At 31.6% G+C, this 72,089-nt stretch overlaps 4 protein-coding genes and 1 long non-coding RNA gene across 6 annotated transcripts; all 5 read left to right on the top strand.

Moving 5' to 3' along the window:
- Window positions 1-11,973: 11,973 nt before the first annotated feature.
- Window positions 11,974-20,702, top strand: LOC108456884 (cullin-1). 2 transcript variants are annotated; one of them, XR_008270727.1, is made up of 21 exons: window positions 11,974-12,207; window positions 12,603-12,759; window positions 13,561-13,660; window positions 14,764-14,949; window positions 15,515-15,562; window positions 15,650-15,853; window positions 15,939-16,016; window positions 16,123-16,212; window positions 16,299-16,379; window positions 16,500-16,562; window positions 16,690-16,725; window positions 16,812-16,898; window positions 16,970-17,119; window positions 17,406-17,461; window positions 17,547-17,667; window positions 17,777-17,938; window positions 18,066-18,209; window positions 18,283-18,501; window positions 18,597-18,764; window positions 18,877-19,120; window positions 20,261-20,702. XR_008270727.1 is itself a non-coding variant. In XM_017755618.2 (20 exons), the coding sequence occupies exons 2-20, from the start codon at window positions 12,626-12,628 to the stop codon at window positions 18,976-18,978; spliced, it is 2,229 nt and encodes a 742-aa protein (XP_017611107.1). In that variant the 5' UTR covers window positions 11,974-12,207; window positions 12,603-12,625; the 3' UTR covers window positions 18,979-19,410. The 2 variants fall into 2 exon arrangements, 1 of the variants encoding a protein (XP_017611107.1); XM_017755618.2 differs by lacking the exon at window positions 20,261-20,702 and having other exon boundaries at window positions 18,877-19,410.
- A 989-nt stretch (window positions 20,703-21,691) lies between these two features.
- LOC108456295 (pentatricopeptide repeat-containing protein At4g15720) lies at window positions 21,692-23,486 on the top strand. The gene has a single exon (XM_017754891.2). The coding sequence runs from the start codon at window positions 21,787-21,789 to the stop codon at window positions 23,386-23,388; it is 1,602 nt and encodes a 533-aa protein (XP_017610380.1). The 5' UTR covers window positions 21,692-21,786; the 3' UTR covers window positions 23,389-23,486.
- An 8,765-nt stretch (window positions 23,487-32,251) lies between these two features.
- On the top strand, window positions 32,252-37,993 carry LOC108457337 (serine/threonine-protein kinase PBL27-like). The gene is made up of 5 exons (XM_017756345.2): window positions 32,252-32,722; window positions 34,530-34,729; window positions 34,864-35,053; window positions 36,381-36,772; window positions 36,936-37,993. The coding sequence occupies exons 1-5, from the start codon at window positions 32,581-32,583 to the stop codon at window positions 37,554-37,556; spliced, it is 1,545 nt and encodes a 514-aa protein (XP_017611834.1). The 5' UTR covers window positions 32,252-32,580; the 3' UTR covers window positions 37,557-37,993.
- A 3,559-nt stretch (window positions 37,994-41,552) lies between these two features.
- On the top strand, window positions 41,553-42,543 carry LOC128280494 (uncharacterized). Its single transcript, XR_008270583.1, has 2 exons — window positions 41,553-41,679; window positions 42,351-42,543. It is a non-coding gene; the product is annotated as an uncharacterized LOC128280494 (long non-coding RNA).
- Window positions 42,544-47,204: 4,661 nt separating this feature from the next.
- On the top strand, window positions 47,205-47,825 carry LOC108455079 (uncharacterized). The gene has a single exon (XM_017753690.1). The coding sequence runs from the start codon at window positions 47,205-47,207 to the stop codon at window positions 47,823-47,825; it is 621 nt and encodes a 206-aa protein (XP_017609179.1).
- Window positions 47,826-72,089: the final 24,264 nt, after the last annotated feature.

Raw genomic sequence — 72,089 nt, 5'->3', positions numbered from 1 at the left:
GGATTCTTTCTCGGGTATTGTCTTTCTCATTGGTTTATTCGATTATTTTCTTACTTTATTCTCTACCGAGTTCTTAATAATTAGTTTAGATAATTTTAGATTAAAAATAAACTTCTTCAATTTACCGGCTAGATAATAGAAAGATAGTAAGTACTAGTACTTTTAGTCCTCGTGGATACGATATTCCCTACTCACCATAGCTATACTATTATTCAATAGGTGTGCTTGCCTTTGTCGTGATTTTTGTTAGTTAAGTGAAGCATCATCACCCTTAACCCGCCTCGGTCGTCAGAATAGGGTTACGGAGTATTACCTTACAAGTCAGAACAACAAAGTCATTTAACATTAATTACTTAAAACTTAATACAAGCCTATCAAACAAATACATTTGGGCCATAAATGAGGCCTTCAAGGCCGTAAAAAATAGTTTAGAAGCAATATGGGACTAATTTGAAATAATTTAGAAAATTTGTTTTGAAAAAAAGGGGTCACACAGCCGTGTAGCCAAGCCGTGTGACATAGTCCAGACCATGTGATGCTCAAACAAAGGGACACACGGCCATGTCCCAGCCCGTGTCTTAAACCATGTAACTCACTGAGTTAGGTCACACGGCCGTGTCGTAGGTTGTGTAACTCTTTGACTTGTGACACACCACTGTGTTGCAGGCCGTGTGCTAGACCGTGTAGCTCACTAACTTGAAATAATAAGTGACACACGGCCGTGTGATAGCCCATGTCCTAGGCCGTGTACTCCATAATTTGACCCTACAATCAAGCCATTTTAAGTCTAAAATTTAATTAATCATTCATTCCATTTATACACACATTCAATAGACCAAAACACCATTCAAATACACATAATCATACCAATTCAATCAACCAAATTCTCCTAACCAATATGCCATTCAAAGGCACATCATTTATACCAAAACAACTTTAACCAAAACAAGGCAATATTGCCACACTTCAAGCATAAAACCTAATTCATTTAACTACCTAATGACATTAATTATAACCATTCACATATCATAAAAAACATACCAAAATGACCATATATTACAAGTACTTAAAAGTGACCAAAAGACTTAAACTTGCCTAAGCATTATAAGTCTAACATACAAAATACATACAAAATACATACTCCAAAGTCATATTCATACCAAGTTGTTCATTAGCACAACAACTACCATTGCACAAAAGCCCTATACATGTCATTTATAACCTTGACCAAAATAACTCAAAAACTACCGAAGTGGTTTCTGAATAATGTGATAGATCTCCAACAAGCTTCCAATCGGTTGAGCTTCTGACAATCTTCAAAACAAAGGAAAATAACTACATAAGCCACTAGTGCTTAATAAGCTCATATAATTTCAAACATAACTTACCCTTCTTAAGCTCAATTTATAAAATGCGCATAACACCTTTACCATACTTAAAAGCTTAATATAATCCTACAAGCATCACCAAACTCACAAATTAGTAGGCTCATGTATAATGTATATAGAAAATCAACCCTTTAACACATGGATATTCATGAATATAACATTCATCACATAATCATTTAGTTCCTTTCAATTCATTTGCATTTGTCCAATTTACTTTTCATAAGTTTATAAACAATTATCCATTTGAACACATGCCTTGCCAATTACTTTTACTTACCCGTTGAACCATCTAGAATTACATTGGATACTAGGGAATACTCACACATAGTGTACCTTTCCATTTAACAGTAACTTTTCCTTTTCATTAGTGCTCACATGAGCTGTGAAATAGGCCTGCACACATAAGTTGTGGGTCAGAATGTTAGCTACACAATATTGCTCACACGAGCTGTGGAGAATCTACAACAAATGCAGGACCTCAGCCATCGGTAGGACATTCAAGACCAGCACCCGAAATATGAAATCCTTAATGACATGTCATTCATATCCTAAGAATTCTTAAAGTTCAAATAGGATTATTCATCAGTCAATTACACAATTCGTCAATCTATTTTTATATTCAAGTCAATTTGTAACTAATATAATATAACAGATAATCAATCAAACTATCATTAATAAGATTATAATTCATACGAACTTACCTCAACAACTATGATTGCAATAACAAAGTTGAAGTCCAGTCCAAAACTTTAGCTTTTCCCCGATTTAAGTTCGGTTGTTGTTTATCATGATCTATATACATAATTTCATTCAATTAAGTACTTCAAATAACTTCAAGTATTCAATTCAATCAATAATTCACATTTTCATAAAATTATAAATTTACCCTCCTATTTTAATTTTTTGCAAATTAGTCCTTAAACTCGCAACTTGAAATTTAACCATTTTAACCTAAACCCATGTTAACCGGTTCTAATAGGGATCTTGAACAGCCCATAATTACCAACATTTCACATTAAAACCAATGGATTTTACACTTTCAACAATGCAATCCCTAATTCCAAATTCATCAAAAACCACTTAACAAAACAAGTTTGTTTAACAACCAAGATTAATAATCTATCAATTAACATCAAAATACATTCAAACTCAACTATGGAAAGTCCCTCAACCTTTAACAGTTTTGCAAATTAACCATCAGGCTAAGTAGATTAAGCTAAAACGAGCTCAAAAAACATAAAATCAATAAAAATGGAACTTGAATACATACCATGCAAGGTAAAACTCCACGACCGAAAGCTTCTCCCTCTTTTCTAATGACTAATCAATTTTTGAGTGTTCAAATGAAGAAGATGACCACATTTTCTTAGTTTATTTTAGTTTTAATTTTTAACTTACTATTTTATCCATTTTAAAATCACATAATTACAATAAAACCTATCCATGCACATCCAAAAACTTTAAATGTGGTATATTTATCAACTATATCCTTCAATTTATACTTCTAAAGCCATTTAATCCATTTAATTAATAGAAACCATCTTTTGCATCATTTTTCAATTTAGTCCTTTTTACCTAATTAACCAATTAAACTTCAAAATTTCTTAACGAAAATTTAATACTACCTTAAATTAACCCTATAGACATTAAATAAATATTTAAAATAATAACTCACTTGTTGGAGTTGTAGTCTTGAAACTACTATTTCCGGCACCACTAAAAATGGGTTATTACATCCTCTCCTCTTTTTAAACTCTCAGTTGCTATTTATGAGCTACCATACTTTTAAATAGGTTATTCTTTAAAAAAAAATCAACGTTGATACTTTTAACCAGAATAGTTAGTGGTGCCAAGGGGCAAAGCAAAGGCCTTGGGCCTCCTTGGTTAAATGAAGTAGTTTCAATTTTAGTCTCTCTTTAACCACTTGATTAATAATAAATTTGTTAGTACAAATCTTCTGTGAGGAAAATCTCGAACACACGAATATAACTCAAAAAAAATGAAAAAATAGGGCAAGGCTTCAAGGCATGTATCAAGGCACTATCTTTAAGGTTATATTCGCCCCCACCTAATTTGGTGTGCAAAAGAGTTTCAAACAAATTAACCTCGAGAATACAATGAAGCCAATGACTATTTATGTTTTGCACTGACGAGAATAGTCCACTAAACACTGAGTAATGTATAACAAGAAACTCAATTTCTACAAAGAAATTTTTGTAGTAATACATTATAGAATAATCTAATAATATTAGAAAATGAATGAAGGAAAGAAATAATTTTAGAATTTGTTGGTGTGATTTCCAAATGAAACCTCATTTCTATTTATAGGAATTTTCATGTCTCTTCATAGAGACATCTTTCAATAGGTGCCTTTTACGAATAATAGTATATTAAAAAGACATATAATTATTCATCTAATATTATAACTATTCAAGTAATATAGTTTGAATAGTTATAATTCTTTTCAAAAATCAAGTGATATAAATCTTGACCAATGACCAAAAGATATATCTTTTGATTAATTACACCCATTCATTTATAGTTTTTGGAACACTATAATATTTGAAAATGTTCCAACAAAATTTATATTTTAGTCCCTCCAAAAAATTAATTATTTTAGCTTCAACCCTTCCTAAAATTTTAAAATTCTATCTCGGCCTCTTCAAAAAAATTGTCTACACCTTTGTATAGTATTAATTATTAAAACCAACTAATGATAGTAAAAGGACCAAGTTATGTCAAAAAAGTAAAAGAATAACCCTCAATTTTAAGTACAATAGAGAGATCAAAACTATAATTTGACCTAAAAGTATATCTATTTTAACCTATGGTTGTATGGCATCACACAATTTTTTTTCGTGTTTATATTTATAAACGAAAAGCACATTAAATATAAAATAGTTAAATGGGAAAATATTTACTACACTCTCAATGGAATTTTTTAGACTCCACAAGTAGGGCTAGGGGGTTGACAAGTGTCTTATAGGGTGTAGTAAATTATTAAAAAAATATATATTAAAAAAAGAGAGACGCGTGATAATTTTTTAAAGCTGCTTGTGGAATAAAAAATTATATTGTTAGTGTACCAAATACTAAAGCTACTTAAATATAGAGTTTGTATCTATTAAACGGTTGATATATAAATCTAAATATTATCAGTGAATCTCATGATAACACCTCATTATTAAACATTAAGAATTAATAAGAATTAGGGTTTTTTTTCCTTTTATATTCTAATAGAGACGTGATAAAGATGAGGCGGATGAATGCGAAAGTGGATCGTAAAGTTTGTCAAAGTCGCAGATTTATCCTAGATCTCTAGACGAACGTAAACTGAAATGAAAAACAACGGAAATAGGCTAGTTGTCACAAACGAGAGTCAAATGAAATTAAAACAAAAGAAAGATGAGTCAGCTGATAAAGAGAACGAATTAGGGTTTCTTGGATGGAAAAAAAAACCATCCTTGGACCTTAAGAAAAAGCCCTAACCAGATCTAGAAAAACAAAACACAAATAAATTTGTTAGAAGTGATTTTAAAGACAAAAGCAAACTATTTTGGGCAAGAATGTTTGAAAAAATAAGAAAAGATTAAAACTCCTAATTTTGATGTGTTTCTTCATGGAACAAGATAGGAGAACATCTTTCTTGAAGCAACTTTAACCTAGAATGAAAATCAATAAAATCAGCAAGCCAAAACAACAAGAACTAACTTGAATAAGCAAGAAACAATAAATTAAGGACAGAAAATAGAAGATGACATCCTAAGAAGCCTTGGAAACATTAAGAATCTACAACTCCTTTTAATGGCTCTAATTTCCCCTCCAAGAAAAAGATCTTGGCAAGAAAAAGCTTGAAGATGATTCCCATAACATGAAAGATTGTTAAAACAATGTCTAAAAGAAACTCAAGAGCAATTCTTAAATAAAAACTCAAAGAGAATTATTATGAACTCAAAAAAAAAACATAAATCAATTGTGTTTATAAGGGTGGACGCTCATACTACTTATAGTCCCCAAAAATAAGTTTTCTTAACCCTAATGGAATAACTAACATGACAATTTATCAAATAAAAAAAACAAAATAATTATAAGTGTGGACTTTTAATGGGAATTCAGCCAAATAAATTAAATAGGCTCATTGGCATGAATTCTTACATGATGATTCACCTATTAAAATAAAATTTCACCTATAGTTTAAATATTTTACAATTTCGGCAACTTTGATAATTTGGCCTGATAGTCAATTAAATTACTTTCCAAACTTCAAGATGGGCTTGTAGACATTTTAATGGGTCATTTTTTCAAGAACTTGGTCTTGTGATCTATTTGCTCCCGAAATTGGCTAGTTTAAGGTCGTACATGAATCTAATGTGCCTTGGCTGCAAGATTTGGTTTCTTGGACCAAGATTTCCAAGATTTGAAATATTGATTTTCTTGATTATTAAAATTGTCTAAAATAACAAAATTGGACCAAGATTCAGTTTCTTGATTTCTTGAAAACAAGAAAACAAGAAAGTGAATCTTGATTTTCTTTTTCGGTCGTATGCACATCTAGGGCCTTGGTAACGAAGTCTTGGATGGTCTCATTCAATCTTGCTCGGATTTGCTTGGACTTCGACCTTGTTATTGAGCCTTGAGGAAATTTGATCCCATCATGTTCATGAGTCTGATTTTGAGCCTTGAGTCGCATCATTACGCCTGCAGTGGGTGGGTCCATCACCGATGGAAAGTAGCGATGACTCGACTCAAGGATCGGCTGCGATAAAGCTATTGAATTCAATCACAAAATTTTGATACCTCTAAATGAGATCCTCCACCACTTCTTTCTCTGATTTCACAACCAGTTCGTACCATAACGTGTTGTCGTAAGTTATAATTCCTCTGACCTTTACTAGTTTCAACGTCAGCTCATGGAATTTTAGGTAATCACTTTTGTATGCATTTACAAATACGAAACTAAAGCTCCCTTCTTCACTCCACAAAGTTTGAAAAGAGTTATGCTATCTCAATTTTAGAGTGTTCGATACAATATATATTTAATAGGGATATAGATGTAGACATTTTTTACCCAAACTTGAGAATCTAATCTAAATTAAAACTCAACTCAAGCTGTTTTGATTATAAAAAATCAACAATTTTGATACATCCTGCTTGAAAATTGAAACTAATACTAACTAGAAATAACTTGAATTTGAAATGACTTATACCATAAATGATCTGAACAAGTAACTCGAAATGACACAAACCTAAAGTTAGCAAAACCCAACATGATCTGAACCTATAACAACTTGACCTAAAAACCCCGTCTTTAAACCTGAATAATACGAACTCAAACCAACCTAAATCCAAAATTATCAATTCTAGATTAACTTGACACAAAAGTAATTTGACCCACCCAATTGACAAGTCTAGATATAATTAAATTTGTAAATAGGTTAGGTTGAATTACGAAATGATAGGATTGAACCTAGGTAAATCCCAAATCAAATGACCCTAAAAGCCCATTTTTCTAAGAAATAATTTTATATTAATTAAGTTTAAATTAAATAATATTTTATTTATTAAAATGTATAAAAAAATACTTACATTTTTTTTTTATAAAATCATCTAAAACTAAAAAGGCATATGAGGGGAAGAACTCAATCTTATGCTGCATTCCGGCTTTCTTAATAGACGATGCCCCTACCTCGAATGCTTCTTTATCAGGGTCAATTGTTATAACCTGCCAAAAAAAATTGTTGATTTTATTATTATTATTAGGTTCAATTGTGCTTAAAAATTAATCAATACAACATATTTTTCACTAATAAAATAATTAAAATTATGTTTAAAAAAAAACAGCATTGAGTGCATTGAGAGACATAAACTTTTTCATGGTCTAATTATTGATTTAAAATTTGAAAGACTTTAGACAAAAAATATAAGCCTATTTAAAATATAGATTAGACTCGAACTTGAACATTTAAGGTTTGGCCAAACCTGTTTTTAAGTTTGTAATGTTTTACATTTTGTTATTTTTATATGTTAATTTATAGTAATATATAATAATATTATAATGTAAATATTTAAAAAATGTTAAGATGATTATATATAAAATTTTAATAAATAAGAAATATAGAAAATTATTAAAATAAATTATAAATATATAAATATATATATTTAAAATGGGTAGGCCTAAAGTGAGCTTAGATTAACCATTTAACATGTAAGATTTTCACGCTTCACCTTGAGTTGATTATTTGTTTGTATAAAATTATAGAGTAAAATTTTTAAGGTTAAGATATACTCTAAATCACTATAAACTTTGTATATTTGAAATATAATCTCCTATTTTTATTTTTAAAAAATTATCTCCTTTTAAATCTTGAATTTAAAATTTTAAATCTAATTGTTACCACTATTGAACTTCTTTTATTAAATTTAAAGGTGTGGCATTTCAAAATTAAAAAAAAAATACTTAGTAGTCATGTAAAAATAAAAGTAAAGTTGAAAATGTTAGAATGTTTTTATTAAAATAGTGTTTATAAAAAATTGACGTTAATTGAAATCGTTAACAATATTAAGTATATAAATTAACTAATGATATTATAAAATAAATTAACTAAATTATGTTTAAAATTAATGTATACAAATTAAATCTAAAATTTAAACCTACATAGAGACTAAATTAGAATTTGACATTTTCTATGTAACCTAAAAATAGGTGGATAGGAACTGTATTAACATTATGTATTTAAAAAACTGGACACGTGTTAAAAACCTTTTATATATATTATATTAGTTTTCTTACTCATCCATATGTATATTCTTAAATTACTATGATATAAAATATAAATGGATTAAAAATTACAGTGATATATTGCACGCCCAACGTATAAAAAGATATAAAATTTGTGATTAAATTTTGATATTAAAATTGTTTCAAAATTTAATATATTACCAACATTTACATACTATTAATTAATTTTTTATGAAACAATATATCAAAGAATATATATATAAATATATATTGACATGAAAAGAAAATTAAAATACAATAACATAAAAAAATATAAACATTATATAAATAACTGAATTGCTCAAAATTTATATAAAATAAATTTACTAATATATTAAAATCTATATAAATATAAAACACTTAAAATATGATTGTAATATATACAAAATGAATACATAAAATACGTATTTTGCCATTAAAGTTCACTTTAAGGGCCAATCATTTACCCCATTCACTCACACTATTCTCACGCTAGTTGCTTCTTTGTAAAGTTTAGAACTTTTTCATCCATGCTCCTCATCCTCATGTCTAACATGTTAAGCCTTGTACTATTTTTTAATAAAAATATTTCTTTTTTTAATAAAATTGTTCACCTTGAAATTAACAATTTATGAACTTGATTTTATTAATTTTACTTGTAATGTTACATTTGATATCTATATTTCATAAAATGCCTAATGTTGTACTTATATTTTAAAAATATCTAATGTATTTGAACTATCCATACGTGTTTTATTATGATATTTATACTTATAAAATGTTCAATGCAGAACATATACTTTGAAAATATTCAATGTGGTACTTAAACAATTAATATGTGTTATTATGGTTACATAATTTAGTAAACTGCTAAACTAGTTAACGAAAATCCGATATGTAAAATTGTTTTTGATTATCAAGTCCGTATGAATAATATAATATTATGTGAAAAAGTAAATAAAAGAAAATTAAAACAAATATATAAGAATTCTGTTGATAAAAAATAATAATAATTATTAAAAAATCAATTAAAATTATTATTTCAGATGGATTTTTTTAAGAAAATTACTTTTTACTTAAATGGAGAAGATGCCATTTTATTTAGGTTTAGCATTTACATTTTTTTATTAATCACGTGTTAAGTTTTTTATTTTTCAATCCTTTTATTTTATTTTATTTAGCTTTTCACGTAATATTATATTATTCATGTAGACTTGATGATTTAGAAAAAAATTTCTCTATGTTAAAATTACATTTGTTGGTTTAGCAATTCACTAATAATGTTAGCAATGACTACTATAATAAAATATATATTGATAGTTTAGGTACCACATTAAATATTTTAAAATACATGTACCACATTTTACATTTTATAAAAATATAAGTACCATAACAAAACACATATTAATAGTTCAAGTACCACATTTAACATATTCAAAGTATAGATATTATATGTGACATTAGACACCCTGTTATAATAACAATTCACGTTAAATGCCTAAAATTTGCTTCATAGATATTTTGGTTGTTGCTATAATTAAAATTAAATTTACAATATATAAAAATCACACTTTAGCAACTAGCATTTTAGTTTTTCCAATAAAAAGTTTGATTCATATATTTCTAGGACTGAGTTGTAAGTTTTAGAACTTAATAGTTTATATATTACAATAACTTAATTTTAATTATATTACTTTTTAATAAGCCAAATTTATATTTTTCCTGATAAATTATTTAAATTATTTTAAAAGGCTTAAATAAAAGAATGTAATTAAATTATATCATTTTCTCAAATTTGGTATTTTTTTTTTAGTTTTGAGCGATGCTTAAATTATATTCTATTACCCAAAGTGGTATCTAAATTTTGGGTAGTGCCGAGAGAGCTCATAGGGCCCCGACCTGACCCCTAAAGTAGGAAATTTCTTTTTATTCCCTTCATAATTTATAAAATTTTAATTTAATGATAGTAAAATTATACTTTGATCACCCAAAAAATAGAATTTTGATTTAATTATTTAAAAATTATAAAAATTTAAAATATTAAAATGATAAAATTGTATTTTATTAATAAAAAATACATAACTTAATTCTGCCCCATTAAAAAGATTTTCTACCTTCGCATTTGCCTAAATAATAACATTTTCTCAAGTTGTTATCGAATTGTTTTTTTTTTGTTACAAGTGGTACTTAAATTATACTTTGTTATCTAAAATGGCACATAGACTATACTTCACTCAAATTACCTCAGCTATTAAAAAAAAAAAAAAACTCTTAGCCAATAATTTTGTAACATGTGACACTTTTAAGTGTTTTTTTTTTGTGTAAAATTTTTACCAAAATTATTTCTGAAAAATATATTGATTTTCTGAAAAAAATTTAATGTTTGGATGAATCAAATATAATATTAATGATAAATTTTTCGTAATTGATTTAAAGAAAAAGTCTGATTATTAATTAATTAAATTAATAAATAACATTGATTTGAAATTATATTTTCTATAATAACATAAAAAGCTAAAATTTAAGTAATATGTATAAAATTTGTAATATAATTAGAAAAATAACCAAAAGCATAAATTGAAGAAAATACCATAATCACGTGGCTCATAGAAATATAATCAAGCAACAATGTCTAAGTGCATAATTAGAGATATATTGAAATTGTCCATAAGCATACAATTTTCAATATAGGAACTACATTTAAACAGCCAAATTAAAATATGGTAAAACGTTGAAGCAAAATTTTATATATTACATAATAAAGGTAAATATTATAAATTAAAAAATAAATTGACCTTTAAAATGGATTTACAGCAAATCTCAATCCAATTTATAAATTAAAATTTTGATTTATTTTATAAGTTTTTTTTCAAACTCGATTAGCAAATTTAATCGAAAATTACTTGTTTGGTTTATTATTATAAATTTAATTTAAGATCAACTTATTAGCACTTAATAGGAGACCATTTTGAATTTTTTTATTTTTATTCAATAAATAAAAATGATCAACTGATTTAAAAAAAAGCTTGGGTTGAGAAAATAATTGAAATTGAGGTTTAAAAATGAAAAAAAAACTCATTTTAATTTATATTTTGTCATCAAAAACAGAGTTTAGATGAGTTTTAACGAGTTATTAAATTTTCTGTCACTATAGTTTTTTGTTTTTTTGTTCAATACATCACTAGAGTTCTTCAAGAGAAAACAAGAGAAATATGTTTATTATATATATATATATATATATATATATATATATAAAAACGCTTAAGAAAATGATATTAAACCTTTTGGATTTTTAATTAAAAATGATATGTGTTACGAAATGATTAATTAAAAGATTTTTTAATGGCTGAGATAGTTTAATTAACAAAATATAATTTAAGTATCAATATAAATAACGACAAATTTGATTTAATCTTTGTCTAATTTGGGCTATCTAGTGAATTATGTTCAAGAATCTTAATACTAATAAAGAAATTTTAATATATATTTGTTTTAATTAGTACTGATTTTGATTTCTAGCTTGAGCACAAATTGCTGGATTTAAAATAAAAAGCGAGAATGAAATTTATCTTTTAAAAGATAAACAAGTATAATCGAGTAAATTAAATCATATAAGTTTTATCTTAAATTGAGCTCAAACTTTAAAATGAAACTCAACTAAATTTTTAACTTTAAATATAAAACCCGAGCTTGAAGACTCAAATTTCAAATTGACAAAACTCAAGCTTCTAAAAACTTCAGTTACATCCCTAATTTTGACATCATTGTCAAAGTTTTCTGATTCACGGATATCAATAATTAGAAATCAATCCCTCATATTTTAAAAAGAAACAAAATGTGAGAGCCTGTAACACTAATATGAAATGGTTTAAGAGTCTACTTGTAAAATAAATAAACTAAGAACATGCTGTATATTATAATATTGCCAAATAATAAAAAGTAATTTGGAAAAATTAATATAGAAATTAAAAAAACCCAAAACCCGAAAGGTTCTTTCAATGCTTTGAAGCTTTCGCAGCTCGTCTTCTTTTGGAATTATTTTGCTTTTTTCAACGATTTCAGGTCTTTTAATTAACTTGAATTTTCTATTATTTTTTGAACATTTTTTCTTCTTTCATTTATCGATCAGTTTCTCTTTTGATTATCTCTTAACTTGTGATGGAATGGTTTTTTATTTTTTATTTTTTTGGTTCCAAATTGATGAATTCGTCTTTTAATTTTGGGTTAGATTGGATAGATTGGCTTTGATTTTTAAAGGGCTTTTCAGAAATGTTAAGTTTTCGGTTTAGTTACCGAGAAAATTTTCTAGTGCTTAAAGTTATTATTTTTAAAGATTATATATTGGGAACTTGTTGTAATTTGTGGGGTTTTGATGATTGAGCTAAGGACTATAGAATGTTGGTGATTTTGAGCTGAAACTTGAGCTAATTATCTAATTTGAACATTTTGTTTTGCAGATTCTGGCTTTTAGGGTTTTACGATGAATGAGAGAAAGACGATTGATCTTGAACAAGGATGGGAGTTTATGCAAAAAGGAATTACAAAGTTGAAGAACATTTTAGAAGGCTTGCCAGAGCCGCAATTTAGCTCCGAGGATTATATGATGCTTTATACGTATCCATTCGAAGTCATTTTGTTGAGTATTATATGTGTGTGTGTTAATTTATTACAAACATTACAATTTTAGTTTGTTATGTGCTATGGTACTCGGACTTGGGACTAAGCTTCCGATATGGTATGTTCGTCATGGGTATGTTAAAAAATTTCCAAGCTATTTCATGTTTGAGAGGTCATATTTCTACACTCGTATTTGAATATGTGTCACACAAGGTGTTAGACGAGGGTATTTTAAGTAATATGAAGAGTCAAAACAACCATGGTTATGAGTGGTTTTGTTTAATGTATTCCACAAATTATATCTCCACACATCAGACACAGATTTCGGACTATAGTAGTTTTAGCAAAAATGAAGAGTCAGAACAACAATGGTTATAAGTGTTTTTGTTTAAATTGTTTTTTCATGTATTTAGGTCATATTTTCACATCCATATGTGTCGGATGTGGGTTAGACAAGGGTAGTTTGAGCGAAATCAAGAGTCGGAACAACAATGGTTTTGAGTGTTATTGTTTCACATTTTTTCATTCTTTTGGAAGGTCATATCTTCACATCCATGTCCAAAAACGCGTCGCGCATGAGTCAGACAAGGGTACTTTGAGCAAAATAAAGAGTCGGAACAACAATGGTTATGGGTGTTTTTGTTCCATTTTTTCATATAATTGGAGGTCATTTTCCATATCAGTGTCTGATTATGTATCAAATGTGGGTGTCAGAAAAGGATACTTGGAGCAGAATAAAGAGCCAGAGCAACAGTGTTTATGAATATTTTTGTTGCAGCCCTTAACCTTTATTTACAGAACAATTTACAATATGTGTACCCAAAAGCCTCCTCATGACTATTCTCAGCAGTTGTATGATAAGTATCGAGAATCCTTTGAAGAGTACATCACTTCAACAGTGAGTCATTAGAATGTGGCTTTGGTTTTTGTTGTAATTATTTTGCTTATGTTTTTTAGATTTTGTTTGAACTTAAAAATATGTACTTTATGGTGACGTTTTTCTTGTTTCTTTGGGAATTGTTAACTACTTCAAGGGGTTAATTCTTAACAATAAGCATAAGCTAGTTGAAATTTGTGCATTAGATGAATCAAATGCCTTGGATTTCTGTTTTTTGTTATGATTTCTTTAGAAGGGGTGATCACTTCTTTGCGTTTATTGGTAGTGTAGAAAGCTATGTTTCTTGGAATTGGGTGTGAGTGCCGGATACGGTATGTACCTAGCACAGGTATGGTTAGACTGAAAAGCTGTTCCAGTTATTAGAGAATCCTTGGAGATCATATTCCCATATCCATGTGTTGGACACTAGTGTTAGACATGGGTACTTCAAGAAACATGAGTCTGAATAATATAGGTAGAAAGTGCCTTGCCATTATATATATGGAAATTTGTGTATCCATATCATATTCATGTTTATTGCATCGTGACCTTGTTTGAGGTATTCTATATTTTTATACATTTTGATATGTTAATAATTCGTATGATATAGATTTTGAAACTTTTTTGTGTTTGTGTTATGTTGTGTTTTATATTTTTTTCCATATCGTGTCTAATATTGCTAGGTCTACTTACCAACTCCTCACCCTGTGTTACTCGGATTTGAGTGTGAGTTTTGGATATGGGTGTGTGCCCAACATGGGTATGGTCAGATTTTTAAAGTTTTTCATGCATTTGGGGGATCTTGACGGTCATATCCTCATACTTGTGTAATGGACATGGATACTTAAAAAAAAAATGAAGAATTAGATCAACATAGTCCTCACCCCAACCACAACTAGAATCTGTTCGCTGCCTTCATTTAAGTGAAAAAATAAGTTGCTTTGAAGGCAGGTTTTAAGCCATTGAAGGAAGTGAAATCATTTTAGTTAAGCAAGTAATATTGCTGAAAAAAGAACAGATTGGCATTTATATATTCCGCTCCTTGTTGAACATTGTGTTAATTGTGCTATATCTTTTCATTTTGATTCTTTAGTAATACAATTCATAAAATATATCCTCTGTAGGTACTTCCTTCTTTACGAGAAAAGCATGATGAGTTTATGTTGAGAGAGCTGGTCAAAAGGTGGAGTAATCATAAAGTAATGGTTAGGTGGCTTTCTCGGTTCTTCCATTACCTTGATCGGTACTTTATTGCTCGGAGGTCACTACCTCCCCTTAATGAAGTTGGACTCACGTGTTTCCGAGAACTGGTATGGGCGGATAGGATGTACTTGCCATAATCTTGTCTTCTTTTTTTTTTTTTCCCTTCTATGTAGAGTAACATTGGCATCTTATATGCTAGGAATAAAAAGCCGGACCAGATCAGCCGGTTCACCTGGTTGAAACAGGAACTGGTGGTCAGTCTGATCCAATAGGTATAAAAAGGTAGATAGACGTTGAACTTGTCAATAAGTGGTTCAACAACAAAAAAATTGGTAAAAAGCCGGATCGGAGGAGTAAAAGACTGTTTCTATATATGTATCAAAATTTTATTTGTAATTACTGAGATTTAAGCTATTAATATATTAATTTTATATTAAAAATATTAACTTTAAGCTAAATGCGCTTTTCTGTTAAATTTTATCTATTTTTATAATTTACTTTACATTGAATAAGTGTTTAAAGTTTTTAAACATTAAAAACTCAAGAAAATATCAAACCAATCGCGGTTGAACTGATTGAACCTACTGAATTGGGAACTGGAGGTCTGATTAGTTCGATCTCCGGTCTGGTGTTCTTTTAACATTGCTTATATGATAACATTCTCTGGTTTAGGTTTACCAAGAGCTAAATGCAAAAGTGAGAGATGCTGTAATTTCTCTGGTAAGTTCAATTTTCTTTTTCGCATTAGTTGTGCACCTTCCATTTTTGACCCAAATAACAGTAACAAACATCCTAATCTCAAACCAGATCGATCAAGAACGTGAAGGTGAGCAGATTGATCGCGCTTTGTTGAAGAACGTTTTATATATATTTGTTGAAATTGGAATGGGGCAAATGGATTACTATGAGAATGACTTTGAGGCTACTATGCTCAAAGATACTGCTGCCTACTACTCGAGGAAGGCTGCAAATTGGATCGTGGATGATTCTTGTCCAGATTACATGTTGAAAGTATATATATGATTATATGGTCATTATTATTTAACTTTTGCCACTCAAATAGTATCTAATTGTTCGTTTTGCTTTCGTATTTCAGTCCGAGGAATGTTTAAAATGTGAGAAGGATAGGGTCTCCCATTACTTGCATTCTAGTAGTGAGCCAAAACTGCTTGAGGTTGGTATTTTCTTTTATAATACGAACAAATTCACCCTTCACCCTTTGGTCTTGGATGAAAACTTTTTTCTAAAAATGTTTATATATGTTCTTTTTTCTTTTATAGAAAGTTCAACATGAGTTGTTATCTGTATGGGAAACCCGACTTCTCGATAAAGAGCACTCCGGCTGTCATGCATTGCTCAGAGACGACAAGGTGCTTACCGGATTTATTAGTTATTGATTTTAATGCTTAATATATTATTAATTAACCATTGATCACCATTCTGTTTCAACTTTTAGGTGGATGATTTGTCAAGAATGTTTAGACTCTTTTCTAAAATTCCTCGAGGCTTAGATCCCATATCAAGCATTTTCAAACAGGTTAACTATTTCTTAGCTTCTCCACAGATTAAGTTATTATCCCTTTTCATTTATTCATCCTTTACGTAATATTTCCATTCTTTCACCATTTGAAATACATGATCTCATTTCCGATGCCAGCATGTTACTGCTGAAGGCACAGCTTTGGTCAAACAGGCTGAGGATGCTGCAAGCACCAAAAAGGTATGCATTTTTCTTGTCAGTCTTTCAGCTTATGGTATAAAAATCTGATTAAGAATCTAATGAAGATATCACTTTCTTTTTCTTAAAAAATCTCTGATCATATCGAAATGTTTTCTCCCTTAAATAGGCTGATAAAAAGGATGTCGTTGGCATGCAAGAGCAGGTAAAATCTTCACTTGTTCTACATAGCTTTTGATCGGATCAAAGTATGGAAGTTGATTTTTTACTTCTATCTTTTGTGGTTTTCAGGTTTTCGTGAGGAAAGTGATTGAGCTGCATGATAAGTACCTAGCCTATGTGAATGATTGTTTTCAAAATCATACTCTCTTTCACAAGGTTCGTAATAAATAGTGTTTCAAAGACAAAGTTTTCAAGATACATCCCATGATTTGTTGTATTTTCTCTAGGCTCTCAAGGAGGCTTTTGAAGTCTTTTGCAATAAGGGTGTTATTGGAAGCTCAAGTGCAGAGCTACTTGCCACTTTTTGTGATAATATTCTCAAGAAAGGTGGCAGTGAGAAATTGAGTGATGAAGCAATAGAAGAAACACTTGAAAAGGTTTGTTGTGATGGTACTTCGGCTTTATATGTTTTTTGAAGCACTTGTGTCCAGCTCATACTCAGACATAGGTATGGGGATATGATCCTCCAATGACCCTCCAATTACATGGAAATCTCTGAACATTTTGAACATTTGTATGTGTCCACATACCCATGTCTAAACTTGCACAGTTGCACCCTGAGTCCAAGTAACATAAGTTTGTCAGGCTGTACTTCAGTGTTCCATCTACTACTTGAATACTTGTTACATTTAACATTGTAATCTTTTCGTTGTAAATTTTCAGGTTGTGAAGCTACTTGCTTATATTAGTGACAAAGACTTGTTTGCTGAATTCTATCGGTAAATATTGTGCTTCTAAGAAGATGGAATTTATTTGGCTTGTAAAATCTAAACTTATTTCATTTTTGTGAATTATTGTTCATAGGAAAAAGCTTGCTCGAAGGCTTCTTTTTGACAAGAGTGCTAATGATGACCATGAGAGAAGTATATTAACAAAGCTGAAACAGCAATGTGGTGGTCAGTTCACCTCAAAAATGGAGGGAATGGTCGGTTGCCATTTATCATCTTTTGTGAACTGAAAACTTTTTATTGTTATCTCCAAATGATCTTAATTTCTCAAACAAATCTTACTCAAAACACTTCTTTGTTCTTCAGGTTACAGATTTGACATTGGCAAGGGAAAACCAGGCAAGTTTTGAGGAGTACTTGAGCAATAATCCGAACGCAAATCCAGGGATTGACTTGACAGTAACTGTTTTGACTACTGGATTTTGGCCAAGTTACAAGTCTTTTGATCTCAATCTTCCTGCTGAGATGGTATGTTCATAAATGTTGCAAAAAGAGTTGTTTTTCAGCTCACAACTTGCCCGTTTAAGTTTACCAGAAGTTACTAATATAAATTTCTTTCTTTTATATCCTTTTTTGTCCGTGAAACTCTTGTTAGGTCAAGTGTGTTGAAGTTTTCCGGGACTTCTACCAGACAAAAACCAAACACCGCAAACTTACTTGGATATATTCTTTGGGCACTTGTAATCTTATTGGGAAGTTTGAACCAAAGACGATGGAGTTGATTGTCACAACATATCAGGTAATATTGTTTTCTTTGTCCTCTCTAAAGTTGAAGAATCCTTTTTGCTAACACCAAGTCTTCATGGTTATAGGCCTCTGCCTTATTGCTGTTCAACTCCTCAGATCGCCTGAGCTATTCCGAGATCATGACACAATTGAACTTAACGGATGATGACGTAATTAGACTTTTGCATTCGTTATCTTGTGCGAAATATAAAATCCTTAACAAGGAGCCAAGCACAAAAACCATCTCTTCCACTGATCATTTTGAATTCAACTCCAAGTTTACTGATAAAATGAGGAGGATCAAGGTTATGTTTTAATGAAGAAACCTACCAATATCTGGTCTAACTCACCTTTCCACTCAACGATTTTGACTAATGTGATTTTTTCTTTTAACATTCAGATTCCTCTTCCCCCTCTGGATGAGAAGAAGAAAGTAATCGAAGATGTTGACAAGGATCGACGATATGCCATTGATGCCTCAATTGTACGTATCATGAAGAGTCGGAAAGTTCTGGGTCACCAGCAGTTGGTTATGGAGTGTGTTGAGCAATTGGGCCGCATGTTCAAGGTTCATATACAAATCTTTTCCTCTTATATGACATCTTCGTGACATCTTCATGAGTGTCTTCTGTTAAATTCTTCCTTTACATAGCTTTGTTAATTACATTTTGCAATCGCAGCCGGACTTCAAGGCCATTAAAAAGCGAATAGAAGACCTGATTACTCGAGACTATCTTGAGAGGGACAAAGATAACCCCAATACATTCCGGTATTTGGCATGATGTGACCTAGTCATTATCCTGTGACAAAGCAGTGACTGTTGCCGCTGCAAATAACTCGAAGCAGCTGGATATGATTGGTTCGTGACGAAAGTTGCATACACATAATGAGATGCTGCTGAGATGCTTGTACAGTAGGAGCCAGGTATGGCCAAGTTCTATAAACTGTGAAATTCGAATCTGAATCTGAATCAAAACCGAAATCGGAATCAATCTCATATCATCGTAGTTTCTTATTACTGCAAAATCCCATTTTATGACTTAGTTTATGCTTATTTGTTTTGCCTCCTCTGTTCCACCAACCAAGCCAAGAAAAAGGAAAAAAGAGAGTGTATTTTAGTAAACTCAAAGCTCCATCATGAATGTAAGTTTAAAATATGTTTGGATTTTTTCCCCGATTATGTTGAATGCAGCCAGCTGTTTTATGTTATGGTACTTGAGTTCTTATGTGATTTCCGTTTTGGGTTTTTTATGTGATTATATAAGGAAAATGAAGAGTTGAGATTTACATTTTATATTTTTTATATTTAGGAATTAACATACAATAATTATAGATTAAAACTCAAGATTTGTAATACCCAGATTCTCGATTATGTCATCTTTCATTAGGAAAGAAATATTAGAAAAAAGATTTGAGTTTTGATAAATATATCTCATTATACATTTAATTTTGGGATTTTATTAAGGTGAATTACACAGATTTTTCAACTATTAGTAAATCTACATTTTATATTTTGATTATTTAAGTTATAAATGGATCATTGAACTATTTAAAAGTTACTATTGAAGTTATTTAGTGGACCGTTAAGTTGTTAATGGATGTTAATATTTGTTACAGGGTAGATGTTAACTCAATATTTGTTATAGAGTAAATACCACCTAAGGTTAAAGGTTACTTGATGATTAATAAGTTTACATTTTGGCCAAAAGTTACAAATTGAATTGTTCTAAAGTTTTAAGGGTTTGAGAAACTCTTTCACAATTGTATTTCAGTAATTTTATTGCCGTCCGGTCTCTTTGGGCAATGAAACACACCAAATTAGAGTTTTTCTCTCCTCTTTCAATTTTATGATTTAATTTTCCTTGAAATGGTTTCAAATTTTGTTGATTTAAACTTGAAACCTTAAAGGAGAAGCTCAATCTTTGCCCACTGTCGTCAAATAGCCATCTGACTTTGGTATGTTTTTTTTTCTTAGCGAGGCTTTCTCCTTGACCTTTTGGAATGAGTTTCTTGATATTTTGATCCTCTTCTCTTTGATTTTATTCTATCATTTTGATTTTGTAGGTTCTTTTGGGGCTTGGTGAAACATTAGACTTTCGTTTTTTTTAATTCGCTTTTTATATGTTTTGATTGCGGGTGTGGTGACATTTGGTTGTTGGTTCGGGATAAGGGTGTGAGAATAGTTTGATTGTGGTTTTTCTTGGATTATGGTTTGGTCGAAGAAGAAATGGTGAGTGAGTTCAGAATGAAGGATTATCGAGTTGGTTGAGTTTAAACTGATGCATGGGGTTTACAGTGACTTTATTAAGGTTTGGGGTTGAGTTATTATCAATATTGTTTGGATTATTAGATTAGGGAGTAATGGTACAAAGATGGAGTGATTAAAGTGTAAATTTGTAAATTTACTAATAGTTCAGTGACCAATTTATAAATTTCTGAGATTGAGTGATCAACTTGTAAACTTATTACTAATTGAATGACTAAATTGTAAATTTACCTATGCCAACATCCACAGTCAGTCAGAAAATTATTCAGCTACCAATTTGTAACTTTGAATAGTTGAACAATCAATTTATAAGTTTTTGAAATTGAGTGCTTAGGTGACTGGGGTTTACTTAAATTTTTTTTTAAGTGAATGAGAAATTAGTAAAAGACAATTATTTATTTGGTAGAAAAAAGCATTGGTACAACAAATTATTCCACAATCAAGTTATCTCTAGATAGGCTCTGCAAGCTCTAATGCTTCTGCAATAACCCTACAAAATATTTATAAAAAATTAACTAAATCCAATTGATTTATGCATTTATATTTAGGTAAATTTCACCCAAGTCATTAAACTATTATTAAATTTTATTTTGGTTATTAATTTTAAAAAGTTACAAATTTGTTACTAAATTATTTGAAAATTTTTATTTAAGTCATTGGGTTATTTTTTTTCTAATTCGGCTACCAAACTCCAAGTAACAATTCAACGATCAATAAGGTGAGTTAGTGCCTATTTACGAGTAGAAGAATACATCTTAGATTCAAATCAATTTGATAGTATTGTTGAAGAAGATCAAAAAAAGAAAGTTATTCATATTTTGATTCGCAAACTCGTGATATTCAAAGTTGTTTTATGAAAAAAAAATTAAATTGTAAAAAAAAAAAGAGAACTTAAATGACTTAATGATTTTAACAGCCTAATGACTTAAATAAAAACTTTTGAATGATTTAATGACTATTTTATAATTTTTGAAGTTAAACGATTTAATGAGCTTTTAAGTGTGATGAGATATTTAATACGCTTGAAATATGAGTAGGAAATATTTTTTTATAATTGACTTTTTTATAAGATTAAAAAAACATGTTAACCTCATCTATCCATGAATAGTAATATCCATGAATATTAATATTCATAATTAAAATTAAAAAAATCAGTAATACTTTTAAAAAATAATTTGAGATACATTCCAATCTTAATTTTAAAACTTTTATCCGTAACTCGATTCATGCAAAAATCTTATTTAATATCCGGCCCAAACCAGACCGGTCCAAGTAACTTCACTGGTATTCTGTTTACCAAAATAGAAGTAATGAACAATATGACATGAAGAAGCGATTAAGCAATAATCTCGTTTCAGACGTTAACTCCCTACATCTTTCCGGCTCAAGTAAACCATTAAGCTTCCATAAAAAAACCCGATTCATCCAAACCGTTCAGACTTGCAACGATCTCGTTTTACCAACCTTAACCCACTCCAAAATCCTTAAATCCGGTCTCCTTAATGACACCATCATCACTAATCATCTCATTAATGGCTACATTAAGTCCCAACAAATATCCCAAGCACATCAGGTGTTTGATGAAATGCCTGAACCAAATGTTGTCTCCTACACTTCTCTTATGTCAGGTTATATCAGTGCGAGTAAGCCTCAACTTTGTCTTTGGATGTTTAGAGAAATGCATAACAGTCCGGTTTTGCCGAATGAGTTTACGTTCGCCACCGCGGTAAACGCTTGTTCGATACTTGCTGACCTTCAAAAAGGGAAACAAGTTCATGGTCTTGTCGAGGTTTTCGGGTTTCGGTTTAACCTCGTGGTTTGCTCTTCGCTTGTTGATATGTATGGGAAATGCAACGAAGTCGATTTTGCTCAGCTGGTTTTCGATTCGATGGCGGACAAGAATGTTGTTTCGTGGACTTCGATGATCACTGCGTATGCTCAAAATGGAAGAGGGAATGAAGCACTTGAAGTTTTTAGAGAATTCAATTTGTTAGATTGGGAGATTCCAAATAAGTTTATGTTGGCTAGTGTTATCAATGCTTGCGCGAGTTCGGGGAAGTTGGTTTCGGGGAAGACTACACACGGTGCAGTGATCCGACACGGTCACGATTCGAATGATGTAGTTGCTAGCACATTGGTAGATATGTATGCCAAGTGTGGTTGTATCGTTTATGCTGCTCGGGTTTTTCGGAGAGTTCGGAATCCTTGTGTGATCCCATATACTTCCATGATTGTAGCTTCTGGAAAACATGGACTTGGGAAAGTTTCTATTGAACTTTTTGAGGAAATGATTGATAAAAGAATAAAGCCTAATGATGTTACTTTTGTTGCCGTTTTGCATGCTTGTAGCCATTCCGGTCTAGTGGACCAAGGCCTCGAGTACTTCAACTCGATGTCATGGAAACACGGAGTAGTCCCAGAAGCAAAGCATTACACCTGTGTTGTTGATATGCTCAGTCGAATTGGTCGTTTTGACGAGGCATATCGGTTAGCAAAATCGATTCAGGTGAACCCTAATGAAGGCGCTTCGTTGTGGGGGACGCTTCTATCGGCTAGTAGACTTCATGGGAGGCTAGATATTGCTGTTGAAGCTAGCAAAAGGCTAATAGAATCCGATCAACAAGTAGACGGCGCGTACGTTACATTGTCGAACGCTTATGTTTTGGCCGGTGAGTGGGAGAATGCTAACGATCTTCGGAAGAAAATGAAACAAACCGGAGTCTGCAAGGAACCCGGATGCAGTTGGATCGATATTAAGGACTCGACTTACGTTTTTTACGCCGGAAACATCTTGTTCGAGAGAGGGACCGAGGTATTGAGAATGTTGAAGGAGTTGGAAAGAGAAATGAAAGAGAAAGGAAGGAGTAAAGGGTTGGTATTTGTTGACGTGGAAGAAGAAGCCATGGAAGAAACTGTTGACCATTGAGTTGATTACCAGTGTTAAAAAAACAAATTAAATCGATAGAACCCTGATTTATCTGGTCTAATATATATAAAAGAATATATATATATATATTTATATTATTTAAAAAACACAAATATATAAAAGAAATATGATTACAATTTTTTAAACTTTAATTTTTATTATATAAAATCAATTATTAAATATGTTTATTTTAAAATTATAAATTTGTTTTATAATAGTTAATAATTTTTTCAATTTTATTGATTTTAATTTTATTTTAAATAACTTTGAAAGGTCGCCAAAAAAAAAATGGAAATGTTTTTACACTATTCAATTTTAAACGTTTTAATTAAATGATTATGCCGACTAGCATAAACATGATTCATTACAAAAATAAGTGAAAAAATATTATTTATTCCAAAACTATCATATATATATTTAATGACTAAATTTATAAAAAAAATTAGGGTTTTGAGTCGAGTTTTAGGATATTTAAAAAAATAGATTGATTTTGGAGAGAAAAATAAAAAAAAATGCATCCTATGGGACATGCAGTGAAAATGTGTACTATAAGGCATGCTTTTTAACTTTTTGACACGTAAACTCTTTTGGTTAGATTGTCAAATGTTAATGAGTTCCGGGTTCAATTCCCTCTCTTACTTACATTTGTGTTTTTAATTCATTTGTTTCAAACTTTACTTTTATTTTTAATTGTTTTTAACATATTAACTTTTTTTGTTAGATGGTTAATTAATAGTGATTTTATTCTTGAATCCTAGGTTCAATTCTTCTACTAAGCGCATCCGTGTTTTTTTTTTCAATATTTTTAATTCTTCTTTTAATTAATATCTCTTTTATTTATGAAATTAAATAATTATTGTCAATTATATAATAAAAATAAATCATTAATATTTAACCATATAACCAAAAGAGTTGGTGTGTTAAAAAGTCAAAAAACACGTCTTTTTTCATTGCCCATCACACGTTTTCTTTTTCTTTATCCAAAATCAACATATTTTTCTAAATATTCTAAAAATGAATCCAAAAACCTAATTTTTTTTTTAAATCAGCATTTTTTTTCAAAATCGGCTTAAACTTGATATAATTTCATTAATAATAAATTGTTATTGATTTTAAATTATAACTAATGAGATGTCAAGTGAATAGATTATAGAGCGTTTATTTGTCACAATCTTAAACGTGACACTCAGGATTGGTTCCTATTTTGGTCTAATACCTTATTGATTGACATTAAATTTTATTTACAGATATAAAAATTACATATATAAGAAAATACAAGCATTCTACAAAATGAAAATATAAAATTCAATCAACAAATAATACCAACTAAATTTTATTTACAGATACAAAATAATACGAACATTTTAGAAAATTGATATACAAAAATATAAAATTTGATCGACAAATAATACGTTCTAAAATATTTTTACAGATCCAAAAATAACACAAATATTTTACAAAACTGATATACGAAAATATAAAATTTGACCAAAAAATAATACTGACTACAATTGATTTACGAATACAAAATAATACGAACATTTTGTGTAACACCCCTTAACCCTAAACTGTCGCCGGAATAGGGTTACAAGGTATTACCAAATAATCGGATAATTTACGATTGATATTCAAATAATTAGCGAACATATTATAATATAATCATAAGTTCATATAAAACTTTTGCTATTTGACTTTTTTTTTAAAGAAAAATTCAATATAACCGCTTTATAAATATTTAACCTTCCTTGCAAATTCAAATCGCAACCAATTCAAAACCAATATTACAATTCATACAATTTCATATTTAAATACACCTAAACATAGTTCAACACCAACTCAGTAATTTACTAAGTAAACATTCGCATATATTGTTTAATTAAATAAACTTCATTCATTATATTTCAACTTGTTCCCAACTATACCAAATATGTTATGATAATTCTATTTCCATTTCATTAAACCAAGTATCAAAAGATCATGTTAGTATTAATTATATCAAATATATCATATAAATTTTCATACTATTTCATTAGTTTAAATATCAAAATACCAAATATCATTCTTTACAACAAAAATTATATAGCATTTTAAAGTGACCAAATTAACACCTATGTACATGCCACTTTTGCCAAAAGAAGAATACATCACCGAGTTTTGCGCTAGAGTCGGGATCGCCTGGATGCTGAACCAAGACTCTGAATACCTATTAACCTGCGCATGGAAACAACCGTACGCTGAGTATTTTATACTCAGTGTTATTACTATAATTCAAATTATAAACATAATAATCATGTAAATTAAATCATCTAACTTTAATATTTACTAAACCAATTCAAACATAAATTTGCCATTTTCAATATATTCATGCAATTGAATTTAGCTGTTCATCATAAACATTCATGTTGAGCCATTGTCTATTCCATGAACCATTAATTCATGCTTTCCATTCTCATACTCACATTCAAATCACATTTTCAATTCATATTCTATTTTTACATTTCTTACAGTGGCTCAACCGATTCATTTTATTCAACTTAACTATTCTTTTAATTACCCCTATTAACAGATTCAGACTTTGGCAGATACACGGATCCAACCAAACACACCAATTTGGCACCCAGTGCCTCATCGGATAGTTCGAAGCAAAGTTGACACCCAGTGTCTCATCGGCCTAGCCGAAGTAAAGTGGTACCCAGTACCTCATCGAATCTATCCGAAGTAAAATAGTGACACCCAGTGTCTCATCGACTCGAGGTCGAAGCATCCTTGGACACTTCCAATCCTATGGCATGTCAACTATATCCGACTCAGCCTGACTAGTTAATAGGGTTTCCGGATCACATATAAATCTAATTAAATTCAGCCGCAATTTCTCACATTTTCAATTCAATCATTTTCCACTTTTCAATCATTTTCCACTTTTCAATTAATTTTCAATTCACATATTCATAATTCAATACACTTTCTCAATTTAATATGCAATTCAATTATTCACATATAATTACAATTCAATTTAATTTTATACAATTTAATACTAATACTTACCATGCATATTAACTTAAAATTCAACAATTAATAATAATTAAATTCAATTATATTAATACTAACACGTATTTCTCATTCAATTCAATTTTCTAAATTCAATTCAATAAAATTACTTACCTCAATATTTACTTACTATAAAATAAATAAATTTAAAATTAATAATTAATGATAAATAACTTGAATTATAGTAATACAAATTGAATTTAGCGATTACTCCTCGATAACTTTCTCCTTTCCTTTTTGTGCCAATGCATCGGGTTCTTTGTTAGCTACGAAAATAATAATAATTTACACTATTAATTACATCATTAATTAAAATAAATAATTGAATTTCTAATCAATTCCTACCTTATTCCCAATTTAATCCTAAATAATTTTACTTACTTTTCTAATTCAATTCATACTTTATTTCTATTCAAATTTCCTCCATACTTACATTTAACTATTAATTTTTCAGCATTTTTCCTAATTTCGAAATTTCTTCAATTTAATCCATACAACATAAAACTTATAGCCTAGTTTACAATTTAATCCTTTAATCAATTCTAACTTAAAATTCATTCAATTAAATCCTTAATTCATTATTTTGTTCAACATGAACTATGTTCAAAAACCTAAGAACTTTCAAAACTTTGTTCTAAAGCTTCTAAAACATCAAAATTAAGAGAAAGAGACTTAATTTAACTTACCAATTAAACTTTAAGCTTCAAATCTTCAGTTTTCCCTTTTTATTTTTCTTTCCTATTCTTTCTTCCCCTGTTCAAACGGCCTCTGTTCTTTCTCTTCTTTATTTCCTTTCTTTATTTCATATCTATTTACTTTATTTTAATTTGTTTTCTATTTAATTAATTAATAAATATAAAATATCTATTTAATAACAAATGTATATATTACAATTGTATCTCATATCCACCCTACATTTATCTTGACCTAATCTATTTCATAATATAATATAATTAATAATTTTAATAATAATAAATATCTAATAAATATATTTTACTAATTAATAATAAATATAAAATATCTTTTCACTAATTATACATAAATAATACAAATATACTTATTTAAATTAATACGCTTGTCTTTTATTTTTACCTTACACTTGTCCTTTCTTAATTTATTTCAAAATATAATAATAATTAATATAATTTATAGCTTAATAATAATAATAATAATAATAATAATAATAATAATAATATATTTTTACTTAAATTTTAAGTAAATAACTAAATATATTACAAGTGTACGTATTTAATTATTATTTCAATACACTTGTATACTTCATCACCCTACACTTGTCACACAACTAGATTTATTTATTTATTTATCTATAATTCATATTATAATTTAAATAAAATAATAATTCTATAATTTAATAATTTAATAAAGTAAGAAAAATCTTACACTTATGAGGCCTCATTCTATAGTAAATGGTATATTTGCCATTTTGGCCCTTTTATTTTATTTTAATCTATAATTAAATTTTATCCCTTATTCAATTTAGTCCTTTTTACTATTTTCTCTAAATTGAACTAATTTCACTTAATTAAAACCTAATTAAACACATTACTAGACTCACAATTATTCCTAATAATTATTTACAAACTCGATTTACTAAGATAGAGGCCCGATATTGTACTTTTTCGATGCTCGTGAATTTTGGGTCATTACATTTTGAATAATAGTTTCTCCACAGTTAGTCATCTTCTGCTTAAATCAGGTCTACATTACATTTAGTAATTTCGACCATGTATGTCCGCTATATTCTTTAATCGTAATCGGTCTACACAGTTCGCCATCTATGACGGAGGAAGTCATCCAACATTTGATGGCATAATCTTTACGATTCACATGACAATATATAATTCAACCCCGAAATTCGGTTGTAAACTCTCAAACACTCCCATCTGCAATCCACTACATCACACCTATTTGATGATACACTCCCAAATACGGTATCCCCATTTGATGGTACACACCCAAAAACTCTTATTTGATGATAATCTCAACAATTTTTTCCCCATCTAATTACAATACCACAACCAAATAGCTTCCATGCATATAAACTAAAGAGGTCCTGACCATCAGTGTCCCAGCACCTTAGAATTTTTTTTAAAATCTAGTACAAAGGTGTCGGCTATCAGTGTCCCAGCACCAAATTTTTTTTTTAAATCTATTACAAGGGTGCTGGCCATCAATGACCTAGCACCCAATTTTTTTTTTCAATTCCTGAAAAAATTGATACCGGCCATCTACTTCCCCCAACCCAAAATTTTTTTATTTGATAAAGTGGATGCCGGCCATCAGTGTGTCGGCACCCAAAAAAATTATTTTTTTATTTCAAAAAGTGGTGCCGATCACTTAAGTCTCCCAATTCAATTTTTTTCAAATATTGGTATAAATGTATATCCATGCTACGGGTTGAAAAAAATTTATGGGTGTTGGCCATCTAGTGTCTAGCACAGAAAAAAATAAATTTTTAACCCCCTGAAACAATTATTGCCAAATAATTGTATCAAAATTTATGGTGGTGTTGGCCGCTTAAATCCCCTAACCCATTTTTACTGTTCATTTTAAATCATTTGGGTGATTGTTTTTTTAACCTAATATTTTTATAATTAATTTTTTTGGATCATTTGATTAAAATGACTCGGTTGTTTGAAGACCCCTATCTCCTCCCTTAATAAAAAAATTCCAAATTAAATGGGTTTTTCTTTTGTCTTTGACACACATGCTTGGTGAAATCAAAATACCTGTGTGGAAAGGTGAATGGTCTAATTTTAGTTTTAGTCCTTCTATGATGCATAAATTTATGATAAAATCTTTTACTTTAATTTCTCATAATTTCCTTTCACAATTTATATATATACACTGTAATTGCAATTGATTAATTAGGGTTAAATTATTATTTGGGGTTTGCACTTGGTAACTATTCTCACATTGGGGTTTGAAATTTTTTTATCCAAGTTTGACACTGAACTTGACATTTGTTCCCATATTGAGACTTGAACTTAGCAATTATTCCTATATTGATGCCTACTTTCAAGGAAATATCAGGAACTAACTTGGAAACAAAAAATTTAAGATCCAATGTGGGAACAATTGTCAAGTCTAGGGCCTAACTTGGACAAAAAAAAAATACAAGCCTTAATGTGGGAATAATTATTAAATTTAGGGCTTTAACTTGGACAAAAAAATGTTGAACTCTCAATATATAAGAATAAATGTAAAGTTTAATCCCTAAAAAGTAATTTAACCCAGTTAACTATAACAACAAATCCATTTAGAATTAAATAATTTAACTCAATACATAATTTTCAGTCTGTAATTTTATTTAAAAAGCCCTAAAGCATAACTATATCATATTAAATTGTTTGAATGGGATTTTTTCAAAAACACATTGGCATATAATTTTAGAAAAAAATCTATATTTATTTATAATTTAAATAGTTAAGGCTATCAAGTAAGTAATAATATTTATACAAATATTATAAAATTAAAAAGATTAAATTATATTAAATTAAAATATGGAAGTTAAATTGTAAAAGTTTTTGCATAATAGAGATGAAAACTATAAATAAACCATTGACTTTTGAGGTTTTTTAAAAATAATTTTGACCTTGACACCCAAACACATTTGGAGAATTCACGAAACTTTCTTTTTTTGAATCACATTGAAATTAAAATGAATTACATTGAAATTAAAACTAGGGTAAATTATACCAACAATCACTCAATTTTGGGGTAGTTGACAAAACAGTCATTCAGGTTTCAATTCAGTCATTCAATTTTTTAAAAATAACAAAATAGTCACTACTAACCATTTTCGATTACAAGCGTAACGGAGCTATCATATTTCGTTATAGACTTGACGGAGCTGCCATTTTCCATCCCTCTATCACTACTCTCTCATCTTTCTCTTTCTTCCCCACCATCCCTCCCCCTACTCTGATTCTCTCCCCCTCTTCCCCTCCATTGCTTTAATCAAACAAGCCCCTTTACCTTTTTGCAGACCTCTCCACCCTTGCCTCTCCCCCTCTTCCCCCTATTTCTTCTTCTCCATCATCGCTACCACCATTACCACAGTCGCCGTTGTTACTACTCTGTTCCTTACATCAGATTTTGAAGTCAAAGGGTTGGCATGGTCTTAAAGGAACAACGTGCTTGTAGGAACTTGTTGCTTAGGTCCAAATGATCCTGGAGTTCATATCCCTTCCCCTAGAGGACAACACTAAGCCAAAAAAAAAAAAAAACACTAATAGAGATCACTATTGACTTCCATTTCTTTTGAAACTATATATTTGGGTTTTCTGTTGAACAAAGTGCCAATTCATTTCATGAGAAAATTTTGAAGTTTTATCATTTGACAAAGTGGTTTATATTGCTCTGCATGTAGAGAGGAACAATTTAGAATGAGTTTTGATGTTCACTTTGATAAATATACTGTATGATGAATTTATCATGTCTAGTCTTTTTTGAAAGGAAAAAATAATGCAAGAGTTGGTGTTGTTACGAACCATAATTATTATTTGATTTAAATAATTATGCAAAGTTGATAAATCAATCACCATGACAACAGAGGATTTGCAATAGCATTTCCTTAAGGTTCAAATAGAGGTATAAGGAGCAACTCTACATATTGCTTTCACCATTAAATTTTATACTCTAAATCATATGAACTCAATGCAATGATGACAAAATTGAATGTAATAATGGATACCTCCCTTCCCTCTCTGTTTTCCCCTTATTCTAAGAGGACCTTTCAAAAATCTAGGGAAAAAGATTGAGTTATGTAATAGATAAGAAGGAAAATAAAAATGGAAATCTGGGTTAGGTTGAAGTAAAAATGGACTCTAACCAATTTGATGTAAACTCATAAGCCACAAATGTTACAACACCAATCTGATGTAAGGAATAGAGCAGTAACAGCGATGACAGTGGTAATGGTGGTAGGGATGATGATGAAAAAGGAATAGGGGGAAGAAAGGGAGAGGGCAAGGGTGGGGAGGTCTATAAAAAAGTAAAAGGGCTTGTTTGATTAAAGCAATGGTGGGGAAAAAGGGGAGATAATCGGAGTAAGGGGAGGGATGGGAGAACAGTGATAGAGGGATGGAAAATGACAGCTCCGTTAAGTCTGTAACAGAAAATGATAGTCCGTTACATCTGTAACAGAAAATGGTTAGTGGTGACTGTTTTGTTATTTTTTGAAAGTTGAGTAATTGAATTGAAACATGAGTGACTGTCTTATTAGCTATCCCAAAGTTGAGTGACTGTTGGTGTAATTTACGCTTAAAATTATTTATTTTGCTTTTAACGAAACGAGAATGTATTAGGAGTCAGATTGTATTTAAGGGTGAAGTAGAAAATTTTTTAGGTGATCGAAATTAAATTGTATTTTGTATGATAGTAAAATATAATTTCACCATTTTAATAATATATATGTTTATAATTTTAAATGATTAAATCAAAGTTTTATCATTTTTAGAATGTCAAAATGAAATTTTATTTAGATGATATTTGTTCTTTTTACTTAAAAATAATAAATTAATCACTGAACATTAAACTAAATAGCCAATTTATATTTTTTGATGAATTACAAAGAGGTAAAGCCTAAAAATAATGGGACTAGCACCATTTGAATCCAGACCAAACATATGGAGTAAATTTTATTTTAATATAATATACAAAAATTAAATGAAATCTAACTCTTATATAAACTATTTCACTTACATAAACTAATAATATGAGTAATTATGAGAAAGTAATTATTTTAAAAATAATTACAAAAATAATTACAGAAAATGAATTTATCTACCACTAGAGTAAAATAATTTTAGCCTCCCCCCTTTTTCTTTACCTTATTTTCTCTTATGCTTACACAACATAAGCTTCTTTTTTCTTCTTCTTCTTTTTTTTTTCTTCGAATTGTTGATCTGCCACTTTGGACTCGATCTTTGTCTTAAATGGGAGCTTAAGATTATCCAGAGGAGCTCAAAGAAAGAAGATTCCAAGGCGATAAAAGATTTTTTTTTTGGGGGGGGGGGTTAAAGGTGTGAAAGTGAAGATAGATTGGAGTAATTATAGAAGAATTATGTGAAAATTAGGGTTTTCAATTCTGGTTTTGTTTGGTTTGCTTGGATTTTGATTATGGGTGGGTGTTTTCCTTGTTTTGGATCATCAAACAAGGAAAGCAACAATGGTGGAACCACTGTGAAAGAACTGCAAAACAAAGATTCTACTAAAGATGGCTCAGTTGGGCAATTTCATCATGTTAATAGAGTTAATTCAGGTAAATTCTTCATTTCCTACCCAAAATTTTACTCTATTTTTTTCCTCTGAATTGTTATAAATTGGTGGTTTCTGATCAACTGAAACATGTTCAATTTTCTGTTCTTCCCCAAGTTCTTTTATGATATATGAACTGTTAGAATATGTTGCGAGTTTGACCTGATACATTTATGGTCGATGTACTAGTGTTATATACGTATATGTATATGTATATGTATATGTACATGTATATGTCGGGCACGGTCAGCTGTTTCTAAGCGTTTTCATGTATTTAGATGATCCTTGGAGATGTATCTCTATATCCATGTATTTGGGTATTGTTATAATTTTTTTATAAGTTCTTTCACGTATTCGAAGGATCCTCGGAAGTAATATCCTATATCTATGTGTCCGATGTGAATGTCGGAGTATTTTAAGAAAAATGAAGAGTCGTAGTAACATAATTAATGGTTGCTTTGAGGTGTTTGATTGATTTAGAGTGTTCATACAATTCTAATCCATCTATAGCTTGTTTTTCTTTGATGAATTGTTAGTGGATCTTTTTGTTGATTGGGTATCTGGTCTTAGATTTAGGCATGATTTTCGCTTTTCCTAGTAAAATCTTGTTTAGGATATTACTTGAACTCAGGTATCAGTCTCAGTTATAGGCATGTGTTAGATACAGCTATGTTCAAGTTTTTCATCATTTTTTTCATGTATTTGGAGGATCTCTAGATGGTCATATTCTCCTACCAGTGTCTAAATATGTGTTGGACTCGGGTACCCTAAGCAAAATGGAGAGTTAAAGCAACATAGCTTGTTATCTGTAATTGTTAGTCGAACTCGGGTGTAAGCTTTGGATATGGGTTTGTGTTTGACAGGGATATGTTTAACTTTTTTCATGATTTTTCCGTGTATTTGAAGGATCCTTGGAAGGTTATATTCTCATACTCATGCCTGTATGCATTGGGCAACCATTTTCAAGAAAATGAAGAGTCGGGCCTAAATAGCTTGTTAATCCATAATTGTTAAGCTGATATAGACTAAATACTAGTAAATGCATTTCAAGTGAGAATTTGGATGTTCATACAAATGATAAAGGATGGAGTTGAATTTACAGTTAGAAGCTTTGCTTGTGATGTTTTCTTCTTCCTCCTAGAATGTATGTATATATATATGTATATACATGTAATATGTATTATAATTTTTATATTGTTCTGACTCTTTGTTTTTCTTGAAGTAATTGTGTCCGTCACTCGTGTCGAGCACATAGATATAGGATATGTCCTCCAAGAATCCTTCAAATATATGGAAAAACTTAGGAAATCTGACTTTGGAGACATACCATATCCAATAAACTGACACTCACATCCAAGTTCAAGTAGTATAAGTTGATTTTGTGCACAAGTGAGACGGGTTTAAGTCTTTTATTGAGCAAGTGTATTATGCTGCCAAATCCTAAAGTTGTAGAAGGTTCCATTTCCGTTTCTAGGTGACAATTTAATTTTATTGTTGTTGCAAATGAACAGTTGTGCTCACAGGTTGCATTGATTCGACTCTTCATTTTTCATCATATAATTGTGTCCAACATAATTTCAGAAATTGGTATAGGGATGCGACTTTACATGGGCCCTCTAAATATATGAAAGAACTTTTTAAAAAATTGAACATACCTGTGTTAAACACATGCCCTTGTCTGACACTCGTACCCAAGTCTGAGTAACATAGCTGGCCCGTTATCTTGTTTTGGCCTTTTAATTGTGATTCTGTTGTTCTCTATCTTCATTCTTTACTCTTGTTCAATGCATCTGATTCACTTCTTTGACCAGACAAATCAAAATCTCAGAGTGGTTCTGATTCTAAGAAGGAACCTGCAGTACCTAAAGATGGACCAACGGCAAATATTGCAGCACAAACATTTACTTTCCGAGAGCTTGCCACCGCTACAAAGAACTTTAGGCCAGAATGTCTATTAGGAGAAGGTGGGTTCGGACGTGTTTACAAGGGCCGCTTGGAGAGTACGGGACAGGTCTGTAACGGATGCTTGAATTAGATGTACATGACTGTTATAAACATGATGTAATTCAATTTTTATGGATTAATTTGAATTATGGGTGTGAAGAAGTGAAATCTTTTGCTTTAGTAATTGTTTTATGTTTGCAGGTAGTTGCTGTAAAACAGCTCGATCGAAATGGTCTTCAGGGAAATCGAGAATTTCTTGTTGAAGTTCTCATGCTTAGCCTCTTACACCACCCAAACCTTGTCAACTTGATTGGTTATTGTGCCGATGGGGACCAACGCCTCCTTGTGTATGAGTTTATGCCTTTAGGATCATTGGAGGATCACTTACACGGTAAGTTAGCAAGTCTTTCGGTGTTCATGGTACATGCAATTTATGTTACTCAGACTCGGTGTGAATATCAGATATCAGGAAAAATGAAGAGTCAGAATAACATAGATTGAGTCCTCTACTTTTGTTTTGACTGCAATGTAATACTTCCATATTCGGTGAAGATGCATGGCTATTTGCTTTTACCCTATGTTGCTCTTAACTGTTTTCTTCCTTAAATCACATCATAATCTCCACGGATCCTCCAAATGCTTGGAATAACTTAGGAAATCTAACCATATTCATGCCGGGTACATACTAGTACCTAGGGATGGAAAAAAAAAATCGAATACAATGGGTTCCGACTCGACCCGATCTGTTGGTTCGGATATTTTTTTTTTTGAAAAATCGGGTTCAGGGCGGGCTGGATCAGGTGAATTTACAAAAATAGTTGGTTGGGTCGGGGTTGGTTTGAGGTAAATCCGCCCCGCCTGGCCCTGGGATTTTTACAAAAATGCCCCACACACACACACACACACACACACACACACATATGTATATACGTTAAGTTTTTTCTTTCAATAAATAAATAATATATATATATTAAGTTTTAAGTCTAAACTCAAAAAAATTAATCTTATTTGCTTCAAATAAAAACTAAAAAATAAATAAATTAAATTTGGGTCAAGTCAGGTCTCCTATTAAATTTCGGGTTTGGGATGGAATTTTTTTCTTTAAGAGTCGGGATTGGGTTGGGGTTGGGACGGATTCATCAATGTTTGGGTCGGGGTCAGCAAAACTCTGCCCTGCCCCGTTGCCATCGCTACTATTACTGGAGTTTGAATAACATAGCTTTTACTTGTCTTTAGGAACTACAAGTTTTTGGCCTTAATTATATAGAAAGATTTGTTACCTTAATTACCATGTTATTTATTGATGAAGCCGCATCAGGCTTGGGTATAACATTGCTTCCTTCTAGATAGGTCATTTAACAGGCGAAGAAGAGTTAATTTCTAAGAAAAGATATCTAGATTTGTAGACTTGTAATATAGGGAGAATGGTCTTTATTTCACTTAACAAATAAGGTTAGTAGAATAAAAACTAACATACCCTGTCAGATGATGCCTGTATCCGACAATAATCTCGTCCTTGAAACTATTCCGTTGGCTTCGGTTTTTTAATTGACATCTAATGACAAGTTTAACTTTTAAATTGCATTTAAGTGATACTCTTATATTTATGGCCGCATTAACCGAATTTTGTTTGTTGGCTTATTCTGCACTCGTTTCATTATGTGGAATCACACTTTAGCATATCATATTGATAACTGTGTTTTAAATTTGCTTTTCAGATCTACCTCCAGGCAAGGAACCTCTGGACTGGAATACCCGAATGAAGATTGCTGCAGGTGCGGCCAAGGGTTTGGAATATTTGCACGATAAAGCTAATCCTCCTGTTATTTACAGGGACTTAAAATCGGCCAACATCCTTCTCGGTGAGGGCTATCACCCTAAGTTATCAGATTTTGGGCTTGCGAAACTGGGTCCTGTGGGTGACAAAACGCATGTGTCCACACGTGTGATGGGCACTTATGGCTATTGTGCTCCAGAATATGCAATGACTGGCCAGCTCACTCTAAAATCCGATGTCTATAGTTTTGGAGTGGTCTTTCTCGAGCTTATCACGGGTCGCAAGGCCATCGATAATACAAGGTCTCATGGAGAACATAATCTTGTTGCATGGGTGAGTATCTTTCTTTAGCCGGCCATGATTCAGAAATGCAAGAAATTTCTTCAAAAATTTATACTCGTGTGAAATGATTGTTACATTTTATTTATTACTACTTTGACTCAAATCGAGATTTAGTGTACCTCTTTTCTAACTTTGGGAAAATGAGGGTTTGTAGGCACGACCACTTTTCAAAGATCGTAGGAAGTTTCCGCAAATGGTGGATCCACTACTGCTAGGCCGTTATCCGATGCGAGGATTATACCAAGCTCTTGCCGTGGCAGCAATGTGTTTGCAGGAACAAGCTGCTACAAGGCCTCTAATTGGTGATGTTGTGACAGCACTTACATATTTAGCTTCGCAAACTTACGACCCTAATGTGGCCAGCAATCAAAGCAACAGAGTTGGTCCATCAACTCCGAGACGGAAGAATGATCGAAGGGGTATGGTGGATGGGCTGGACAGCCCAGATGAGCATGGACAACGTGGTTCCCCTTCCTCCCATAGAAATTCACCCGATTACCTGATGAGGAACCATGCTAGGAAATTGAGCACCGGTGCCGAGCTTGGTAGGCATGAAACCGGTGGCGGATCAGGGAGGAAATGGGGCTTTGAGGATTCAGAACGACATGAATCTCATCGAGGCAGCCCTCTGAATACTACAAGAACAAGAGAAACTTCACGTAATCGTGATTTTGATCGAGAACGCGCTGTCGCAGAGGCTAAAGTATGGGGTGAGAATTGGAGGGAGAAAAAACGAGCAAACGCCATTGGTAGCTTTGACAGTACAAATGGCTGATACTTCCAAAATCTTTAATTCATGTTGTTTCTCTCTTTCGAGCTAAGACATGTCTTAACATTCTAAGGATAGTCACTCGCAAAAGGTAGCTTTGAAGAACACCATCCTTCACCGTTTCAAACCCCGGCAATCAGAGTTCATCCATGTATCAGTAATCCGTCCAACTTCTATAATCATCCATGTAGTTCCCGGTTGTTTCAAACCTTGTGGTTTAAGGAAGAAAACACGGTTAAAAGAAGGAATCAAAGAGTGACAGATTTTGCGGGGAGTATTCTCACAGGCAAATTCTCCATTGCCAAACATAAACTTGTGTATGAAACATGTTATAATCTATGTATTTAGACTTCACCTTTTTATTATTAGTCATGTTATTAAGGTAAATGTTGGAAAGATTGTCACATTTTTTTGCATCATAAATGTTGTCATTGTTGTTAAAATCTTGTGTATGAATTGCTCAGTTTTTTCATGTTTAGGGATTTTCATATCTTATATATAAAATGTTCAGTATAAATTTGTTCATGGTCAGGCTTCAAGTTTTATTGGAGACATGTTCATGGGTTCATGGGCTTGAGTTAGGGCTCATTTAATATTACAAAATAAAATTATTTTTATATTAATATTTATACAATTTTATAATTAAAATTTAACAAACAATAACATTTTAACTATTAAATAGTTATACCTTTTAGCTGGAACGAAATTATCCGCTTGGGCTGAGTAAAAGCATAAATCACATTATTAAATTAAAATTTGTATGTTTTATATTTATATAAAATGACTTTTAATTAATAAATATTTGAGTTGGGCTGAATAATACTAATTATTATCACATCTCAATGCCTACTATAATTATTATTAATGAGTATTTAATTGGTTCCACACAATTGGTCTAGTAGTTAAAAGTTGTTAATCCATAAAATTCTTTCGGGTTCAAATCTCCGAGTTAAGTGGTAGCCTTTTAACATTTAAAAATTTAAAATCTTTTAATTATAACAAAAGAATAGACAAAGTAAAAACAAGAGAGCAAAACTATGTGCACCATTGGAAGTATACTAGTTTGAAGTTTTTTTTTATGGTCTTCACTCTTTCTTTTATTAATAAAAAATAATTATTTAAATTAAAAAATAACCAACCTAGTAACTACACCTAAAAATAATCATGTGCTTATCATAGTCTGCTATCGCTAGCACGTCTCTGTCTATTTTCTCTAGCAGATTTTAGGGTTTTTGTTTATTGTCTTTGTATTGACTAGGTGGCGCAGTGTTGCTCTATTGTTATCTACTATTTCCTTGGGGAAAATACAATAATTACTCAACGTGAGTCTTGAGTATGGAATCTGATTTCGTTGAACTTTCGATTAATGAGGAGGAAGATGAGGTTTTGCAAATTCAAGTGGAATCAAATACAGATAGGGGGATGGGGTTTTTTCAATTAGTGGGTTGCTTTTTAATATATAGTGTCATCCATTTTCCAGCAATGAAAATTACCATGGCTAATTTGTGGCATAGATCTGGGGAAAAAAGGTATTTGTTTCAACTTTTTCATATTATGGATATGGAAAGGGTTTTAAAGGGTTTTAAAGGGTTCACCATGGACCTTTAACAACCATTTACAGTTGATATATAAGTTGTAAAGCGGGGAGGACCCATTGAAAGTACCTTTAATTTTTTCACCCTTTTGGGTTCAGATCCACGATATTCCTTTTAGTTTTTTCTTTGAATGTTTAGCGGTGCAACTTGGGAATTTTATAGGGGTTTTTATGGAGTATGATGATTCAAAGTTGGGAAAAGAGAATTGTAATTTTATGAGGATAAAAGTTCAAGTGGATATACGACGACCTTTGAGAAGGAAGAAACAACTTATGTTTAATGGCCAGTGTTTATATGTTCGATTTAAATATGAACGTCTGTCTCTTTTTTGCTTCTATTGCGGTCGTTTGGGGCATAACGATTCATTTTGTGAAGCAAAAATGGCGTTAGGGGTGGAAGTTGCAAAAATGGGATGGGATTTAACGCTGCGGGCTCAATCTCGAAGGGCTTTTGTAATAGCCCAAAATTGGGTCTAGTTGGAATAGAGGTTTCGGGACCACAAAATCTGAGATAGAAATAATTATTTTATGATTATTTTGAGGTCTATGATATGATTTCATGATTGTGTGAAAATTTCGTAAAGAAATTCTATGCATAAAGTGCTCAATTTGAAGTTAGGGACTAAATTGAATAAGTTGCAAAACTTGCATTCTAGAAGATTCTAGTATGAAATTGCTTTGAAATATTAATTAGGAGGTATTAAATATAAATTTGACCAATTTCTAAGTGATGGACAATGTAACGCCCCAATTTTCGGGAATCCTGTGAATGTTGGCATAGGTTTAATTATGTTAGTGGGCCTCTAGAAAGCCCAAACTTAAGATAGAACCCGACAATTTTAGTTAATTTTTGTTTCATAACAAAAAGGGGGTGAAATTATGAAATAGAACCTATGTGAAAATGTTTGAAAATTCTATAGGCTAAATTGAAGTGGCCAAATAAATAGGAGTGCAAAATAGGAGGATTTGCATGACAAACCTCCCATTTTACATGAAGTGGCCAGCCATCATGTTGTTGTAGACAAAATGTACACTTGATATCCATAATTTATGATACAAATTGATAATAGGTTAGGTAAATATTCCATGATAATAGGTTAGGTAAATGTTCCATGATAATGGGTTAGGTAAATGTTTCATGATAATGGGTTTGGTAAATGTTTCATGATAAGAATTTCATGTCTTTTGTATTAAAGAATTAAATGGATGAAATATGAAGTTTTATTAAAAGAAAAAGGGGTGAAAAGAACAAAATTTTATCCATCTTTGTTCATCATAACTGAAAGTTAGAGAAGAGAAAGGAGAGGAGAAAGCTCTTGAGTATTCGGTCATTAGGAGGAGGAAAATTGAAGGTAAGTTCTTGGTACCTTGCTTCTATTTTGAGGTTCATGAGTTCTTTTTGATTCTACCTTAACTCTTGAAGTATATTTTGATTTTTAGTTGTGTTGTGAGCATTTAGTCATGAATTAAAATGAAGGAAATGGTTGTTGTTTCATATTCTTTTGATGAAAAATGGAAGATAGGTGAAGTTGAGCCAAACAAATGAGCATGCATGTGCCTTAGATGCTAAGGGGAAAAATCAGCTAACATGTTGTGCTTTAAAATGATGAAATGGAGATTATACTTAAGTAAAATCATAGATATGTGATGATTGATTGGTGATATACATGTTGAAATAACAAGCATGCAAGTTAGGTGTAAAAGAGTGATTTGGTAATAAATCTGCTTGGGACAGCAGCAGTAACGTGACTTTGGAAAATCACCATAAATTGTGGGAGATGAATTAGAAGCTGAATAAATTATGTAATTAAAGCTTAATGAGTCTAGTTTCAAATGGAATAAACAAGAACATATTTTTAATTCTGTAAAATGAGAAATTTGATTCGTAATGAAGAGTGGTCAGATTAGTCAAACAGTGAAACATGGGAAACTTTAAGAAAAATCTGGTATTGATTGGCCATACCAAAAATTCTGAAAATTTTATGGATAGAAGATATATGAGTCTATTTTCAGGGAAAATTAACGGTACTTGATTTGGAGTTTCGTAGCTCTAGTTATAAATGATTTAGTGACTGTTGCTCAGGAAGACAGCTTGCAGTGAAATTATGATTATGTGGTAAACATTGACAAAAATTTGTTAATGAGTTGCTTATTGATTTCTTATAAGCTTACTATGATCTGTAGGTGTGGTTGGCCGAATATTGTAAGGGTTAATACGTAGTTTGTATTTGAATAGTTAGATTAACGTGTTAGTAATCCAATTGTAGGCGGTTCGTGTGTGGATCTCGTCAAGATATCGTCATAAAATGTGTGTAATCGACACCTCTCATAGACTAGATTGGCAAAAGCCGAAAAGTCGAAATCTTTGAAAAGTCGATATTTTGGGAATTTGATGTCTGAATGCTCGTAAGATAGTTGGGTTTGTATATTTGGTAATCTAAAGTAATAAACTGCAGTACGCGCGATTTCGTACATTTTGATAATTTGGGCTTAATGGGCCAAAGATCGGGTTCATGGGCCAACGGGCCCAATTCAGTAAGTATGCGCGGTAAGTGTTCTGATAGTACGTAAATAGTTAGGATATGCATGAAAACCCTAAAAGTAGCTAAATTACTATAATACCCCTATGTATGAAAAATTACTATTATACCCCTAGGTGCAAAATTACCGTTATACCCCTAGGGTTAATTTTGACTGAAAAGCATGACGATCTGATTCTGTATGATGTATGCCATGATTATATATCTGTTGCATGGGGACATGGGTTATATTATGGAGGAAGCGTTCTGGTGGCTATGCCACAAATATCTGATCTGGTGGCTCTGCCACAAATATCTGATCTGGTGGCTCTGCCACATATATTTGTTCTGGTGGCTCTGCCACGATTATCTGTATCTGGTGACTCACACATTATCATTCTGCAGCCATGCTACAAATTCTGTGGTGTGTAGCGGTTGGGTGGGTCGAGTTGTCTCCCCATACGGTGTAAGGTTGGTACGGGGGTGTATACGGTTGGATATGGTTGGGTTTCTGCATAAACATGTAATATCATTACGTTACATTATGGGCCTATGGGCTTTATTCTCAATTCGTTCAGGCTAAGCCAACTTATTCTATTTCGTGGTTTGAGCTGATATAGGCTATGGTTGGGTTAATTTACACATCGAGTTTCCCCAAACTCACCCCTTTTATTTTCATCCACGTAGGAAATCCCCAACCATAGTGGGCTTGGAGCTGTGAGGGAATTCGGAGTGGTCACCCATTCTGAAAGTTTGATTTTCTTCTGGTGAACTGAACATCCTTTTATTTACGTTTGAAGTTTTGGGTTTTTAAATGTAATAAGGCCGCTTAATTATTTTTGATGGTTTTAATATGTATTATTAAGATAGGTAATACTTATTTTAACTGTTGAAATTAGATAGCTTTAGGGCGCGTTTTCAAAAACAACAGTTGATTTCAAAATAACACGACAACAAGAAAAGCTTCCGTAATGAAAGTATTTTCCAAAATTAATCACTTTTCCTAAAAATGACTTAATCGAATCGGTTTCCTAGAAATATCCATGATGTTAAGGTGTGGCAATGGCGGTATGCATGTCTAGGATTGGATCCAAAGGGAGCTTGGTAATTAAGCAGTCCGATGGACTCACCACCTCTTTTCCGGTTTCCTACCTGGTGCACAGCTTCCATTTACTTTAACCCTTAATGAATTAATCTTTTGAACATCAGGTACGATTTTCTGGACTTAGAATGGAATTTTTTTTTTACGTTTTTGATGTGGCATGCCGGATCCGGCCATAACTTCTGGGTCGGGTTTGGGGTGCTACAGGCAAAAATTGGACATGGATGGAATTTTTGAAAGTTTAGTAAGGAAGGGCATTTTGGTCATTTGGTAATTAAAAGAAATAAAAAGGGAAAATAAAGCCAAAGTTGACTCATCTTTTTCATGGAGGCTGAAATTAGCATGGGGGAAGTTGACTCATCTTTTTCATGGAGGCTGAAATTAGCATGGGGGAAGCCATGGCTAGGGTTTTCAAGCTTTCCAAGCTCAATAGTAAGTCCGTTCTAACTCCGTTTTTCAAGTTTTTTACGTTTTTGGAATCCCGGTAATTTGTTAAGCTTATTCTAGCAATAATTTAAGCTAGGGTTCATATTTGGAAAAATACCCATAGGTGAAATGTGTTTATTTTTCTGTTTTATGATAGAATATAAGGTTTTAAATTATGTTAGACAACTTGTGCTACTCGGTTTTGAGTGAAAATGAGTAAAAGGGCTTAATTGGTAAAAATACCTAATAGTCATAAGTATATGTTAGAGTGAGAATTTGATGTTTCCATAGAAGGGAAAAGTGATCAGCATGTCATAAAACATAAGAATAAGGGATGAAGTTTAATTCCCGAGCCTAGGGGCAAAAGCGTAAATATGCAAAAATTTAGGGGCAAAATTGTAATTTTTCCAAAGTTTGAGTTAATGACTGTTTTGAATATTACATTAATTAAATAAGTAAAATATGATGTTTTAGATCTCGGAAAATGAGATTTGAACCTAGAATGAGAGAAAAATTGAAAGTTGGGAAAGTTGGTAAAATGGCCGTTTTAGTATCGAGGTAAGTTCATATGTATAATAAGCATTAATTTATGCATGTTTCAATGTAAAATTGATATATTTATTATAATTTCGAGGTGTTGAAAGTATGTAAGTTGGTATGATAATAATACTGACAATAATCTTTGTAATTTATATTTGAAAGTTAAATTTAGTGAATTAATTGAATTATGTTAAATTAAATGACTATGGTGCCAAGTTTATGAATTGATTTAAAAATATGTCTATGGTACATGAAGTGCATTGAATTATCATACATAAATGTGATTTCTATGATTATGGATATTATGGGAAATTGTAAGTTCATATGATTTTTAATAAGGCAATGTGTAATTTAATGTTATTGCCTTGATATTAAATGAGATGTAAGTTTATATGTAAGTAATACATCAATATTGCTTGTATTATGATATTTTATAATAATATTGGAAATATGTTTGTGGATAATTACTTGATTGGTGAAATTATTGGAAAAGAGAGAGAAATCTCGGTTGAACCTTCGGAAAGATTGGATGATACAGATAGTATGTAGCTAGGTCACATGTATGGTGCTGAGTGCACATCATGTGTACAAGAGAGCTACAAGACATTATGATGTAGCTAGGTCACATGGGTGATACTATGTGTACACCATGTAGACAAGAGAGGTACGGGATATATGTAGCTAGGTCGCATGCGTGGTTCCAGGTGAAGGACACCATGTAGACAAGAGAGCTACGAGATAAATTGGCTAGGTCACATGGGTGGTACTGAGTGTTCACCATGTGTACAAGAGAGCCAAACTATATGATGGGTGGAGCTATGTGCTGAAACCACCAAGTATCGAGGATCGATCCGAAGTGTTCAACAGGAGACTCTCTATGTATTGCTTTGTGAGTTTTGTGATGAATAAGTGCAGGAACTTGGTTATGTGAATGATGTGTTCATTAAGTGACCAGGATGTGATAAGGTTATAAACAAGTAAGTTATACATGAGGATGATTTTATGGTGACCTTGTGATCATGGGCCTATACTTGTGATGTATGAAATGTGGTGAAAATGATTTGTGATATGTATGTTATAATGAGGTTAATACAAAGAAAGTGTGAAAGAGTGAATTAACAATAAAACTGTTTTAGACAGTAGCAGTGACGTGATTTTTAAAAATCACCAAAAATAGTAGAAATTGAATCAGAGACTGAATGAGATATCAAATTAAATATTTATGAGTCTATTTTCATATAAAAGAATCATAGCAAGAAAAGGAGTTCTATATTTTGAGATATTTATGTTTTTGTGAGACTGGTTCAGAATGATTACGTGATCCCCTGTTTTGACTTTGGAAAATCACAAAATTTTGGATAAAAATAATTAGAGGCTTAAACTTATATTTTTAAAATCCCTAATGAGTATATTTTCAAGATAAATCAACAAGAACATTATCCGAGTTCTGTACTGTGAGATAATTAATTTTTAGTGAAGAGAGGTCAGAACTGTCAGAATGTGAAACAGGGGAAATTTTAATGAATAAACTGTACTAATTGGCTAAACCAAAAATTATGAAAATTTTATGGTGGAAAGATATGTGAGTCTAGTTTCAGGGGAAATTTACGGATCTTAATTTGGAGCTTTTTAGCTCGAATTATAAATAAGTAAGTGACTATGACTCGTGTGGATAGTTTGATGTGAGCATTTATTAGTAAATTGTGAAATCGTACTTACAAGAATGCTATATACATTAAGGATGTGGAATGGAGAGGAGGAGGAGGAAAATAAATATATGTGGAATACATGGAAACTATGGTATATGAAATATTGATATAATGAAAGAAATGATATGTGTTTATAAGAAAACAGAAAGAGAATGATATGTATCATGACATGTATATATATATATATATATATATATATATATATATATATGACTAGTCTCAATGTAAGGCTTGTTGGGTATGGAGTTGAATTGAAATGTTTCAGGCAAACATGTTATTTTGTGCATCTGAATTGTGGTATTTTATAAAGATATGATCTAGTTTTAAATATGAATGCTTGATGATTAAGCTGAAGATATTTGGTAAGATGATAATCTTGGTATAAATGTATAAGTGGTACTATAATAAACAAGGTAAAATGAGTATGAGATACACATGTATGATGACATACAAATGCTATGTTTTTGGTTTAATTGAAAATATTTAATCATTATATGAATACCATGTTATATGCTTTTGATTTTGTATAAGTGTGTAAGAGATTAAGGTTGACCAAAGCTTGGAAAATAGCCTAGGTATATTCCACACAGGTAGAGACACGACCATGTGTCTCAGCCGTGTATGGAACACGACTTTGGGACACGGGCGTGTGGAGCCTTAAAGCATGAAATTTTCAAGATTTTTGTAAGTTCTCGGTTTAGTCCCGAACCCTTTCTAAAGTATGTTTTGGGCTTCGTAGACTCAAATAAAGGACTATGTGTAAGTGAATGAACGTTTTGAAAAATATAATGAAATTTTATAACCCGTATTTTAGTTTAATATTTGTATGTTTGTCCGGTAACGCCTCGTACCTTATCCCGGCCTCAGGTACGGGTAAGGGGTGTTACAGCTTTGGTTATGAAAAGTGTTTGGTTACGTGAGGAAGGAGAGGAAGTATGGGGTGATAATCAGGAGGGAAGTCAAATGTTAGGGAGTATTTTGGGAATTTCTAAGAAGAAAGTGGGAATTAGGAGCAATATAGATCCCATCTTGAGAATAAATCTAGAGGGGAGATTATATAAATCCCACCCTCAAGGTGAAAATTTAGGGATGCAGATAGCTTTAATGCAATGGATCATGATCTTGAGGATAGGGTGTTAATGGGGGAGGAAGGTAAGAAGCGAAAAAAAAGGGATACTGAAGGATTACCAAGAAGAGAAGAGGGAAATTTCATGGAGTTGAGAAATAAAGATATGAGGGATTCAACCCATTTATTATCGACAGTTACCAAGAGGCAAGCCGACCGGGCGCAATGAAAATCATAAGTTGAAATGTCCGTGGCTTGGGGAGCCAGCGGGCAGTTCGAAGACTTCGACACACGTTGAAGTTACATAATCCCCAAATGGTCTTCTGTATTGAGATAAAAATAGGCAGAAGTAACATGGAAAAGGTTAGAAGAAACTATGGTTTTTTCAATGGGATTGAAGTTGGATCAATTGGTTCTAGAGGTGGATTGTGTTTAGCATGTAAAGGGGATATTAGTGTTTTATTTCAAAGTTTTTCGTCTAGCCATATTGATGTTATAATAAATGAGGTGGATGAATGTACTAAATGGAGATTTACCAGATTTTATGGGTCTCCTTATCACCAGGATAGAGATGCAACGTGGGATCTTTTAAGACAATTATGTGAAGTTGGGGAACTTCCATGGCTGGTAAGTGGGGATTTTAATGAGATCATGTATGGATGTGAGAAAAGGGGGGCTTACCGCGAGAGGAAGGAAAAATGGAAGCTTTTAGAAGGGTGTTAGAGGATTGCAATTTAATGGATATGGGTTTTTCTGGGAATTGGTTCACATGGGAGAGGGGTAATTTGCCAGAGATTAATATTGAGGAACGGTTAGATAGAGGGGTAGCTATTGACAGCTGGCTAGCTTTATTTCCAGATTTTCAAATTCAGCATCTATCACATTTCTTCTCCGATCATTGTCCATTGCTCATTAATACTAAATGTGAAGATACAAGGTGTGTGGAGAAGAGGTTCAAATTTGAAGCATGGTGGGTGTTGGAGGAGTCATTTATTGGTGAAGTTAAGAGTATTTGGGAAAATTCTTCATGTGACTTATTAAATAAGTTGCAGTGTGTTAAAAGAGGGTTGCATAAATGGGCGGCTAGAATTGGTTATAGTAGAAAATCAAAGCAAGAGATGTTGCATCTAAAGCTGACAAAATTGCTAGCAGAAGATAGAAGCGATGAGAACCTGGCGGAACTTATTGATACAAAGGTGGGTCTCAACTTTGAGATTGAAAATGATGAGAGGTATTGGGAACAACAGGCGAGAGTTAATTGGCTGAAACTAAGAGATAAGAATACTTCTTTTTTCCACAAGCAAGCGACGCAAAGGTGAAGAAAGAATTGTATCTACAAGTTACAGTATGAGGATGGCAGGGAAATTAAAGTTATTGAAGAAATGAAGGAGATAGCGAGGTCATATTTTCAACAGTTGTTTCTAGCTGGAAGGAGAGGAAACTATAATCACACTTTGTCAAGTATTGATCGTTGCATTTTTGAGGAGGACAATTCAAAACTTAGGGTTGAATATACAATGGAGGAGATCCACGAAGCGTTGAAAGAAATGGGCCCTACAAAAGCACCAGGTGAGGATGGTTTTCTAGCACTATTCTACCAAAAATGCTGGTCAATTATTGGAAAAGATGTCACGTCTTATTGCCTTAACATATTGAATGAAGGTACGGATCTAAGCTCAATCAATAAGACAAATATTGTGCTAATCTCGAAAATTGCAAATCCCTCTAATATAACACAATTTCGACCTATTAGTTTGTGTAATATGTTATACAAATTGATAGCTAAAGTTATTGCTAATCGTCTCCGAGTTATGATAGAGAAATGTATTGATTTAGCACAAAGTGTTTTTGTGCTAGGGAGATTGATTTTTGATAATGTGATTCTGGCTTATGAACTTCTTCATATTCTGAAGTACAAAAGAGTCGGGAAGAAAGGTCTTATGACAGTAAAATTAGATATGAGCAAGGCGTATGATAGGGTTGAATAGAGCTTTGTAGAAAAGGTAATGAAGAAAATGAGATTTGACTCCGATTGGGTAGATTCGCTAATGAAATGTGTTACTATAGTTTCTTATTCGGTAGTTTTTAATAGATTTACTGGTTCCAGTTTCAATCCTTCTAGAGGCCTTAGATAAGGAGATCCTTTGAGCCCTTTTTTTATTTCTATTTTGTGGGGAAGGCCTATCTAGTCTTATGAGATCAACAATGAAAGAGAAAATTCTTCGTGGAGTTAAGGCAAGCAGAAACGGTCCATAGGTTTCACATTTATTATTTGCAGATGATTGTATTTTGTTCGGCGAGGCTACAGAAAGAGGGGCGCTTTCATTGAAGCAAATTTTGCAGAAATATAAGGTTGTTCGGGGCAGAAGGTTAATTATGCAAAATCTACTATTTTCTTCAGTGCTAATACTCAAGAAAGGGATATAAGATTTGTAACTAGAGTGCTTGGAGTATGTTGTTCAACTGATCCTGAACGATACTTGGGTTTGCCTAATTTAGTGGGGAGGAGGAAGAAAGCATCTTTTCAAATTTTGAAAGATAGATTGCAACAGAGAATTGATAATTGGAGTATTAAACATCTTTCTCAAGGAGGTAAGGAGGTTTTCATTAAGGCGGTTTTTCAATCCATTCCAACTTATTCTATGTCGTGCTTTCTACTTCCTAAATCCCTTTGTATGGAATTGGAGAGATTAATAGCTAAGTTCTGGTGGCAAAAAAGCAGGGATAAGAAAGGCATTCATTGGTGTGCCTGGAAGGATTTATGTTTTTTCAAAGAGGAAGGTGGTATTGGATTCAGGAAATTTGACAAATTTAATATCGCGTTATTAGCTAAACAGGGTTGGTGTTTAATTACTTATCCAAATTCGTTGTTAGCTCGAGTTTTGAAAGATAAGTATTATCCGTCGATAGATTTTTTAAATGCGCGATTAGGGAACCTACCTTCACTTACATGGAAAAGTATCTGGTCAGCTAGAGGAGTTCTGGAAAAAGGCTTATGCTGGAGGATTGGCAAGGGGGATCGTATTTCCATCTGGGACAATATTTGGATACCGGGTTATGAAGAGGAAACGTTACAACACCAAAGAGGAAATACAGATATTGAGTTAGTCTCAGATTTGATTGAAGAAGAAAGTAGAACATGGAAAGTGGATCTAATTTTTAATACCTTTGATGCGGTTTTTGCAAAGTACATTCTGCTGATCCTTTGGCAAGGTCTGTACATGATGATTTTCAGGTTTGGGGTGGAGAACCATTAGGCACCTTTTCGGTTAGAAGTGTTAATAAACTATTACAAAAGACTACTCGGTTTCCTAGTAGTAATTTTATACAGGCTGAAAATGTAGCTTTTTACAGAAAACTATGGAATTTACACATCCCTTCGAAAATTAAATTACAATCTGGGAAATTTCCTGGAATTATATCCCTACGCTTGTTAATCTTAAATTGAAGCGAGTTACCAATGAAGTCTGGTGTCCCAGATATCAGCAGTTTGAGGAGGATAGCAATAATGTTTTCAGAATGTGTCCTACAACAACGGAAGTTTGGAGATATTTAAATGTCTCTTGGGTGCTTAATAATAATATTCAGAGTATTTGGGAGTGGTTTACCTGGGTCTTCAGTCGAGGAACAAGTGAGCAGTGCAGAGTATTTTTTTGTGGGCTTTGGCTTATCTGGTCAAACAGGAATCAATTGCTTTATGAAAGTAAAAATAGAACAAGCAGAGAGATTTCACAACAAATAAGCAGTTATATCTCAGAGTTGCAAAGCTTAGAGGAGAAACTACTTATCTCTGATACAGGTAGGGTTTTTGCTCATGAAGATTGAAGGATGAGGGTAGTCATTTCTTTCGATGGGGCTTTCAACCAACAACTCTCCAGATCTGCCTCGGAGTTGCTAGTTAGAGACACGAGAAGGGATATTTTGGTCTTGAAATCGGTCATCCATGAAAATGTTGCCTCACCGTTTGCAGCAGAAGCACATGCAGGAGCAGAAGCAGTAAGGTTAGGGATTTTATTGGGTCTTCATGAATGCTGCATAAATGGAGATTCAAGAACTATTATAAAAAAATGCTAGAATACAGACAGAGGTAACTCAATTATTGGGGCCATAATAAGAAATATTCAAGATATGGAGCATTTCTTCCAAAAACTAAACTTTCACCATATTCCAAATTCAGAAAACATCTTTGCTCATATGATTGCAAAGGAAGCATTGAAAGCAAATGAAGGTCATTACCTGGATGGAGGAGTTTCTGAGCATGTTCGACGAGCACTGGAAAAGAGAAGGCAACGGGCTCCAAACTGATGAAATGAAATTGTCATTTGGAAACTTGTAGCAGAAGGTTAAAAGATTTTACGGGATTTGAAGGGTTTTGCTATTTAGAGCCGTGCAGGTGCATTGAAAAGACAAGAAGTTATTGGGTTACAGCTGTTTCTTTATCGGCTGGAAATATCTAGGGTAGGTTTCCTCTTTTAGTTTTTGTTTTGTTGGGCTGTCTTATTGGAGGCCAATTAGGAGCCTGATTTTCTAGGCTTGTTTTTATTCTGTTATTTTCTTTATTTTAAGGCCTGATCCTTGGTCCAATGTCCAAGTGTGAGGCAGCCTTTGTTTAGTTCCATTCGTTTTAAATCCAATTGATCTTTTCAAAAAAAAAAAAAAAAACAAGAGAGCAAAAGAGAAATGTGTATTTGTTTGACCAGTTGAAATATTTACCATATTTCTTTAATGTTTATATTTATGGTATAAATGAAATAAAACTCTACTTCTAATGAATATTAGAGTCTTAAAGTATATCAAACTTTTTTGATTTTGATGGACATTCACTTAACAATAAAATATTTACCATTAGTAAATAATGTGTTTTGTTAAAACCTTCTTAAGATAAAAATCATGTGAAAAAAAATTGTTAGTGAAAGAAAAAGAGTACACTTATCTATAATACTTATAACATTTTGCCTCATTAAAAACCTTATCAAAAAACCCAATAGGAAAAAACCTCGGTTAAGGGAAAAAGAGTACAACACATATTTGTTCCCCCTCATGATAACATCACATGATATCTCAAATTCTACGTATTCAATCTTGAATGCCAGCTTTTCAAATGATCACTTGTGCAAATTTACTAAAGTTCATATCATCATTCTTTTGAAAGTTATTACTGAGGAAGACTTCGGGAGAAATATATTTTGATCTCTTCAGAAGTTCTAAAAATATTCATAACAAACTTTAAAAATGATCTATCTATGCAAATAGATATTTTAAAATCAAATCAATTCATATAAATATTTACTCAAACGTATCAAACAAATTCTTGAGAATTTTTGTAACAGCTTGATTTTCAGTGGTGTCGAAAACAGTGGTTCGAGACCACCAAATCTGATGAGTAAGCTCGTAAATTTTAATATTTTTACTTACGAGTCAAATGTGGTTTTAAAAATATTTTTGAATTAGTAATTTGTGTTTTATAATGATTTATTAGGTCAAATGGTTTAGAAAATGAGGTATCGAGACCTTGATTCTATAAACCGAGCCATAAATATTTTTATAAATATTTATGGAGTGTCATTAAGTTAGTATTATAGTTTTGTTAGAAAATTTAACATTTTGATAGTTAATTAATTAAAAAGGACTAAACAAAAAAATGTGCAAAATTAGCTAATTAAAAGAAATAGTGATTAAATGACTTAAATGGTAAAGAGGGAGGACTTAAAGAGTAAATTAGCCTAAAGAAGATGACTGAGGCTGGATAAGCAAAGAAAAATAATAAAATTATGTGATTTAAGGGCAAAATTGGAAATAAAATAAAATTAAAATAGCTAAATGGGATTTTAATAGTTTCTAGACCATTTATTCTCCAATTTTTTGTCCAAAAACACCGTTGAAGAGCTCTTAATGCTGGATTTCATATTCTCCAATTTTTTTTCCAAAAACACCATTGAAGAGCTCTTAATGCCGGATTTCATATTTTAGCTTCATGTGACCTTAATTCTTGCCTTTTCTTGTATTTTTTTGTATTTTTAAGACTTTTACAATTAGGTCCAACTAACTATTACCTTAGTTTTTGATTTTATTGAGAATTTTGAAAATTACCATTGATGAATACTAGATGTTTTTGATTAAATAACATGGATTTAGAGCTTTAATTTTGTTGTATGATGATTTTATAAAGTAATTTTGTTAGATATTGATTTTAGGACCAAATTGTGAAAATGTTAAATATTAGGGTTTGGTATTAAATTTCTGTTTATCAAGGGTTGTATGATAGCCTAGAATATTTAGATAAATTATTAATTGAGAAAAAATAGTTTATTTGATAGACAAACTAGTTAAGGGACTAAATTGTAGAAGTTGTAAATGTTAGGGTAATTGTGTAAATTTGAAAAATTGAGGGGTATTAATGGTGAAGTGAATTTGGACTGAAATATATGCTAATGAATGAGTAATTTTATAATTTAGATCAAAAGCCCGTAGATACTCATGAAAAAGGTAGTAGAATAGTACTTGAACTTCTGTAAATCTTACAAATTTAACCCAAGTAAGTTCGTACGGTTAAACTTTAATATTTGTGTTGATTTAATGAATGGTATTATGTACTTATTCTATTATTTTAATTGAATTATTGTTAAAATTATAAATTTGAATTGAATATTTGAATCAAATGAAAAGCGAGATTTGAGTACATTCAATATTCGATGAATTGACGACATTGGAGGAAGATGTTGGCAAATTACCCAAGTAAATTGAAGTTTAGCATTTGTTGCGAACTTTCGTGTTTACTTTCTGTTTAGATCTCATAAGCTTCTGTTTAACTCATATGAGTTTCTGTTCAGCTCTATTGAGCTTCTATTTAACCCTTATGGGTTTCCGTTCAGCTCTTACGACTTTCGTTCAACCCTTACGGGTTTTTGTTTAGCTCTCATGAGCTTCTGTTCAGCCTTCAGGCTTCTAAAAATGATGTATCTTATCCGTAATTCGTTCTCCAATTTGGGAAGATTTAGTAAGTGACTTATGAAATTGAAAATTTAAAAGACATATTGTTTGTTATTGGTATTGATTTGAAATAAATGTATTCATCGATTGAAGTTGCGATTGGCAGAGAGTTTACATTGAATGAATTTTATTTAGTTGATGTGTTATAGTAGGTTCGGTAAGATTTAAGTTTAACCATTGAACTTACTAAGCGTTATTAAGCTTACTTGTGTTGTTTAATGTCCTTGTAGATTCTCGTGTGGTTGGAAGGTCAGATCAACACATCAAGTCACACTATCCAACCTATTTTGGTAGTTTTTGTACGTTCAATATGGTTTATATGGCATGTATAAGGTTTGTGTGGATTTAATTAAAGTTTGTATTGTGTAAATATTAATAATTATAGTTTTGCTTATATATATGTTGGGTTGGAAATGAGACATGTAACACCCCTAATCTATATCCGTCGCTGGAATAGGTTACGAGGAATTACTGGACTTATAGCACAATTCAGAACATTCATTTATCAATAAATCAACTCATTTCGATCAAAGTCATTCATTTACACTTATAACATGCTTAAGTCGAGCAAAAATAACTTAAAACATGCATTCAGGACTAAATTGATAACAATTGAAAACTTTGGGAAACTTAGAAAATTTTGTTTAACATGGAGGTCACACGCCCGTGTGCCCAAGCCGTGTGCCTTAGACGGCCACCAGACATGCCCGTGCCATAGGCCGTGCGGAAACAGGGCATACATATTGACTTGGGTCACACGGCCGACCACACGCCCTTGTGTCAGCCCGTGTGCCACACACGGCCAATAGACACGCCCGTGTGTCTAACCCGTGTAACTCACTGACTTGTTTTAACTAAGCTTCAGCAAACATAAGGTCGAATCACACGCCCGTGTGCTCAACCGTGTGGACGAGAAATAAGCTTGTTTTAAGACACTTTTCCTCATCCAACTTCAATCACCTAAGCTTACATATAACACCATACTTTTATTTAATTTGGCAATCAAAATAGCCATTTCAAATACACATTATATGCCATTACAAAACCAAACATATACCAAACCAATATGATTCATTAGCCAATATACACATATAACCTATTCAATAATTCAACCTTAAGCATCCAAATACCAACTATTATTCCAACAGTTTTGATTCATATTTCCTTCACAAATCTATACCATTTACATATCCTCATTCCATCAACTACTTACCAAAACATGCCATATCTAGTACACATAAACATAACCCAATATTTAACCAAGTTAAGCCAAATCACATGGCTTAAACACATCTATGCATATAAACTTCAATAGCTTACATAACTCATACATCTCAAATCATCAACTAGCCTATACATGCCATATTACCAATTTCAAAGAGTTCAAAAATACCAAATTAACTCCTGGATAGTGTGATGAAATCTTCGATGACTTCCAACCCGTGCAAGCTTTCAAATCACTGTAAAATACAAAAAATAAACAGAGTAAGCTAATATGCTTAGTAAGCTCGTATGACTAGTATGTACTATATACAATTTAACAATTAATTCAAAATTAGAGAAACATGAGGATATATAAATCAGTTCTATCAAAACCAACACGTAATATAATAACTGTAACACCCCCTACCCGTATCCATTACCGGAATAGGGTACGAGGCATTACCGTGTTTTACTGAACATTTTCAGATAATTCTGAGTCATTTATTATTCATATTTTGAAAATGTTCATAACGTCTCTCTATTGGGCCCTCGAAGCCCCAAACATACATTAAAAACCAACCGGAATTAAATCGGGATCATATAAAAAAAATTCGCAAAATCTTAAATTTTATTTTCATCTAAGTACTTACCATTTCAATGCTCCTTATAAATAAACATGTTACCAATCAATTAATAGCTTGGCACTTGTCTAAGCGTCAAACAGCATCATTATTAATATACTTGCACATATTTCATATAAATTCAACATTGATATACTTATTTTCTCGACATGTCACACTTGAGTTTAATAATTGTCTTTACTTACATAATTTCCTTGTATCAATATATCAAAGATAATCATATATGTGCATGTCATGAAACATATCATTCTCTTACCATTTCTTCATAAGTACATATCAATCATTTCATTATATCAATATTTCATGCTCCATCATTTCCATATATTTTATGTATATTTATTCCGGTAAAGTTTATATTCCATGTACTTATTCTTATTTCAGTTATCTATCTTCATAATTATTTCATACAACTATTTTGTACATATATTTCCATATGACCAGTTCTTATAAACATTCCACACAAGCATTTCATATAACCATTTGTCATCTGATACATATTACCTTAATATCAATTGTTCAATAGATGTCATAGCGTCTCCCATCCACGGTCTTATTTATCTTTAACATGATGCCATAGTGTCTTTCAACTATGGTCTTACTCATTTTCTGTCATGTTGCCATGGTATCTTTTAACCATGGTCTTATTCATTTTATGTCACACTGCCATTGTATCTTTCAACCATGGTCTTATTCATTTTCCGTCATGTTGCCATGGTATCTTTCAACCATGGTCTTATTCATTTCCTGTCATGTTGCCATGGTATCTTTCAACCATGGTCTTATTCATTTCCCGTCATGTTGCCATGGTATCTTTCAACCATGGTCTTACACATTTCATATCATGTTGCCATGGTATCTTTCAACCATGGTCTTACACATTTCATTTCAAAGAGCACACTCCCGTGAACCTCATCCTTATAGCGGGATTACCAGTCTAGGCTAAATCCCCTGTAATATAAACTCATAGAGTATTGTCGGGATTACCGATTCAAAGCTAAATCCTCAAACGACAATTACTCTAATGAGCTTGGATCTCAATTACCACCCAAAGCTAAATTGAGACCTAATTCAGATTACCCGTCCGGCTAAATCCATTTACACGTATTCTTCGGGAGGGCTATATCAGGATAGGATCACCCGTCCGGGCTAGATCTTTTTTACCGTCAATTCCTTTTCAAAGATCCATCGAATTTTCCTTTCATTCAACCGGGATTTCTTCCCCTTTTATCAAATATGTTAATGTTTCATTAATTTTCATACAATGAACATTCAAATCATATTCATATCAAAAACATACATTTCAAGCATTTAAAAATAATTCAAGTTACACGAACTTACCTAGCAAAATTGCAGAAATATCAAGATTCAGGGGCATTTCGGTAATTTACCATTTTCCCGATTTTCACTCGATCTTAAATTGAAAATTTCATTCAATTTATTAATTTAGATGATAAAACAATTCATTCCCTTCAATTTGGTTATTTTTGACATTTTTACAAAATTGCACCTTGAAGTTTTACTTTTATTCAATTTAGTCCTTAAGCCTAAAACATGCAAATTAGCCATGGTAGCTGGATATTCATATATATTTTCCTCTTCCTCCTCTGCATTCCACATCCTTAATGTATATAACACACTTGTAAGTAACATCATCTATAATTTTTATTATTTACTTTTATGAATATTCAAGCTATTCATCTGTGTCATAGTCACTAAATTATTTATATCTGGAGCTATAGAACTCCAAATTAAGATCCGCTAATTTTCCCTGAAACTAGACTCATATATCTTCTTACCGTAAAATTTTCAGAATTTTTGGTGTAGCCAAAAGTACAGTTTATTCTTTAAAGTTACCCCTATTTTGCTGTTTGAAAGTTCTGACCCTTCTTCACTAAAAATTAATTATCTCCTCGTACAGAATTCAAATGATATTCCCGTTTATTTTTCTTGAAAATAGACTCATTCAGGATTCTAAACATATAAATTTAAGCCCCTAATTATTTCTATCCAATTTTTGATTATTTTCCAAATTCAGAACAGGGGAACCCTAATTCATTCTAACCTTGTCTCACAAAATTCATTATATCTCATGATTTACAAATCCATTGCTTACACCGTTTCTTCTATGAGAAACTAGACTTTAATTCCAAACATTTTCACAATTAGGTCCTAAAATCAATTTCCATTAATTTTACTTGATAAAATTATCATATATCAAAATTAAAGCTTCAATTCTATGTTTATTCATCATATGCTTCCAGCACTCATCCATAATAACTTTAAAAATTAGCCATGAAATCAAAAACTAATGAAAAAGTAAGTTGGACCCAATTGTAAAAGTCCAAAAACATAGAAATTTCAAGGAGAAAGCAAGAATTAAACTTACATGTAGCTAGAGAATGAAAACCAGCTTGAACCCTCTTCCATGGCTATTTTTCAGCTATTGAAAATAAAGAAAAATGAAGAGAATTCTAGATATTCCAATTTAGTCCCATTTTTATTTAGCTAATTTTGGAAAATTTCCAATTTTGCCCTTATTTCACCCTTTTCCTGATTTTTCTCAGCTATTGTCGTTCAAAATATCTCCTTTGGGCTTATTTGCACTTTAGGTCCTTCCTCATTTGACAATTGAGCTATTTAATCCTTTTAGCAACTTTTACACCTTTTTCAATTAGGTCCTAACTAATTCATTCACTTTACTAACTTATTCATACTCTATTTCTATTCAAGTTCCATCCCAACTCAAATTTAACTACTAAATTTTCAGCTTATTTAACTAGTTTCGAAATTTCCTCAAATTAGCCCTTCAACATAAAACTTATGAACTACTTTACAATTCAATCCTTATTTCATTTCTAACTTGAATTTCTATCAATTTAACCCTTATTTCATCATTTTACTCAACATGAACATTATCTAGAAATCTAATAACTTTCAAAATATCAACTTAATTTCATCAAAATCTTATTCCAAAACTTCTAAACATCAAAATTAAAAGAAAAGGACTTAATTGACTTACCTATTAAACTTCCAAGCTTCACACCTTCAATTTTCCCTTTTTCTTCTTTCTTTTCTCTTTTTCTTTCTTTCCTTCCCCTGCTCTCTGTTTCGTTTGCTTTTTCTTCATTTCTATTCTTTTTTTTTCCTTTCTTTATTTCCTCTTATATATATATATATATACACATGTGTTTATATTTAAATAATAAGTATCATTTATTTATTCATGTGTATATTATTAGTACATTTGTATCCATTTATAACCATACATTTGTCATTATTTAATATATTTATCATATAAAATCTTATAATATAATTATTTAATTAATAAATATCTTTTATAATTAATAAATATCCATTAATAATTAAATACTTATATTAAAATGTATGTATTTTATCCATATACTTGTATATTTTATTTACTATACATTTGTCTTTATACTAATTTATTTATCATATAAATATCTTATAATATAATTATGATAAATTAATTTAATATCATTTATTACTAAAATATATATATATTTTATAACTAAAATCTAAGTAAAAATCTTGGATTTTTTTACTTTTATGCCACCTCACTTATACTAAATGGCGTAATTGCCATTTTGGTCCTTTTTATTTTCTTTTAATCTATAATTAAACTTTCACACTTTATTCAATTTAATCCTTTTATCCAATTATCCTTAATTAAGCTAAATTTACTTAATTAAACTCTAATTAACCACTCAATTAACTTTTTTAAATATTTTTGATAAATATTTACGGATCCGTTTTTCAGTAACGGAGACTCGAAAATACACTTTTCCGGTAACCGTAAAATTCGGGTTATTACATTATTTATCTTTTAAAATTCCATCCTTGAGTCATCATTTAATTTTGTAAAATTACAATTTAGTCCCTCATAGTTCTTCACCTAATTAATTTGGCCCTAATCCATCCATTTTTCTTAGTTTCTAGATCATTCCACCCTTAAAATATTTACACTATTGGTCCTTCAACTTTTTTATATTTACACTTTAACCCCTCAAATTTTGAATATTTACTCTTGTGCAACAAAACTTTTCTTACTTTTACAATTTAGTCCTTTCTTGAATTAATATATCATAATATACTTCCCAATATTGACATAACTCAAAATTTCCCTTTTTGTCACTTTATTTCCTTATTTTACTATATCACGGATAATATTTTACTGTAAAATTTTCGGGATATTACAATAACAACCTGGTAATTTTTGTATGTATTCATCGGTTTTCACTCACATATCATATGAAATTATTAAATATCACTTACTTGTCGAGCGTGTCATGTATACCTGAACTGATTAATATCATCATTTCAATTCTCATACCATTATCTTCTCCGTTGAACCATGGAAATAACATCGAATAATCTGTATCTTGCACACTAATGGACATTTATGTGGTTAAACCACCTATATCTCGATTCACATATATAACATTTGTTCACACGCCATTATAACCTATATTACCATTTCAATACAATCCAACCAAATTTGCCAAATACATAAGCGTATAAAATCATCAATACCATGTAATTCACATAACATTATGGCAATTCATTTCTATTCGTATAAACTCTAATTCATTCATATAACTAGTAGTTCATCCGTATAACCAGTAACTCATTAGTAATAACAATAATTTATCCGTATAAACAGTAATTCATCTGTATCAACAGTAATTCATTCATTTCAGCAGCAACTCATCCATATCAACAGTAATTCATTCATTTCAACAGTAATTCATGCATTAATACAATGTTCTGTATTATTCCAAAATTCACATATCATACATATAACATTAATATCACTTATAACCCGTAACTTATCCATATAAACAATATTTAGCCCCGTTGAACCTACTAGAACTTCAAAGGTTAGTCGAGTGAACAATGTCAGTAATCCGTCAATTCATCATCATACATGCTCTTTTGAGTCATGGTCGGTAAACTCCTCCTGAGCTGATAAACAGTAAGCTCTATTGAGCTGAAAACGGTAAGCTCTATTGAGCTGAACAGTAAACTCTTTCGAGCTGAATCGGTAAGCTCCAATGAGCTGAATCGGTAAGCTCCAATAAGCTGTGGTGAGTCCACAACAAATGCAGGAGCTCAACCAATACGGTAATCTCAGTAAGACGTCACTCATATCCAATGAATTCATATAGTTTAAACGAGACTCGGTAACAAATATGATATATCATTAAGACATTTATATTTCAAGTATTTCAATTATATGCATTCAATTCAACCATTACAAGTATAGAAAAGTTCGATTCTAATTATATGAACTTACCTCGTGTAGCTCAAATAAAATTATCTACTATTCGTCCACTTTTCATTTTCCCCGATCTAGTTCTGATAATTGCTTATATTGATCTATATATAATATTAAATTCAGCATATTAACTTTCCTTTCTATTCAATTTGACACTATTTACACATTTTGGAAAAATTATGCTTTTTTCCCTAAAGTTTCACACTTTTACAATTTAGTCCCTAAGTTCGTAAAATGAAATTCATTCAATTTTGGCCAAACCCTAGCCTAGCCGAATTTAATACAACTTTATAGCAGCCCATATTTTCATTTATTCACACATCTAACCATGAATTTTGTACTTTTCTCAATTTAGTCCATTTTTGACATTTTTGTCAAAAATCACTTTATAAAACTTGTTAATCTAGCTTCAAACATTAATAATCTATCATAAAATATCTAAAAACCAAGAATTAAACAATGGCATCATTCAAAATATATAGCAATTTCAAAAACGAAGGTACGAGCTAGCTAGATTAAGCTGCAACGAGCTCAAAAACATAGAAATAATTAAAAACCGAGCTCAAATCGTACCTTAATTAAGCCAAATGTGTGCCGAACCATAGCAGGCTTCTTCCATGGTTTTTCATTTCTAGTTTTGGTGGTGATGAATGAAATATAAGATGATAATTTGGCTTTGTTTAATTGCTATAACATTTATTAACCATTTACCATTTTAACCTTTAATAACATTTAAAATTTCCATTATACCAAGCCATCACATTCCACTAACTCAATAATGGATTAATTTCTATATAAATACCTCCTCCTTTATATTCTATAACATTTAAACACATTTAGCTAATAAAACTCTACTTTTACACTTTACGCAATTTAGTCCTTTTTACCGAATTAACCACCCAAACGGTAAAATTTCTTCACAAAATTTTCACACAAACATTCTATCATACTGTAAACCTTAGTAAAATAATAAAATAAAATTTTAACTTCTGATTGTGGTCCTAAAACCACTGTTCCAATTAACCCTAAAAATGGGTTGTTACAAGACATATTGGTGACGTTGGTGTGAATGATATATGTGTTTGTTTATATTTCAAATATGGTGAACTTAGGTAGAATTGTTAGATGGATTAAATAGGTAAGTTTGGGTATTTTGGTATATGTGATGATACACTATGCTTAAAACATGATTTTGGGCTTATTATGATTGTTCATTGATATGTTAAAATGTTGAATTTAGGTTGATACCAAAATGGGTGAGAAATGTAGCCTTGAAATGACCTATTTTTGTCCACATGGGCAGAGACACTGGCGTCTCAACCGTGTGTGACACACGGCCTAGCCCATGGGCATGTGGTCTGGTCGCGTGTCCCCTGCATCTATTAAATTGCAAAATAGAATACCCAAGATTTTTTACACGGGTGTGTGGCTTGGCCGTGTGACCCCTGCACCTTAATTTTACAAGTCAGTATGCTCACATGGCCTAGCACACGGGCATGTGGCTTGGCTGTGTGACCCAAGTCAGTAAGCACCCTAATTTGGACATGGGCTAGGACACTGCCGTGTGCCCCTATTTTGAATGCCTACACGGCCTGAAACACGGGCGTGTCTCTTGACCGTGTGAGCCACACGGCCTGGCCGCACAGGTGTGTGTCCCCTGCACCTAAGAAAAATTTTGAAGTTTTATGAAAAATTCTCTGAGTTTCCGGTTTAGTCTCGATTTGTTTTTAATGTGTATTTTGGGCCTCGAAGGCTCATATAAGGGACAATATGAGTGATTTATGATTAGTTTTTGATATATAGGTTAAATGATATGAAATATTTGTATTTGATCTAAAAAGTCTGGTAATACTCCATAACCCTGTTCTGGTGACGGATAAATGTTAAGGGTGTTACAATTTCTATATGCTTCCAATTAGGCGAATGTCAAATTTTCATAAACTACCAAACTAATAAGATATTTAAAGGTTATTACATTCACTACAAAAGACTATCTTTCATAATCAATACCAAGACTTAGCGAAATGTTCCATTTTTCTTATTTTGTTTTTGTAAAATATCTTCATTTGTACTCTCACTAGTTTTACACCTTTAGATGCTTGGAATGCTAGTTTAGAAACTTCACAATTTAATTTTACTTGGATTGGGTCATTCTATTTCGGCCAATTTATTCATGCCTATATTTCTCAACAAATTTATTCAATATTATCATTTTATTTCATTATCTCAAATATAATATTTTATGCAAAACTGTTGTCGGCAACTTTCTATTTTTATGGTTTCATATTTTCTCATATTGACATAACTTTTCGAAATCTCTTTATTTTCATTATTTTCACCTTCAATTTTAGGTACTTGAATCTCTTTTGAAGTTTTAATAATTAGTTATGTCTTAGGTCTCTTTAGGAGCACCCACCTCTATTATATGACCTCTAGATGGATTATTTTCTTTTACGATAATTTTTATTTTTGGAACCAATCGATCTATCATGCTTCACATTCATTACTTTCATTTTAATTGGTTGTCATACCAAAACTTCAAAACATCAGCTGATAGATAGCACTTTATTATTCTCATCAAGTCAGTAAATACATCTGGCAGTTAACTTGCAATAAAGTGAATTATTCTTTTTGAACTTGTGGTTCAAATTGCTTTCTACAAGGATCTGAATAATGCTAATTTATTCCAAGTAATTTATTTTATCCAACTGTTATCATTTCTCTCCCCCTGATGTTGGGAAAACTTATCAAGTCAAAGTTGTAATCACCAAATCATATTATAATTGAATCTCTAATTCCTTTAGGACATTTAATAATATAATGAGATTAATATATATTCTCAATTTTCTTTGAATACCGACAAATAATATTATAATTGTAATGGGGAGTATTTATCATTACTTATGGCATGATGCATACAAGTGTTGATTCATATAAAATATCATATCCTTATACATATATACAAAAAATTTTGTTTTAAAAAGTAAGGGTTTAGCTACTAACCGGAGGCATTTAATCATTAATTCTACTAAACCATTTTATACGTATAAACAGCAGGCTTTACGATAGTTATTCACATTGACAACCTAACATACAATAATCATTTAAAGCTTGAGATAAGCCCACCAACATTAGCAAGAATTGTCTCGATTGCATGATCTGAAAGTCTTCTTCTTAAACAAATCATTAAACAAGTGATCTTGCAAACTACATGTTGCGAGTTGATAACTCACATGTGATTAACTTGTAGATGCATGTACCAAATTATATCAAAACATCCACTTGTTGGATAAATGAGCCCATATTTCTTTCAAAAATGCAAGAGATTCAATCTTAACTTTTGCTAGTGAGGTTTAATAAATCTTCTTTGAGAACAAGAAATACTTGATAAATGAAGAATCTTTAGGTTCTTTAATAAATATCCATGTAAATTCTTATAATATTGCATTATAATTGATCCGGATGGTCTAATCGATCATGCCAATTAATTAGTATATTTGGTTTACTGTGCATATAATTCAATGATACTAATGTAACATGCCAACTAATTAGCATTTTTGGACTAATAAACTTTTGGTTTACTATGCATATGATTTAACGATACTAATGTAAACTTCTGGTTTACCATCTCATATGATTTAACCATATTAATATATACATAGTTCCAACTAAAGGAAAAAAACAATAGTTTTCCAATAAAAAATTCTTACCCAATATAATAGATTTAATTATTCATCTCCTCATCTACAGTTTCAGTAATATTTGTTACAACATATATCTTTTAAAACAAAAATAATTTATTTGAGACTGACTATAACATAGTGCAACAAATGACCTTTCATACCACATCGATAACATAAGTTATCTTTCCTCCTTAAATGGTTCTTTTGGGAATTCTTATTCTTCTCTTATTTATCTTCATTTTTTGAATTTTAATGGTGAGAAGAATTATTATGATCATCCCTTTATGATTATTATTTTGCCACTTACTACATCCACGTAAAAGAATTTGCTTCAGGGAATGGAGAAAATCTAATACGACGACGAGCTTTATGGTTTTTCATTTAATAATTCATTATTTAATAGCACATTTGAAGCATCAAAAGTTAGAAAAATTTTCTCTAACAAGTCTTCATCAGTAATATTCTCCAAATAATTTTAATTGAGAACTTTGCAAAGTTATACTCACTCACAATTTTAAAATAGTGCAACTTCAGATGCATCCAATCATAATGAGCTTTAGATAGAATTATCATATTTGATGGTAATATATTTCTTTTAGATCTTTCACATTCAAATATTTTGCTTTTGACCTTTCATGGGGATGATGACAAAGAAAGATCACAAAAATAGTACAACCAATTTAATTTAATAACAATGGTGAAAAATATAATTCAATAACCAAACATTTCTCTATCCTTTTGAAAATCAAAATAGTAGATATTCATAGTAAGAGTGATTCTTACCAAATATAATCTTTTCCTTATTCACAATCTCAATAGGAGATACATTACATGATACATAGAGTGATACTCACTCACAAATTTAAAAACTTGCAACTTCAAGTGCATTTAATTATAATGAGCTTCAGATAAAATTATCATATTCCAACGGCCATATATTTCTTTTAGATCTTTCACAATTAAATATTCTACTTTCGACTTTTCATTGGGATGATGACAAAGGAAGATTACAAAATAATTACAATCAATCCAATATAATAACAAAAGTGATAAATATAATTCAATAATCAAATCTTTCTTTATCCTTTTCAAAATAGATATTCATAACAAGACTAATTCATACCAAATATAATCTTTTCCTCATTCGAATCTCAATATGAGATCTATTACATGATACGTAATGCATTAATTATAAAAAAAATTTGTTCCTTTAAATATTGATATATTAGCTCTTCTCGAGCTTTTAACTAATTTCGTACATGTAACAACCCGGTTTCTAATGGTGTCGAAAAAATGATTTTAGGACCCCATTTCCATAAAATGAGTCTATAAATATTAAATAAATATATTTACAGAGTTAGTGTATCAATGAATTAGAATTTCGTTAAGTGATTTAACCAAAAATTATGAGTAATTATGGCTTAGAGAATAAATTGTAAATGTTTAATCACTATAGATTTTTAAAAAGTAAATGGCCTGGAGACTTAAATTGCAATTAATCAAAAATGCAAAATAGCAATTATACCACATTAAATACTATGTTAATGGATGACATGCTTAATTAGCTATTAACTTAGTTTAATGGTGAGTTTACGTAAACTCAGTGTGTAATCCCCATAGAAAACATGCATATAGTTAATTAGTAGTAAACAGTCAAATGCAGTCTGGGGCCTAAGCCGATTACAGTTTCAGTAGCAGTTTGGGCCTTAGCCCATTTCAGTTTCAGTATTAGATATGAATTAGGGCCTAAGCCCATCACAGTCACAGTATCAGATATATAGTCATACCCAACCAGCCTCTACACACCATCTCCGTCCATCCCTACACTCCATCTGGGGTTTAAAACACCCACCCATCCCTACACTCCAAGTAGTACCGAATGTGGCACATAATCAATACATTGCAGCTGAGCTGCAAGAGAATAGGGTTAAAGCCTTTCAATACACTTCCTACAATATATCATCATCCCAACCCAATGCAATGCAACATACAATATGTCATGTTGTTATGCAACCATCAGTCATATGTAAACATATATACACACCAGTAATCATGCACAATTTATCATACATCACATACACTCAGATCATACATTCAGGGGTCTAGGTAACATTTACCGACCCTATAGTAGGTTCACAGTCGACTTGGGCGACTCATGCAACCCTAGGAATCATTTTAGATAAATGGGCTCACATGCCCATGTGGCTTGCCCGTGTGGGCCCACACGTCCAGATTGGACTTGGCCCGTGTGGATCACACAGCCTTACCCAAATTCCCACACGCCCGTGTAGACTACCTGTATGGGCCCATACATCTGTGTGGCCTACACAGCCCATATCAGTCTAGCCCGTGTTCTGCGTTTTCTGTATGTACACCTGGTACGATTCCATGTATACCCACACGGCCCAAAACCTCGTTTTGTATGTTTCTAGGTATACACCGGTACGATTTCGATGTAGAAACACTTGCGAGCACCCCAGAACCTATAATCAACCAATAAAGTATTGAATCAAACACTTAAAAATCAAACTAAAATCGAACCCAAATCGAGATACTCATCCTTAAAGCAAAAAAACTTACCCCAACCACCTCAAATCAGTCGATCACGAAACAGCACGAGGAGAACCTTGATCCTCGTAATATCCTGCTGCCAAAGTGACAATAACCCCAATAAAAAACTTAATATTCACAACTTACAAACCACGAGAACCCACTTACCGAACGTGACGAAAACCGAACTAGCGAAGGTAACAGTGAAATTTAACAAAAAGAAACGAAATCAAAGAGAAGATGGAAGAAAGAAGAGCAAAAGTCGAATATGGGAGAAGGGAGGAAAGGAAGAAAACATCAGGGATTTTCCCCAAGAGTCACTGAAATTTTGAAAAATAAAGAAAGATTATCAGGAAACTAACATTCTGATCACAAATCCTTAAATTCTCTCCTACTTTCACTCTCACAATCCCCACTACTCACAACTACCTCAGTATTTTGGCTAAACTAAAACTCCTACAATCCACCGAGCAAAAATCAACCCCCTTGTTCATGCAGAGATTCGAACATAAGTCCTCCAACATCCTAACACTCAACTTAACCACCAGACCAGTAGGCCCATTCTGTTATATACTTACAAACAATTAATTAAAAGCCTACTGACCAGAGATAGGGCTTGATTCAAAAAAATACCAAAATTTAGGCAAAGTCATGGCTTGAACTTGGGACCTCTCATACACACTCAAAACATATAACCACTGAAGCAGACAAATATTTATGTCAAATTTACAAAAGTCAAAATTAACAATTTTTGAGGCGTTACAAAATGTGAATTCTTGGAATATAAAACTAAATTGAATAAAAGATAAATTAGCATAAATCCTTTGAAATATGAATTATTCTATGGAATTGAGTGAGAATATGTATTGATTGATATGAAATACATATGTTATGTTGATAAATTAAATTGTTATAGTGTATATGATTGAAAATTTGATGTGTACTAAATTGTAAATGAAATTGAAATTGATACCTTATTAACTAGTCGGACTGAGTCAGATATAGTTGGCATGCAATAGGATTGAATTGAGTATGAAATTATGCATTTATGCGCCAAGAATGCACTTCATGTGCCAGCTATGCACTTATATGCTAGGAATGTACTTCGTGTGCCAAGTATGCTTTTTGTACACCAGGATGCACTTTGGTGCTAGTTTGGTGTATTAGTTGGACGATTTGAGTATCCGTTCGAGTTCAAGTTGGGTTAATGGGGGTTACAAAATATAAACTTGGTAAATGCAATGAATGAGTTATAAATTGGTATCTTTAGAATGATTTGTGATTACAAATGCAAATGAAATGTTGTAATCATATAGTTGAAACATGTAAATCAGATAAAACCGAGCCCTGGGGGTTGACACAAATTTGAATGAGTCAGTAGACTCTAAAAATGAATGAAATATGGGGTATTATAAGTTGTATATCGAAAAAGGACTTAAAACTGAATGTTCTGACATTGATATGTTTGAAATGTTATTATTATAAGTAAAATGAGTTGTCCACATATGTTAAATTGAATTTGAATGAATTGATGTTTGTTTTATACACTTATTATGTTTAGATTGATAATTCAAAGCTTGGTAACTCCAAATTGTAAGTAGGTGGTTGATATGTGCATATAGATATACATGCTTACTTTGGGATTGATTTGTTAATGCTTATGTTATATACTTGAATTAAAAATGTACAATTGAGCCTATTGCTCAACATACAGTTTGTTTTCTCCGTACGCAAGTTTAGGTATCTTTCGAAGCCCCAGGAATTGAAGTCAGCATCCAGATGACCCTTTTTGACTCAACAAAGTTAGTAAAGTACCTTTTTTATTGTAAATGCCATGTACCTAAGGTTTTAGTCGGTTTTGTATTGAAAATGGTCAAACTTGGAATTTAGTTGTTTCATGTCATTTCAACGTATTGTTTTGGTATATTTTGCCTTATACGTAACAACTTATTTTTCAATGGTGTTAGAACAGTGGTACCAGGACCACAAAATTTGATGTGTCAGTCTAGAAATATTAATTATTTAATATTTACGAAGTCATTAGTGTCTTATTAAAATTTGATTTAGAAATTTTGACGTTTGATTAGTTAATTAACTAAAAATAACTAAATCATAAAATTTATAAAAGTAAAACTCTATTAATCAAAGGTGTTAAACAGAAATTGGTAAGTAACATAATGAATTTAAATGGAAAATTTACCGCAAGTGTATATAGTGGACAGTTTGGGGTTGGTAATGCATGAAAATTTTAGTATTTTAAAAGGGTAAAATGGTAATTAACAAATAAATAAACAAAACAAAAAATGAAAGCCATCATCTTTTCTTCTTGTTTTCATCTTACCAAACCAAAACTCTATTATTGGAGAATAAAAAGCTTCGGTCAAGTGAATTCACATGCATGGTATGCAATTTATGCTCGTATCTTGTGAATTTTTATGTGTTTGTGATTGTTGTATTGATATCTAACTAGTTTAGGGACTAATTTGTGAAGTTGTTAAAGTGTAGAAAAATTACCATTGATGCTCTTGAAGTATTCTTGATGTTTTTTCTTGAGCATGAAGCTTGATGATAATTTTGATCGAATTTGTAAAGTTATTTTTAGTAATTTTTATTATTTTTAGTAATTTTGATCTAATTCAGAATTATTGGGAAATTTTAGAATTTTAAAAAATTGGGTTCAATCGGTTTAAAGTTTAATTATGTGAAATAAGCTTGTTTTGGTCTTAAGAACCAAATTGAATAAAATGTAAATGTTTGGGGTTTAACGTTCAAAATTGTAAATAGAAAGTTATATGTATTAAATTGAATAGTATATGAAATTGAGGCTAATAATTGAAATAAATTATATCATAGATCAAGAACAAGTAGATAACAGAAGAAAATGGAAAGTAGTTGCGTAGTCCTTGAATCTTTACCATTACTTCAGTTTAGCCCTGGTAAGTTCATTCGGTTTATTTTGATATAAAATAGTTGAATGTTGACATGAATGTTTTACTGTTAATTTAATATAAATTGAGGTAATAAATTGCTTGGATCTGTGTTTTACAAAAATAACTCCTGAACCGGATGAACGTAGCATAGAGTACGGTTGGCATGCCAATAGGTTATAGTGCGTGCTGTTCGAGATTGGTTTCAGATGAGATGATGATTCCTGTCTATTTCTTGTTCACTGAATATGCCAAAGTCCAGCATTTTTTGCAGACTATAGTGTTATATTTACAGTGTTTCTGGCATGTTACCGGGGTGGATGGAAATCCTTCTGGCTTGGTACTTGGTGCCGAGGTGTGTTATGGGAGGTGTAACACCCCTTACCCGTGTCTGACACCGGGACAAGATATGAGTCATTACCGGACTTAAACATACACATACATGTAAAATCGAGCCATAAAATTTCAACCAATTCAAAAACATTCAAACACATGCATATCGTCCTTTATACGGGCCTACGAGGCCCAAAACATACATCTGGGGTGGTTCGGGACTAAACCGAGAATTGCCGTAAATTTTATAATACTTAGGAAATTTTACATGTTTAGAGAGTGACACGCCCGTGTGGATTAGGCCGTGTGGTCACACATGCCCGTGTGGCTTGGGACACGCTCGTGTTCTTAGCCCGTGTAACTCTCTGTTTATGACGTCAGCAACGAAATGGGGTCACACGGCCAAGTCACACGCCCGTGTGCTAAGGCCGTGTTCCCAACACGGCTAAGACACACGGCTGTGTCTCTGCCCGTGTGGCCAAACTTAGGCCTCCATAAACCCTCACACATTTATACAACATCAACGACATATAACATGGCCTCCATTTAACGATTAAACATCTTCGTTTATGCCACAAACATAGTATTTGCATGTCATGATTCATATATTTTACACACTCATTTGGCCTTGTCTATTATGCTATCACTTATACTCTTATATCATGGTTACCATCATACCAAAAGATTTCAACTTAATCATCAAAAATTCAAATTCAAGGCTAGCACATAACTTTATAAAATACCAACATATTTCACATGCGTAGAATAACATGCTTGCCTAAGACACTGTACACCATATCAAGTCACATACTCACATCACATGAAACTTTTAAGCCTGTCATGCACGTATAATAGGGTTACAACCCAATAATCAAAATAAGCCACATCCCATGGCTATATACAATTGAATCGTTATAAGCCAATACATTTGGCCAAATCATGAAACACATATATCAAAAGATTAAGTCTCTAAACATGCCACTCACTTGAAAATACTTATGGTTTATTAATACCCCAAATTTATAATTTGATAGTGTGATGCTGCCTCCAACGATCTCCAATCCTGAGCTAACCTGACAACACTAAAGAAATAGAAAGGAGGGGGTAAGTTTTATAGCTTAGTAAGTCCATATGAAAATAATAAGCAATTTATTAATGTGATTTTGCCAAATTCTTACAACATGTTCTCATGGTAACACAATCAAAATTGCACATAATTACACTATTTGCTCATATTCCAGTCAAGCTGTCTACTCGAGTCATAGTCACTAAATTATTTATAACTTGAGCTTCAAAATTCTAAATTTAGATCTGTTAAAAGGTTTTGAAACTAGACTCATATATATTTCTACCATGAAATTTTCAGAATTTATGGATTAGCCAATAAGTACATTTTATTCTTCAAAGTTACCACAGTTTTTCTGTTTGACAGCTTCGACCTTTCTTCACTAAAATTTATTTATCTGTTAGTACGAGATCCGGGTGATGTTCCCGTCTATTTTTCTTAAAAAATAAACTCAATAAGAACTCATTAATCTCAGTTATAACCCATAATTATTCTTGTACTATTTTTATTTATTTTCCAAATTTAAGATAGGGGATCCCGAAATCACTCTTACCCTGTCTCAAAAAAATTCAAATATCTCATAATATGATATTCTTTTGCTTAAACCATTTCCTGTATGTGAAACTAGACTCAATAAGCTTTAATTTCATATCTTATTCAGTCTCTAATTCAATTTTCATAATTTTTGGTGGATTTTCGAAGTCGGACTACTACTGCTGTCTAAAACTGTTTTAGTGTAATATGATGATAACTATCATAAGTTCATTTTCAACTAATCATGAACACACCATTTCATGGATTCCATGTTCAATTACACAATGTAAGTTAGCATGATATTGCAACAAAATTCATAATCATAATTCATACATCTTAGCTCGCCAAGGTCTCTACATT

The sequence above is a fragment of the Gossypium arboreum genome, chromosome 9 (genome assembly GCF_025698485.1).
Source record: "Gossypium arboreum isolate Shixiya-1 chromosome 9, ASM2569848v2, whole genome shotgun sequence".
In the NCBI taxonomy this organism is placed as follows: domain Eukaryota; kingdom Viridiplantae; phylum Streptophyta; class Magnoliopsida; order Malvales; family Malvaceae; genus Gossypium; species Gossypium arboreum.
This window is presented reverse-complemented; position numbering and strand designations above follow the sequence as displayed.

Excerpts from the sequence above, each read along its gene's own strand:
- LOC108456884 (XM_017755618.2), top strand. The coding sequence starts at position 12,626 with ATGAATGAGAGAAAGACGATTGATCTTGAACAAGGATGGGAGTTTATG. Across the intron at positions 16,899-16,969 it reads ATCATACTCTCTTTCACAAG|GCTCTCAAGGAGGCTTTTGA; the intron begins GTTCGTAATAAA and ends TATTTTCTCTAG. Across the intron at positions 18,210-18,282 it reads TGATTGTCACAACATATCAG|GCCTCTGCCTTATTGCTGTT; the intron begins GTAATATTGTTT and ends TCATGGTTATAG.
- LOC108456295 (XM_017754891.2), top strand. The coding sequence starts at position 21,787 with ATGAAGAAGCGATTAAGCAATAATCTCGTTTCAGACGTTAACTCCCTA.
- LOC108457337 (XM_017756345.2), top strand. The coding sequence starts at position 32,581 with ATGGGTGGGTGTTTTCCTTGTTTTGGATCATCAAACAAGGAAAGCAAC. Across the intron at positions 34,730-34,863 it reads GCTTGGAGAGTACGGGACAG|GTAGTTGCTGTAAAACAGCT; the intron begins GTCTGTAACGGA and ends TTATGTTTGCAG. Across the intron at positions 36,773-36,935 it reads AACATAATCTTGTTGCATGG|GCACGACCACTTTTCAAAGA; the intron begins GTGAGTATCTTT and ends GAGGGTTTGTAG.
- LOC108455079 (XM_017753690.1), top strand. The coding sequence starts at position 47,205 with ATGGAAGCTTTTAGAAGGGTGTTAGAGGATTGCAATTTAATGGATATG.